The sequence below is a fragment of the Gossypium hirsutum genome, chromosome D06 (assembly GCF_007990345.1).
Source record: "Gossypium hirsutum isolate 1008001.06 chromosome D06, Gossypium_hirsutum_v2.1, whole genome shotgun sequence".
Lineage (NCBI taxonomy): Eukaryota > Viridiplantae > Streptophyta > Magnoliopsida > Malvales > Malvaceae > Gossypium > Gossypium hirsutum.
In genome coordinates this window covers 41,038,776-41,110,110 of record NC_053442.1, presented here as the reverse complement: position 1 = coordinate 41,110,110, position 71,335 = coordinate 41,038,776, and the positions used below count along the sequence as shown (strand labels likewise).

The 71,335-nt window shown below is 35.3% G+C and overlaps 1 protein-coding gene and 2 non-coding genes across 3 annotated transcripts; 1 reads left to right on the top strand and 2 right to left on the bottom strand.

The window, feature by feature from the left end:
• Positions 1-18,444: 18,444 nt before the first annotated feature.
• On the bottom strand, positions 18,445-18,551 carry LOC121218966 (small nucleolar RNA R71). The gene has a single exon (XR_005915448.1). It is a non-coding gene; the product is annotated as a small nucleolar RNA R71 (small nucleolar RNA).
• Positions 18,552-23,433: 4,882 nt separating this feature from the next.
• LOC107900123 (uncharacterized) lies at positions 23,434-25,324 on the top strand. The gene is made up of 5 exons (XM_016825829.1): positions 23,434-23,831; positions 23,963-24,193; positions 24,284-24,401; positions 24,581-24,596; positions 25,044-25,324. Exons 1-5 carry the CDS (start codon positions 23,434-23,436, stop codon positions 25,322-25,324), a joined length of 1,044 nt encoding a protein of 347 aa, XP_016681318.1.
• A 15,704-nt stretch (positions 25,325-41,028) lies between these two features.
• Positions 41,029-41,135, bottom strand: LOC121219014 (small nucleolar RNA R71). Its single transcript, XR_005915496.1, has one exon. It is a non-coding gene; the product is annotated as a small nucleolar RNA R71 (small nucleolar RNA).
• Between the last annotated feature and the right edge of the window lie 30,200 nt (positions 41,136-71,335).

The window sequence follows — 71,335 nt, the reverse complement described above, 5'->3', positions numbered from 1 at the left end:
TAGTCGCTTCAAAAATCATATCTTGAGTTTCACAACTCGAAAATCAGTTTTGTGATTTTTCCTGAAACTAGACTCATGTCCCACCTATGTATTTTTTTCTAGAATTTTTGGTCGGGCCAATTAGTACAGTTTATTAGTCAAAGTCTCCATGTTACAGGGGTCGACTACACTGACCTTTTCCATTACGACTTGGATATCTCTCTGCACAGAGCTTCAATACTGATGCCGTTTGTTTCTATGGAAACTAGACTCAGAGAGGAATCCATACATATATGGTATGACCCCTAATTATCTCTGGTAAATTTATAGTGAATTCCAAAGTCGAACAGGGAATCCAGAAACTGTTCTGGCCCTGTTCCACAAGAACCCGAATATCTCTTACTGTACTGTTCCTATGATTGTTTCGTTACTTCCATATGAAAGTAGATTCATCAAGGTTCGATTACATAATTTATTCACTATTTAATTCCACTCCTACGAATTCTTGTGATTTTTCCAATCCACACCACTGCTGCTATCAGCTTCTGTGTTCAAAGTAAACCTTACCTAATTTGGGGTTTCATGGACCAACTAGGGCCTTGTCATACATAAGCCCACATATGATCATACTTAGCCATTCTAGTGGCTGGTCATTTGCTCAACACTTCCATTCCAACTATAGTTACATCATGAAACCATCTATACATTCATAAATACGCATGGTCTAATGCCATACTCCACTTCTACAAGCCATTTCGCATGGCTGTACACTTATACATTCATAAAGTACTCGAAAGACAACGATGGGTAGTCCTATACATGCCATATCAAAATTCAACCAAAATAGTACCCAAAAGAGCCTTTGATAGTGTGGGCGACTTCGACTTCAAGATCCCGAGTCCGATAGCTGGAGAACCAAAAATCTATAAAACAGAGGAGCAATGTAACGAGTAAGCAATTTATGCTTAGTAAGTTTGAGCAAGGAATTCCAGCATGCACAAATAATAGCACACATTTAGCTAAACGGAATATTTCATAATACGCAATTTACCGATATCAACTTGCTTCACAACATTAACAACCCTTATGTACATACACAATAAACTACTTGGCCGAAGGCCGGTAGCTCGTTTATCAACTGAGCGAACATTTATTTGTAAGGGCTCGATTAATATTTAACACATACGTAACATATCCCATATTGGGATGTTTTTCGAGTATTCGCTGGAATTTTACAGCAAGCTCATTCATTACCAAATCACGTACCTTCGGGATTTAACCGATATAGCTCCTCGTTCAAATGCCTTCGGGACATAGCCCGGTTTTAGTAACTCACACAATGCCTTCGGGACTTAACCCGGATTTAACAACTCGCACGAATGCCTTCGGGACTTAACCCGGATTTAACAACTCGCACGAATGCCTTCGGGACTTAACCCGGATTTAGTATCTCGCACAAAGGCCTTCGGATCTTAGTCCGGATATATTCACTTAGCACAAAGCCTTCGGGACTTAGCCCGGACAACATTCAATTAATCATGCACATCTAACAATAATCATGGCACATTCATATTCATTTTCGTTTACGAAACTCAAACACAAGGCACATATTGTCCTTGTACATTCGGCTCAATAGCCACACATAGAGCATGATTTAATCACATCGAAATTTAAGCTCTCTTACTCAAGAACTTACCTCGGGTGTTGTCGAACGATCCCGCTAACTATTCGACCACTTTTTCCTTCCCTTTATCGGATTTATTTCCCCTTTGCTCTTGAGCTTAATCAAACAAATAAATTGATTTCATCATTAGGCATCAAAAGATGAACACAAGGCACTTAGCCCATATTCATACATTAGACATTAAAGTCTCATACATGCAAAAATCATGCATCAACACAACATATTAGCTAATTTCTTTCCCCTTGGCCGAATATGCATGTCCATTTTTGGGGTCGATTTCAACACTTAATACACACATATACACACTAGTAAAGCATCCTCCCCCTTTTCATCGATTTAACACATGCATTGCTCATCAACATGCAAAGTTACATTCGGCCTTAGCACACATCTTGCTAGCCGATTCTTCTCCTTTAGCAACCAATGCACATATGTGCTCACACAAAAATGCTAAAAAAGGAGGTTCAAGAATCATCAAGCCATCATCACATGCATCATTAACAAGCTTCATATTTTGCATGCAATGGCATTAACACAACCTCCACCTAGGCCGAATCTTAACTCATCCTCATGCCTCATCACCACAACATCAAACACCAACCAAGAATGATGCATCCATGGTCAAGTGCCATTTCCATCACATAGCAAGATTTAGACCATGGGCTAGGTAGAACTCAAGCTAACAACTAAAACATGCATGCATCTCATGGAACATCATCAAACATACCTTGGCCTAGCTACATGCATGGCCGAATCTCTTCACCTTTCTTCTTCTTTCCTCCTTAAAATTTTGGCCAAGGATGAACCAAAGGATGAGAAATTTTTTCTTGTTTTTCTTTCTAATTTAGGCTAAAATGGAGGTGAGAAAGGATGAACACAAACTTTTCTCCTTTCTTCTCTTGAGCTCACGGCAATGGGGGGGGGGAACAAACACTACACACACATTTTTTTTCTTTTGTTTTCCATTTCTTATTACCATACTTCTTATTTTATTCTTCCACTAACAAAACATGTTAATGACATGTTTGCCCATCATTCTTGTCATGGCCGGCCACTACTCATTAGGGGGGGAAATTTGACATGCAAGTCCCCCCCTTTGTCCACATGCACTAATAGGTCCTCACACATTGACCTATCACATTTTTGAATTTCTCACATAAGTCCTAGTGACTAAATTCACATGAAATCAACCAAATTGAAGCTTGAAATTTTCACACATTCATAATTACATATTCTAGACAATAAGTATCACATTCAAACATTTCGGTGACTCGGTTTAGCAGTCCCGAAACCACTTCCCGACTAGGGTCAACTTTGGGCTGTCACAACTCTCCCCCACTTAAGAAATTTCGTCCCCGAAAATCTTACCGGTAAATAGGTTTGGGTATCGTTCTTTCATCGAGCTCTCGGTCTCCCAAGTAGCTTCCTCGATCCCGTGTTTGAGCCATAACACCTTTACTAGCGGAACTCTTTTGTTTCGCAACTCCTTCACTTCACGAGCTAGGATACGCATCGGTTCTTCTTCATAGCTCATGTCGACTTGAATTTCAACCTCTGATGGGCTAATTATATGCGATGGATCAGATCGATAGCGTCGAAGCATCGAAACATGAAAGACATCATGAATCTTTCAAGCTCCGGGGGCAAAATCAATCTATACGCAACCGGACCAACTCGTTCGGAGATTTCGTACGGCCCAATGAATCTTGGGCTCAACTTGCCCTTACGGCCGAACCTGAGTATCTTTTTCCAAGGGAAACCTTAAGGAACACTTTGTCTCCCACCTGATACTCGATGTCTTTTCATTTCAAATCTGCGTACGACTTCTGACGATCCGTGGCTACCTTCAGACTTTCACGGATTACCTTTACTTTCTGCTCAGCATCTTTAATCAAATCAACTCCGAAAATTTACTTTCACCGAGCTCGGTCCAAAACAATGGTGTACGCATTTACGACCGTACAAAGCCTCGTAAGGTGCCATCTTAATACTGATTGAAAACTATTGTTGTAAGCGAATTCAATCAAAGGTAAATACCGTTCCCATGAACTACTGAACTCGAGGATGCAACATCTCAACATATCCTCAAGTATCTGAATTATCCGGTCGGATTGACCATCGGTTTGGGGTGAAAAGCAGTGCTAAAATGCAACTTGGTACCCAGAGCTTCTTGCAATTTCTTCCAAAATCGTGAGGTGAATCTCGGATCTCTATCCGACACGATAGAAACAGGTACCCCGTGTAATCTCACAATTTGATAAACGTACAATGCAGCTAGTTTATCCAATGAAAAATCCGTACGTACGGGGATGAAATGAGCCGACTTAGTCAGTCTATCAACAATAACCCATATCGCATCCTTCTTACTTGTTGACAAAGGCAGTCCGGACACAAAGTCCATTGTGACTCGATCCCATTTCCACTCGGGTATCATGATCGGCTGGAGTAATCCTGAAGACACTTGATGTTCCGCGTTCACTTGTTGACATATTAAACATCTCGAAACAAAGTCAGAGATGTCCCGTTTCATACCATGCCACCAAAATTGACGTTTCAAATCGTTGTACATTTCGTACTCCCCGGGTGAATTGACATTCGGCTACAATGGGCTTCGTTCAGAATCATCGAAATGAGTTCCGAATTCCTTGGAACACACAAATGATTTCTGAACCTCAAACAATCATCATCATCATTTGAAACTCCGATTCCTTGTTCGGAAAACACTTAGACCGTTTGCAACCAATTCATCATCGACTTTCTGAGCTTCACGAATTTGGTGAGTCAATAATGGTTTAGCTTTTAATTCAGCTACTAACACACTGTCTGGTAAAACAGACAAATGCACGTTCATCGCTCGTAAAGCAAACAATGACTTCCGGCTTAAGGCGTCCGCAACCACGTTAGCCTTTCCTGGGTGGTAATCAATGACAAGCTCGTAATCTTTCAACAACTCAAGCCGACGTCTTTGTCGCAGATTCAAGTCTAGTTGAGTCATCAAATATTGAGACTTTTGTGATCCGAAAATACATGGCACTTCTCACCAAACAGATAATGTCGCCATATTTTTAAAGCAAACACGATGGCAGCTAGTTCGAGATCATGGGTCGGATAATTCCTCTCGTGTGGCTTCAATTGTCTCGACGTATAGGCCACGACTCGACCTTCTTGCATCAATACGCAACCCAACCCAAGTAGGGATGCGTCACTATAGATGACAAACTCTTTACCTGATTCGGGTTGCACCAAAATTGGAGCTTCAGTCAAACGAGTTTTCAGTTGGTCGAAACTTTTCTGACATTTCTCCGTCCACTCGAACTTAACATCCTTTTGAAGTAGCTTCGTCATTGGTGTGGCTATCATCGAGAAACCTTTCACAAATCGTCGGTAATAACCGGCGAGCCCCAAAAAGCTCCGAACTTCAGTAACATTTCTCGGAGGTTTCCAGTCCAGTATGGCTGAAATTTTGTTCGGGTCAATTCGAATACCCGACGCGGATACCACATGACCCAAGAAGCTAACCTCTCTTAACCAGAGCTCACACTTACTGAACTTAGCATATAACTGCTTATCCCGCAAAATTTGCAGCACTAGCCTCAGATGCTCAGCATGTTCGGTCTCATCTCTTGAATAGACCAAAATGTCATCAATGAACACAACTACGAACTGATCCGAATACGGTCTGAAGATCCGATTCATCAAATCCATAAATACCGCAGGGGCATTAGTGAGCCCAAACGGCATCACTAAGAATTCGTAGTGACCATATCTCGTTCTGAAGGCAGTTTTGGGAATATCTGGATCTCGAATTCGCAACTGATAATAGCCCGATCTCAAATCTATTTTGAGAACACTGAGGCTCCCTTCAGTTGGTCGAACAAATCATCGATGCGCGACAATGGATATTTGTTCTTTATCGTCACTTTATTCAGCTGACGATAGTCAATGCACAACCTCATGGTTCCGTCCTTCTTTTTCACGAACAATACTGGTGCACCCCAAGGTGAGAAACTGGTCGAGCGAAACCTCTCTCCGTCAGTTCTTGCAACTGAGCTTTCAACTCCTTTAACTCGGTTGGTGCCATACGATACGGAGCTATCGAAATCGGCGTAGTCCCAGGTACAAGCTCAATACCAAACTCTACCTCCCGAACATGTGGTAAACCCGGTAATTCTTCCGGAAAAACATCCGGGTATTCACAAACCACCGGCACAGATTCGGGTTTCTTTTCTAATTCTTTGTCATCAAGCACATATGCAAGGTATGCTTCGCACCCTTTTCTTACATATTTCTGTGCCAACATTGCTGATATTACAGCTGGCATCCCCTCCAAGTCCGCAGACTCAATTCGGACTACTTCGTTATTTGCGCACCTCAAATCAATAGTCTTGCTCTTGCAATTCACAATCGCATCATGCGCGGTCAACCAATCCAACCCAAGGATAACATCAAATTCATCAAACGGCAAAAGCATCAAGTCCGCTGGAAAACAGGAACCTCGAATTTTCCAGGGGACATTTCTTACACACTTTGTCGACAAGCACGTAACGACCCAAGGGATTTGACACCCGAATTACAAACTCAGTAGACTCAATAGGTAAAGTCTTACTGGATGCTAAGGTTTCACATATGTAAGAATGGGTAGAACCGGGGTCAATCAAAGCAATTACATTAGTATCAAAGAGGGTGAATGTACCGGTAATAACATCAGGCGAAGAAGCATCCTCGCGGGCGCGTATAGCATAAGCTCTAGCAGGCGCACGGGCTTCGGATCTGGTTATATCATCTCTAGATCCTCTCTGACCACCACCAGCATTGCCCATATTTCCAGATGGTCTACCTCGAGCAGTGGTAGCACCCAGTCTCCCACTCTGATTTGCATTCTGTCCCGACAACCTCGGGCAATCTTTAATGAAGTGGTCCACTGATCCGCATTTGTAACAGGAGCGGTCAGGAAATCTACAACTCCCCGAATGCCATTTACCGCAATATCGGCATTTCGTCCTGTCTCGACGTTCATTCCCAACACTGGCGACCGAAGTGCCTCGTGTACCCACAGGGGGTCGATCACGATCTCGTCCAAAAAGGCCCGAAGTGCCTCTAAACTGGCCCGCATCATCTCGAAATCTCTTCGATGTCTGTTGAAGAGACCTTCCCGAGGATCTTTTACGAAACTCTCCAGTTCCCTCATCAACTCTTTGCTTTTCTTTCTAAGCTCTTCGGCTTTACAAGCTCGTTCAACAAGTACCACGAACTTTCGTATTTCAAGAACGCCAACGAACATTTTTATATCTTCATTCAGCCCATCCTCGAAGCGTTTACACATAATAGCTTCGGACGAAACACATTCCCGAGCGTATTTGCTAAGTCTAACAAATTTTCGCTCGTAATCAGTAACCGACATGGAGCCTTGCTTAAGCTCAAGAAATTCCTTCCGTTTTTGATCAACAAATCTCTGACTGATATACTTTTTCCGAAACTCAGTTTGGAAAAACTCCCAAGTTACTAGCTCTCGGGGCACAATAGAAGTCAGAGTACTCCACCAATAGTAGGCAGAATCACGTAGCAAGGAGATAGCACACTTTAGACATTCATCGGGTGTACAAGATAGCTCATCGAGTACCCGAATAGTGTTGTCCAGCCAAAATTCAGCTTGCTCGGCATCATCGCTATCCATAGCCTTAAATTCAGTAGCCCCATGTTTTCGGATTCTGTCAACTGGGGGCTTATTTGACCTTATTTGGTCAATTACCGGTGGTATTGTAGGTGCGGGGGTAGTATTTGTCGGGAATGGAGGTTCTGGAACAGCCATATTAGTTCGAATGTATTGGTTGAACCAATCATTCATCACGCTATAGAATGCTTGTCTAGCTTCATCATTCGGATTACTAGCATTAGGTTGAGAGTCTACCGGCACTGCCCCTTGCGCGGGAGCAGGCCCTACACTCTCAAGATCATCAGCTACCTCTCGGTCACGATCGGGATCCATTACTATAAACACATTTACAATTGTCAGAAGTCACCACACTATCAAGTAATCACATAAAATGGCATGTATAGCTAGACCCAACACATTACGGTAGTCCTAGAATCGACTAAACCGTAGCTCTGATACCAATAAAATGTAACACCCCGAACCCGAGACCGACACCGGAGTCGGACACGAGATGTTAACAAACTTTGAAAAATTTTTCCAGACACTGCCCAGTCTGAGTACTAGTCGCTTCAAAAATCATATCTTGAGTTTCACAACTCGAAAATCAGTTTTGTGATTTTTCCCTGAAACTAGACTCATGTCCCCACCTATGTATTTTTTTCTAGAATTTTTGGTCGGGCCAATTAGTACAGTTTATTAGTCAAAGTCTCCCATGTTACAGGGGTCGACTACACTGACCTTTTTCCATTACGACTTGGATATCTCTCTGCACAGAGCTTCAATACTGATGCCGTTTGTTTCTATGGAAACTAGACTCAGAGAGGAATCCATACATATATGGTATGACCCCTAATTATCTCTGGTAAATTTATAGTGAATTTCCAAAGTCGGAACAGGGAATCCAGAAACTGTTCTGGCCCTGTTCCACAAGAACCCGAATATCTCTTACTGTACTGTTCCTATGATTGTTTCGTTACTTCCATATGAAAGTAGATTCATCAAGGTTCGATTACATAATTTATTCACTATTTAATTTCACTCCTACGAATTCTTGTGATTTTTCCAATCCACACCACTGCTGCTATCAGCTTCTGTGTTCAAAGTAAACCTTACCTAATTTGGGGTTTCATGGACCAACTAGGGCCTTGTCATACATAAGCCCACATATGATCATACTTAGCCATTCTAGTGGCTGGTCATTTGCTCAACACTTCCATTCCAACTATAGTTACATCATGAAACCATCTATACATTCATAAATACGCATGGTCTAATGCCATACTCCACTTCTACAAGCCATTTTCGCATGGCTGTACACTTATACATTTCATAAAGCACTCGAAAGACAACGATGGGTAGTCCTATACATGCCATATCAAAATTCAACCAAAATAGTACCCAAAAGAGCCTTTGATAGTGTGGGCGACTTCGACTTCAAGATCCCGAGTCCGATAGCTGGAGAACCAAAAATCTATAAAACAGAGGAGCAATGTAACGAGTAAGCAATTTATGCTTAGTAAGTTTGAGCAAGGAATTCCAGCATGCACAAATAATAGCACACATTTAGCTAAACGGAATATTTCATAATACGCAATTTACCGATATCAAACTTGCTTCACAACATTAACAACCCTTATGTACATACACAATAAACTAACTTGGCCGAAGGCCGGTAGCTCGTTTATCAACTGAGCGAACATTTATTTGTAAGGGCTCGATTAATATTTAACACATACGTAACATATCCCCATATTGGGATGTTTTTCGAGTATTCGCTGGAATTTTACAGCAAGCTCATTCATTACCAAATCACGTACCTTCGGGATTTAACCGGATATAGCTCCTCGTTCAAATGCCTTCAGGACATAGCCCGGTTTTAGTAACTCACACAATGCCTTCGGGACTTAACCCGGATTTAACAACTCGCACGAATGCTTTCGGGACTTAACCCGGATTTAACAACTCGCACGAATGCCTTCGGGACTTAACCCGGATTTAACAACTCGCACGAATGCCTTCGGGACTTAACCCGGATTTAGTATCTCGCACAAAGGCCTTCGGATCTTAGTCCGGATATATTCACTTAGCACAAAGCCTTCGGGACTTAGCCCGGACAGCATTCAATTAATATGCACATCTAACAATAATTCATGGCACATTCATATTTCATTTTCGTTTACGAAACTCAAACACAAGGCACATATTGTCCTTGTACATTCGGCTCAATAGCCACACATAGAGCATGATTTAATCACATCGAAATTTAAGCTCTCTTACTCAAGAACTTACCTCGGGTGTTGTCGAACGATCCCGCTAACTATTCGACCACTTTTTCCTTCCCTTTATCGGATTTATTTCCCCTTTGCTCTTGAGCTTAATCAAACAAATAAATTGATTTCATCATTTAGGCATCAAAAGATGAACACAAGGCACTTAGCCCATATTCATACATTAGACATTAAAGTCTCATACATGCAAAAATCATGCATCAACACAACATATTAGCTAATTTCTTTCCCCTTGGCCGAATATGCATGTCCATTTTTGGGGTCGATTTCAACACTTAATACACACATATACACACTAGTAAAGCATCCTCCCCCTTTTCATCGATTTAACACATGCATTGCTCATCAACATGCAAAGTTACATTCGGCCTTAGCACACATCTTGCTAGCCGATTCTTCTCCCTTTAGCAACCAATGCACATATGTGCTCACACAAAAATGCTAAAAAAGGAGGTTCAAGAATCATCAAGCCATCATCACATGCATCATTAACAAGCTTCATATTTTGCATGCAATGGCATTAACACAACCTCCACCTAGGCCGAATCTTAACTCATCCTCATGCCTCATCACCACAACATCAAACACCAACCAAGAATGATGCATCCATGGTCAAGTGCCATTTCCATCACATAGCAAGATTTAGACCATGGGCTAGGTAGAACTCAAGCTAACAACTAAAACATGCATGCATCTCATGGAACATCATCAAACATACCTTGGCCTAGCTACATGCATGGCCGAATCTCTTCACCTTTCTTCTTCTTTCCTCCTTAAAATTTTTGGCCAAGGATGAACCAAAGGATGAGAAATTTTTTTCTTTGTTTTTCTTTCTAATTTAGGCTAAAATGGAGGTGAGAAAGGATGAACACAAACTTTTCTCCTTTCTTCTCTTGAGCTCACGGCAATGGGGGGGAACAAACACTACACACACATTTTTTTTTCTTTTGTTTTCCATTTCTTTATTACCCATACTTCTTATTTTATTCTTCCACTAACAAAACATGTTTAATGACATGTTTTGCCCATCATTCTTTGTCATGGCCGGCCACTACTCATTAGGGGGGGAAATTTGACATGCAAGTCCCCCCCTTTGTCCACATGCACTAATAGGTCCTCACACATTGACCTATCACATTTTTGAATTTTCTCACATAAGTCCTAGTGACTAAATTCACATGAAATCAACCAAATTGAAGCTTGAAATTTTCACACATTCATAATTACATATTCTAGACAATAAGTATCACATTCAAACATTTCGGTGACTCGGTTTAGCAGTCCCGAAACCACTTCCCGACTAGGGTCAACTTTGGGCTGTCACACATATTGGTTAGTTGAATTAGGGTTTTGAATTGGTATCTTTATGTATGCGTGGATGATGGTTCGAACCCTTGAATGTGTGTTTAAATGATTTGAATGGTTATGCATGATATGGTTTTGAAATGTCTTGATTTTAGGTAATTTTGGGTTCACACGGCCTGAGACACGGGCGTGTGACTTAGCCGTGTGTGACACACAGACTAGCGACACGGCCTTGTGTCATTTGAGGTTTTCAAAGGGTGCAAGTCAGTGAGTTATAGAGCCTGGCACCCGGGCGTGTGACACGATCGTGTGACCCTTCTCAGAGAGTTACACAGGGGAGGACACGGGTTGGGCGTGTGTCCTTTGTTTGAATGTTACATGGCCTTGGGGTGATTCCACATGGCCTGGCCATACGCCCGTGTGACCCCTGTTTTCCATTTTTGGAACTTTTTCCTAAACTTTCCAGTTTGTTTCAAATTAGTCCCAAATTGCAGCTAAACTATTTCTAGGGCCTCGAAGGCTCGAATTAGGGAAGAAATGTTTATGAATGATTGCTTTATTATATTTTTAGTTTATTTATAGGTTATAATTTTGTATGGTTTTTGGTTGATCGGTAATACTCTGTAACCCTAATCCGACAAAGGAGACGGGTTAGGGGTGTTACAAACCTTTTGCCATGGCAATATTTCACTTCCTTCATTCTCTTGTTCCTTTTTTCTCCTTTTCTCCATCCTTCCTGCACCTGCCTGATACAACAACCAATTCCCTTCTTCCCAGTAGTAAAAGTAAAATGAAATGACATTTAAGGCACAATCCAAGCGTTAGTATGCAATGTTCTAAAAATAACCGAAAAATGAAAATATATCTACTTAAGTACATCATTTAATCAATCTTAGAGGTTCGAAATATAACTCATTTGAAGATTTATCACACCCCAAACCTGAGTTCTTGCTTGTCCTCAAGGAGAATAAGTATGAATGCATGAATGCATGAATTTTCCATAAATACACAATTGCCTCTTTACTGCTAAACCAAACGAAACATATTTTATACCTCCATTCTTAACAGTCTAATGTTTAAAAAGAATTAGTTCAAATTTTATATGCTTGCTTAGCATACGAAGTGTAGAAAATGTTAACTAAATATACAAGTTCCTAAATATTCATGCAAGAACCTCCTAATGTACTTAGTTTATCTTTCCACTAAACTCAATTTTTCTTCTTATACTTATCCTGTCATTGCATTATATAAAATTTTCTCTAGGGAATTCATCTTGTCAGATGATTTTTTTACTTGAAAATCTCAATGGAGCATACACTAGATTGCTAAGTATTACATCACGCCATAATTTGAATGTAATTCACTCCTGAAGCTAAGGCTTTTGACTAAAAAGATGGATACATCAAACAACTACCCCCTTAGCTACTCAGCCCACTACTACAGTGGAGTGCGCCCAAACTATTTTTTTTACTCGCTCTTATTTGATCTTGCTTTTCTAATCAATAATACAATGGAGCAAACAGAGTATTACTGGCCTACTCAACAATTTCAAACATTTGAGTGCTTTATAGTGTCTTTTTAAATTTTATTTCATTTACCCTCAGCGTTGTCGTGGTATTTATTATTACATAATGCTAATTTACTGATATTAGTTTTAAGGCTTCTAAGTGTATTAAAAGAAACCTACTATAGAATAATTGTAATTATACTTAGGTCATTCTACTTTTAGACATCAATTTTCACACGACTATCCTAAGCTAAACATACCTAATCAATTATCACAATTTTAACATTTTGAAGAGTTATTATCCTCATCAAACATCATAGATAACAATATACTTCTCATGGTCTAACAGTCATTTAGCATTTGTATATCATGGAAAAATAAGTGAAAAAATGATCTAATGTTCAAACAAAATATCTCATGCATGCAATATGTGCAACACACCCCCAAACCTAAGGGATGCATTGTCCTCAATGCATGATCAGATAGAAAATTTCACTTGTGCAAAAATAAATAGATATGTAGAAAATGCAATGAAAACAATTATAAATGCATGAAAAACACATATAAAAATGAAAAAAATATGCAAATGAAAAGTAAAAACAAAAGCTTTGAAAGGATTTGTGTTACTTTTGTTGGATTGGGTAGATTTCCTGATAGTGTGCTTGTAACGCTGCTTTCGTTTGAGCAGATTGATTAGCACCTCATCTTCGTCATCATCTGATTTTGTGAGATCATCAATTAGTTGATTAATCTCACAATCTTGTTCCGATATGGGTGCAGTGGTTTGATGTGCGGTAGCAGGTTCTTATGGTGCAGAAGTTTGATTCATGTTATCTCTTTCCTTATCTGAGTCAATGTTCATCGATTCTATTTTCTCTTCTCCTCCTCTGTTTCTTTGTTATTCTTTTCTGCAGTGGTTGGATGTGTGGTAGTGTTCGTCACAGTGACTTCAACTTCATACTCATCTTCATCCTCTAGATCTGATAACATTATCCCTCCTTCTGACATAGCCCCAAAATAAAGCCATTTCATCTTGAGCCCTTCTTAGATCAGTAGCTGTCCTTATTTGTTACTTCTCCATCAAACAAACCTGTTGTTTCAACATCTTAAGAGCACCGAACACTTACTGCTCGAAATCATTGTGAGATGTGGATAGAGTGGGATGGGTACCAATAGGTGGAGGCAGGGTTGATGCAGAGCCAGGATCCCATGGCACTTCTTCCCCTAAAAATTTCATGACAATTTGTTTAGTGATGGCTCATTTGTTAGGGATTTTGTTCTTATTGGCTTGGATATGGACATTGACCCGTTGACAAAGTGCAGTAATGAGAGATGGAAAATTCAGGGTGCTTGCATTCTTTTGTGCACAACGATGAACTTCTCTAAAAATAAATTTTCCAACATTTATCTTTCTTCCAGTCATAATAAAGTGCAATAATAACATGTGCTCCATTGAAATAGTAGAGTTATGAGTTTAAGGGCCCATGCAAGATTTAAGAAAATGGTATTATACCCTACAATGAGGCTTCAAAAAAACACGGTCAGTGGTGTAGTAGTCATTTCGAGAAACTATCCATTTGGTCCCTTTCACGCATAAATCGACAAGAACTTGATTGGGTCCTTCTACTGTTATTATCTTGACAAATTGAGAATGTTCATCAGGGCCTTTAGGTAAACCATATTGTGCATTCATGGAGTATTCATTGACTAACACTGAAGCACCACGTACATAGATGAAAGCATTATCTGGAGAGGTTAAATGGGCATAAAATTCCTTTACAAATTTCGTGAAGATTTGCTAATAACTCTTGAAAAGAGTTATATTTCAGGCCTTTAGATTGAATTAATTATTTGTAGTTAAGTAAATATGTTTGCATTTTTAGGATATTTTTAAAACATTGCATAAAAAAGCTTGGATTGTGTTATAAATGTCATTATTTTGTTACCGGGGAAGAAAGGTCTTGGTTATTGCTGGCAGTAGGTTTAGGATGAATAAGAGAAGAGAGAAAGGAGAAAGAAAATGAAGGAAGTGAAATATTGCCATGGCAAAATGTTGGTTAGATTGCCAACAAGAATGCCATGGCAATTCTAGGAAGATTACGCAGTACTCAGTCAACGTCACTCTCAGCGAACTATACTTGTACTAGATAAACCAACCTGAAAAAGAGGAAGCAAAAGGAGTGTTTTGAGTGGGAAGACCTACCCTATAAAAGAGGAAAGAGAAAAAAAAGAGGGGATGAGGATTTTGGGGAGAGAGGAATTAGAGAGTAGGTTTTCTTTACATTGAATTCTCATGGAAAATTTTAGAGAAAATAGAGGAGAGGGTAACAACTTACAGAGCAAGAAGTCACAGACTCAGGGAAGGGGAAGAGAAATCTGCCTTGGGTTTTGCATCAAATTTCAATATTAAAGTGAAAGTTAGAGTAGCGAGAGCTTTCTGCAATTTTGCCTTTATTTTCTGATTTGAACTTTGTGATTTGTAAACTTGAATGATGATGTTGAATGGTTTTATTTTGGATTTGAATGTCCAATCCATTAGCTAAATCTTTTTGGGTTGGAATTATTTGGGTGAATTTTTACTATCTTTAATACCCATGGTCTGATTTTTAGTAGATTACTATTTCATTCGATTTGTGATTATTTTAAATGCATGCAGGCAAGCTCTAGACATAGATGATTGTATGGTATGTTGTTAGATCTTATTTAATTTTGAAAAGATTAAATAAATTGGTTTATTATCGATTGGTATAGGTGAGTATTCGAAAGAATATTCGCGGCATTCTAAACGTAGAAGTTGTGATTTGTACGGGGAAAGGAAGAACAGTCTGGATATCATTATTGAGTTCTTTAGACATACAAAAAGTCAAAATGATAGCTTAAAGTCTGGCTCTCAAAAGAAGCAAATTGCAGTAGTGAGTCCTTGAGCAGTAGAATGGTCAAGATTTTTCCATCGCATTATTATGATATAAAAATAAAACTTGAGTAATTCAAGCCTTTATCATTCAACAATACAAATCCTCCCCACTTACTCTTTGAGAATTTCCATAGCATTTCAATTTCCCTAGCATTTTTTCATTCATAATTGATTTTATTAATCCATTGATTAATTCTCTTCATCAATTTTTCATCTGTTTCTTTTGCACTGTTCAATTAGTCAAATTCATTGTAATAGCATAACCATTTTTTAATCAATTTTGATCCCTGTGGAGATGATACTCATTCATCACTTTATTACTTGATTCGACGTGTATACTTGCACATTCGCATTACACATTCACATGCGATAAGTTGTCGGTATCGTTGCTGAGGATCGACAATATTGGTGAAAATTTGGTTTGTTATTGTCGAAACCGTTTTTTGAAAAACAAAAATTTTAGGTTGTCGAATTAAAAAAATGAAAATTGGGAGTCGCCACCAATCTTTTATTAGGGTGTGATTGGATCACCTAAAAAAACTTTGGCTACGAGTTTTAGAAAAATGGATCCGGGAGTCAGTTACGTACGAGGAAGGATTAGCACCCTCGTAACGCCCAAAATTGGTTCCTAGTTAATTAATTAGTGTCTTAAGGTCGAGAATTTGAAAAAAACATAATCCTTAGCAAAACTTAAAAGGCTACGTATTAAGTCCCTTATTATTTCAGAGAAAGAAGAGACCACACCCAATGCGTTAGGGCACAGCATTCTAATTTTCCCCCAAAAATGAATTGGGCCAAAATACTTGTACAATAAAACTTTAAAAGAATATCCACTTATCCAAGATTTAAGAAATCACACCCAATACGTTAGGGCACGATTCCTCTAGAATCCCAAACTCGGAATATTTCCTTTACTTTAAAAGAACATCCACTAATCCAAGATTTAAGAAATCACACCCAATACGTTAGGGCACAATTCCTTTAAAATCCCAAACTCAAAATATTTCCTTTATGATTTTTAAAAAATCTTCATTTCGAGAAATCAATGCGTCACATCCAATACGTTAGGACACAACGTGTTGAATTCCCAATAATGAGTTTTTATTTTTTGATTGAAGAGAAATGCTCGATTATCGGATTTAATGAAGAAAATTGGAACCCAATACGTTAGGGCTCAATTCCCTTGAAAATCATAAATACGAACATTATCTCAATTTTAAAAAATTTTCTATCTTTAAATTTGAGTAAAAAGATGATGTAACGTGATTTTATACATGCAAATGCTATAATAACAATAACAATAATAAATACATCATCGACATAAAAATAATATAAGCAAATGAATAAACGAAATAAAAAAGGTAATCCATGACATGCAAAATATTAAATGTAAACACAATTATACAATGGATGGGATAGCAAACAAATAAATAAGGATCAAAAGATGTACACATGGAAATTATGAAGATTAAAAATATACATATAATTTACAAATAAAATTTTAGGTCATAGAATTTATATATAAATACAATACATAATATACTTATGAAAATAAAGAAAAAAATATAATTATACATACATATATAAAATAATAAAAATAAGTATATTTAAAAAGAAAGAAAAAAAAGGGTGAGTATTTAATCACTTAAAAAAATGTAAATATATACATATAAATATGAAAATATTCATTAAAAAAATATAGGAAAATATTCGTTTAAAAAAATATATATATATATGTGTACATATAAAAGGAATATATATAGATAAAAAAATAGAATAAAAATAATAATTACACTATTAATTAATAAAATAAATAAAAAGAACATAAAAAACTAAATTGAATCGCAATTTAAAAATCTGGGGTAAATCCGTAAATAAATAAAAGTAAAAGGACTAATTTGAACGCGCGAATTACATAGAGGGGCTGGAAGGGAAATTTTCCATTCTCCTCTAAAACGATGTCGTTCAAAAGGATTAAATTTGAATTTAAAATAAATAAAAGGGTAAATTAAAAAAATAAAGAAAACTTAATTACAAAAACATTAAAAGGCGGAGGGGCTAAATAAAATAAATAAATAAAATTCGCAGTGGTATCACCTTCTCCTTTTTTTAAAATCGTAAATAAGTAAAAATAATCGAAAGAAAAAAATAGTAAACCACCTTTAAAAAACTGCTAATCGTTCTTTTTTTATTCCTCCTCTTTTTCTCCCCCCTTTTCTCTTTTTTCCTTCCTCCTTTACAATGAAGGGAGAGGCCTCTATTTATAGTTGAGCCTCCCCAAATCCAACGGTACAGATCAATTACATCAACGGCTGAGATTAAAGGGTATCTACAAATTAAATCTCTAAGATTACAAAATCATATCTTCTAAGATTACATATCATATCTAAGATTGCATATATCATATCTAAGATTGCATATCATATCTAGGATTGCATATCATATCTAAGATTGCATATCATATCTAGGATTGCATATCATATCTAAGATTGCATATCCTCAAAAATTATGTTTCCATATGTGAGCCCGGGCTAAAATTGGGTATTACAGTTATTACCTCTTTAATTTTGTTAGTTTAACTTAATTAGTTGTTTTGATTTTTGTTTTTCAGGATTTTTGTTGGTGCATGAGTAGAGATATTTCTACAGTTGAAGAGTATTCTTTTGATTTAGAAATTGAAAGAAGCGCCATTACATCAGAATGGAAGGGATGTTGATATTCCTCAAATAATAGATGACAGATACAGACCCATCAGAGAACATTTAGTGCCTATCTTGGAATTGATTAAAAAATCCAGGAATTGTCAAGCTGCATATTCAAGCTCAACATTTTGAGTTAAAGACGGTGATGTTTCAAATGTTACAAATTGTAGGGCAGTATAGTGGATTGTCTACTAAAGATCCATGGTTGCACTTAAGACTCTTTTTGGAAGTCTGCAATTCATTCAGGCAGCAAGGTGTTCCTGAAGATGCTTTGAGACTGAAGTTATTCCCTTATTCATTGTGAGATCATGTCAGAGCATGGTTAAATGCATTGTTGTCAGGTACGATGGCATCTTGGAATGAAATTTGTCAGAGGTTTCTGCTAAGATATAATCCTCCAAACATGAATGCCAAATTGAGGAACGATAGTATGTCCTTTCGGGAATCTGAGGATGAAACATTATATGAAGCATAGGACCGATTCAAAGAGTTAATTAGAAAATGCCTACTGCATGGTTTTCAACATTAGACGCAAAGGGAAATGTTTTACAATGGATTGAATGCTCATACAAGGATGGTGGTTGACACATCTACCAATGGGACTTTGCTTAATAAATCATATAATGAGGCATATGAAATTTTGAAGAGGATAGGAAACAATGATTATTAATACCCTACTACAAGAGTAGGGATTGGCAGAAGAGTTACTGGAGCAATGGAACTTGATGTGAGTACTTCCCTAACAACTCAAGTATCATATTTAACGAATATGATTAAAATACTAAAAAAACCAGTTGCAATGCAGGAAATGAAAGCAGTTGAGTGAACATGTGTTTATTGTGGAAAAGATCATGTTTTTGATGAATGCCCATCGAACCTAGCCTCAGTTTATTATATGGGAAATTTTAATCGCAACAACAACAACCCATATTCCAACACATATAATCCGGGGTGGAAGCAACATCCCAATTTTAGTTGAAGTAATCAAGGGGTGCGAAATTCCAGCAATGCTATTTGACAGAATGTTGCGAGTGCACTACCTAGATACATTTAGCCCATGCCACAGTGAAATGCTTAGCAAAATTTAGCTTCAAGTTCTTCATCTATGGAAGCTCTATTGAAGGAATACATGGCCAAGAATGATGCTATCATTCAAAGTCAAGCTGCATCTTTAACAGCTTTAGAAAATCAAGTGGGGCAAATTGCCAAAGCATTAAGCTCAAGATCACAAAGAGCACTGTCGGGTGATACCGAAAATTCACCATCTCAAGGGAAGGAACAATGAAAAGCCATTACACTCAGAAGTGGTATGCAGTTACTAGGAGTTGTTAATGACACCACTGTTAAAGAAGGTAGTTCAGATTTCACAAATAAGAAGAATTCAGAACCAGTAGTGGAGCAGGCTACAAAAGAAAAGAGCAACAGGAAAAATGTTGAAGCATATTAATCTTGTATTGCCAATAAAAATGCCACGAAAAAAAAACCTCAACAAATAGAAGGAAGGCCTCCACCACATTTTCCTCAGCGTTTCCAAAAATCTAAGCAAGATTTTCAATTCAAGAAATTCTTTGATGTCCTAAAGCAATTACATATCAACATACCATTTGTGGAAGCATTGGAACAAATGCCAAATTATGTGAAATTCATGAAAGATATCTTATCAACGAAGAGATGGTTAGGGGATTTTGAAACTATCACTCTCACTAAAGGGTGCATAACAATGCTGAGAAACAAATTGTAAGAGTATGCCCAAAGATCGATCATGAGATGGTTGTAATAACATACTTGATTTACCATGTTTATTAATATAAAGCGTTGCCATTATTATTTCAGTTTCTTTTCTGTATGTATAAATAAACTGTTTTATAATAATGTCCTGAAAATAATATGATTATTCTTAAAAGATTCTTAGTTAAGTATTATTGTTGACTAGGACAACAATAATGCATTAAGACTAACATGTAGTTGATTGATGATAAAGAGTTGTCATTGATATGGAGTGTCAAAATCAATGCATGAATATGTGTGTTAGAGAACAACATATTGGACTGACCTGCTGTGAGTATGTTTCTTGGATTATTATGTAATTGTCACATCATTACTCATAGTGATTAATATGTATATGATCCTCAGACTTGAGATTATCATTATCCCAACATCGTGAGCTATATATTTTGATACAGTCAAACGTACACCGTAACTGGTTGTTCTATAAATGCTGATGTTGTATATACCACAACCTATGTAGAGGGATATGGTTGATCAATATAGGATAAGTCCCTCCTACATAATGAGAGTAATATCTTAGGCCACTTGATTGAGTGAGACTAGAAATGCATGGCCATGCTCAAATAAATTGACATGAGATGTCATACTTATTTATATATCATAGTCTACTCAAGATATCAAGGAACATGGGATGGACTATGCAAGTGTGACTATTCCATGACTTGTGTCCATTCCAAAGATAAAGGACTTAAGGATTAATGCGTGAAAGGTTAATCACAAAAAGGTTATGTCGAATCACGACTTCTTGTAACTTAGGTAGCAATGATGCATGCTAGATGCCACTCATTCTTTGTAATATTAGAATCATTCTAGTATTACTGCTAATGTTACAAGAACCTACAGGGTCACACCCTATGGTTGAAATGAACGGAATAAAACATAGTTGGTATTGTGTTTGATTGTTACATGAATTAAATTAATTATAGAATTAATTTAATTGGGCAATCAAATATTGAACATATTATATGTACAAGGATGTTGTACACATAATGAGAACATAGTTTTATTAATATATGAATTTGGTTCGTATATAAATTTAAATAAATATAGTTTACCAAAATCCTTGTTATAATTAATGTAATTATAATTTTTGGTTAAAAATATTATTATATTTATTTATTCTTAATTATGATTATTATGTTCGGATAAAAAATTTTATGAATTATGATTCATTATATATATACCAATTATAAAAGGGTGAGAGAGAGAGAGTTTTAAAAAAAAACCCTAAAAAAACTTTGCTTGTGAGGTCTAGTAGCCGTCAAGCAAAGAATTCTCCAAAAAACATTTTTATAGATTTCTTCCGTTCATTGTTTAATTGGGTGGATTATGTAGAGGTTAGAATCATAAAAGGTTGCGGCTTGGTTCGATAGTAGATCAGAATTCTCATTACTGAGGCATCGCTACCTACTCAGATTGAAGTTTCGGTAATTTCGAAGCCATTATTTCACCCTGATTCATTCCTCGCACATGGATCCATGGGTTGGATTGCTAGAATTATTTTTTTATTAATTTTTGCTGTGCCATGGGGGTGCCAGCATTCCAACCCAAATTTTCACCAAAATTGAAGGATCTAGGGAGTTTTTCTATACCTTGTTCTGTTGGAAATCATTATGTAGGCAAAGCATTATACGACTTAGGTGCAAGTATAAATCTAATGCCTATGTCTATTTTTAGGAAGCTAGGAATAGGGAAGGCGGGACCTACAACTGTCACATTGTAATTAGCTAATTGTTCATATGCACATCCAGAAGGTAAAATCGAAGATGTGTTGGTAAGAGTTGCCAAATTTATTTTTCCAATAGATTTTATTATTCTAGAATGTGAGGTTGATAAAGAGGGACTAATCATACTTGGGAGACCTTTTCTAGCAACTGATAGAACATTATTTGATGTACAAAAGGTGAATTAACAATGAGAGTTAATGATTAGCAGATAACCTTTAATGTTTTTGATGATATGAAGTGTGCAGATACAAATAAAGAATGTGTTGAGATTGTTGACACAATAGTTCAGGAAAAATTTGTAGAATTTTATCACAATAATTATAATGATGATGCAGACTCATTTGAGTTAGTTGAAGCAGAAATGATTGAAGAGCTTGGTGAACTAATGGAAGCTAAACAAATTGAGAATGGATCAAGGAGAAGTTTTGAATTATTAAATTTATTGGACAACTCTTTTAAACCTTTTTGACCATCCATAGAAGATCTTCCTACGTTAGAATTGAAGCTTTTGTCAGTACATTTGAAGTATGGTTACTTAGGAGATAACAACACATTGCTAGTAGTTATCTTAGCGGCAGTGACACTAGATCAAGAGGCTCAATTAGTCCGTTAATCTGCATGCAGAAGATATTACTGGAGGATTGCCATGACAACTTCCTTCATATTGACATGTCCTTATGGAACATTTGCGTTCCGATGAATGCTGTTTGGATTATGCAATGCCTCTACAACATTTCAGTGTTGCATGATGGCAATATTTTCGGACATGGAGAAATTTTTAGAAGTTTTTATTGATGACTTCTTGGTGTTTGGTGATACTTTTGAAGACTGTTTAAAAAATCTGGAGTTAGTTCTTTGTCGATGTAAAGAAACCAACCTTATTTTCAATTGGGAGAAATTTCACTTCGTGGTCTGTGAAGGCATTGTTCTGGGACCTAAAATTTTGCAGCAAAGGATTATCGTCGACAAAGTAAAAATTGAGGTTATTGAGAAATTGCCACCACCCTCCATAGTTAAAGTTATTCACAGTTTTCTTGGCGATTCAGGATTCTATCAACGATTTATCAAATATTTTTTGAAAATATCCAAACCCCTATGTATATTGCTAGAACATAACAAATCTTTCAATTTTGATGAGCCCTGCTTACAAGCATTTGAGGAATTGAAAACCGGTTAGTCACAACACCAATAGTCATAGCACCAAATTGGACTTTACCTTTTGAAATTATGTGTGATGCTAGTGATTTTGCCATAGGAGCAGTACTTGGGCAAAGAAAGGACAATGTTTTTCATGCTGTCTATTATGCAAGTCATATGTTGACAGATTCATAGCTAAATTATATCACCACTGAGAAGGAGCTGTTAGTTGTGGTATTTTCTTTCGACAAATTTAGAGCTTATTTAGTGGGCACCAAAGTTACGGTTTATATGTATTACTCTACTATTAAGTACTTGGTGACCAAGAAAGACGTCAAGCCCAGATTAATTAGATGGATACTACTACAGGAATTTGATCTGGAAATTAGAGATAGGAAAGACACAAAAAATCAAGTGGCTGACCACTTGTTTCAAATTGAAGCAGGAAATGAAGACAATAATATTCAGTGCATTCAGGATGATTTCCCATGTGAGAAACTATTAGTTTGCATGGCATTATCGTGGTATGCCAATATTGTAAATTTTTTGGTTAGTGGAATGTTGCCACTTGAGCTCACCAATCAAGACGAAGGAAATTTATCCATGATGCTAAACAATATATTTGGGATGAGCCATTTTTATTCAAACATTGTGCAGACTAGATAATTCGGAAGTGTGCTCCAAATGACGAGATTCAAAGTATTTTATATCATTTTCATTCAGCATCGCATGGAAGACACTTTGAAGCCATGAGAACTGTTGCAAAAGTTCTCCAATATGGTTTTTATTGGCCAAACATGTTGAAAGATGCTCATGAACTTTTTCAAGCTTACGATCATTGTGAAAGAACTGGAAATCTATCGATAAGGTATGAAATGCCATTGCAAACTATTTTAGAAGTGAAACTATTTGACGTATGGGGAATTCATTTTATGGGTCCATTTCCACCTTCTTGGGGCAATGTATACATAGTTGTTGATTATGTCTCTAAATGGGTTAAGGTTGTTGCTATACCAACGAATAATGCCAAATCGGTACTGAAATTTCTACATAAGAATATTTTTACCAGGTTTGGTATCCCTTGTGCTCTGATTAGTGATGAAGGTTCACATTTTGACTCCAAATTAGTTGCTAATGCTCTGAACAGGTATGAAGTTAAACATAAAATTGCCATGGCATATCATCTTCAGACAAATGGTCAAGCAGAAGTCTCTAATATAGAGATTAAAAAATTCTGAAGAAGGCAGTCAATCCCACCCGTAAAGATTGGTCATCCAGATTAGATGAAGCTTTGTGGGTATATCAAACTGTATTCAAGACACCATTGGGGATGTCACCTTTCAAGCTTGTTTATGGGAAACCCTATCATTTGCTTGTTGAGCTTGAACATAAGACATATTGGGTAATTAAGAAGTTGAATATAGATTGGAGTGCTGTTGGTACTAACCACTTATTAGAGTTGAATGAGATGGAAGAATTCAGAGCACAAGCTTATGAGAATGCCAAGCTGTACAAAGAAAAGACCAAATGATGCCATGACAATAAGATTTTGCCACGACAATTTGTAGTTGGACAACAAGTCTTGTTATTGAATTCCAGGCATAAATTGTTTCTTCGCAAATTAAAATCTTATTGGTCTGGTCCATTCAAGATAGTGCATGTCTATCCTCATGGAGATGTAGAAGTCAAAGACGACAAGACTGGTTCTACTATCAAAGTCAATGGCCAAGGATTAAAGCATTATTTTGGAGCTCCTATAATTTGTGATAAAAATTCCATCACTTTTTGAACTGCTTAATATTTCTCCCCTGTATTATTTTATTCGTTTACTTTTTTTAATTTCTTTTTTTAGTTTATTCAATAAGTTTACTTAACTTTTATTTTCTTTTGTTGCAGGCACATTATGGCCCAGGTTTGTAGAAATCAGCTCATTTAATATATTAGTTAATTTTAGTTTAATAGTTTTTTCAATTACTTTTCTTTTTCCCATTCAATTTTTATTTTTTCTGTGTAAGGGTAAAATTTCATGTTAACCTTATCCCCCAAGTCATTGCTATATTTTCTCTCACGTTTTACCCTAGTCGATTCACTTCTTTTCTAACTTGCTTTCTGTTTCATCTCTCCACCCTTCTATATTTTTTACTTCATAAACTGTAAAGGTCTCACCATTCTTATTTTACAATTACTATTTTCTCTCAAATGGCTCACCAAGCACTATCTTCTTCCACCTCTATGCATCCACAGACATTCTTTAGCAAAATTGTTGAAGAAACAATTAACAAGAACATAACAAAATGACCTTTTTGCATGGAAAAAAGTTTCATTTTCCAAGATGTCCCCTGTATGGGCTATTCTGAAGCCATCTCATCTATCGTGGAGAAACATGGGTGGCAAATCTTGTGTCTCCACCTTGACGACGTCCTCACTAAGGTAGTTAAAGAATTTTATGCACATTTAACCTCTCCAGAAAATGCTTTCATCTATGTGCATGGTGTCTTGGTGTTATTCGATGAAGACTCAATAAATGAACAATATGGGTTACCTGAAGGCATTGACGAACACTCTGAATTTGTCAAGGCAATGACGATTGAAGGACTCAACCCAGTTTTGACAGATTTATGTGTAGAGGGAATGACATAGACAATTTCTCAAAATGATTGCTACACCATCGATTGTTTAACTTTGAAGCCTCAATGTTGGGTATGGTATCATTTCCTTAAATCTCATCTTAGCCCTTCTATACACAACTCTACTATTTCTAAGGAATGCATGTTGTTTCTACACTCGATTATGTCTGGAAGAAAGATAAATGTTGGAAAAATCATTTTTAGAGAAGTCCAACGCTTTGCACAAAAGAACATTGGTTCCGTAAACTTTTCGTCGCTTATTATGGCACTGTGTCAAAGAGTAAGGCTTCCTACTCAGGCAAATGAAGACAAAATCCCCAGTAAAGGAGCCATAACCAAAAAAATTACCTTGAGATTTTTAGGGGAGGAAATGCCAAAGCTTTCTAGCTCTGCATCTATAGGTTTTCCACCTATGACTGCTGATGCTACCCTATCAACATTTCACAGTGACTTTGAGTAGAAAGTGATTACTGCAGTTGAGATGTTGCAACAACAACTTTAGATGATGGAAAAATAACAACTAATGATAGTCATTGATCTTGGCCGAGCTCAAGAAGAAATGGCTCTATTTTGGGGATATGTTAGACGACAGGACAAAGCCATTAAGTAATCTCTTCGAAATAACTTTACCCGACCTATGCCTACATTCCTTGTTTTTCCTAAAGAATTGTTGTTGGAGTCAGAAGATCATGATGAAGATGGAAAAGAAGCTACTGCTGAGAAGAAGAACATAGAAAACAAGGGAGAGAAGAAGAAAATTGAATCCGTGCATATTGAATCTGATAAGGATGAAGCTGATATGACTCAAACTTCTACACATGCTACAACTACCACTACACCGAAATCCACTACCTCTATGACCGAGCAAGAGCATGTAATTCATCAACTGATTGATGATCTCACAAAACCATATATTGATGATGATGAAGAGGTGCCAATTAACTAGCTAAAAAGGAAGCGTTACAAGCAAGCTGCTAGGAAATCAGTTCGAGATGATGTTGGTGAAGTGGAAAGGAAGTAACGGTACAAACGCACTGCTAGAAAATCAACCCAACCTAATTAGAGTAACCCAAATTTCTTCCAAGCTTTTGTTTCTATTTTCATTTGCATCATTTTTCATTTTATAACATACGTTTTATGCGATCATATTTGGTTGTCATTGCATTTTTATATTTGTAGGTTGTTGTTTTTGCATTTTGAAATGTTCCATTGTTCATGCATTGAGGACAATGCATCCTTTAGGTTTAGGGGTGTGTTGTGTTGTAAATATAATATGCATTAGATATATGTTTTAATATTCATGCATTTTTTCATTCGTTTTGCCATTACATGCAAATGCCAAGTAACTGCTAGACTATAACAAGTATATTGTTATCTATGATATTTGATGTGGATAATAATTCTTCGACAAAATTAGAAAATTGTGATGGGTGAATAGGTATGTTTAGTTTAGGATAGTTGTGTGAAAATTGATTCCTAAAATTAGAATGCCCTATTATAATTGTAATTAGTCTATAGTAGGTTTCTTTTAATACATTTAGGAATTCTTAAACTTAAATTCAGTAAATCGACAGTGTGTAATAATGAATATCATGGAAAAATGATAAGAATCACTTCAATGTTTGAAAATGTTGAGTAGATTAGTAATACATTGTTTGCTCCATCGTATTATTGAACAGAAAAACAAGTTTAAGTAAGAGTGAGTAAGGAAACAGTTGAGGGACACTCCACTATAGTAATAGGCTGATTCACTAAGGAGGTAATTGTTTGCTCCATCCATCTTTTTAGTTAAAAGCTTTAGCTTCATGTGTTACATTCAAATTGTGGAATGATTTAATACCAAGCAATCTAGTGTATTCTCTATTGAGATTGTCAAGTAAAGAAACCATGTAACAAGATGAATTCCCTAGAAAAAAATAATATTTGTAATTAAAATTTTGAAATGACAGAATAAATAAGAATAGAGAAACTGAGTTTAGAAGAAAGAGAACCTAAGTGCATTAGGAGGTATTTACTACAGTCAGAATTGCATGAATATTTAGGAATTTTTATTTTTAGGTAACATTTTCTACACTCCATTTGCTAAACAAACCTACAAAACTTGAATCATTTTTTTATTTTAATAGAAGGCTACTGAGAATGAAGGTATAGAATATACGAAAAATGGTTTAGCAATATATATGGTAACTGTGTGTTATGGCAAATTCATGCATTCATGCATACTCATACATATTTTGCTTGAGGACAAGCAATAATTCAAGTTTGGAGGTGTGATAACTTTTTAAAAGAGTTATATTTCAGGCCTCTAGATTGAATTAATTGTTTGTAATTAATTGGTTACTGGGGAAGAAATGTGTTGGTTATTGTTGGCAGCAGGTGCAGGATGAAGAAGAAAAGAGATAAAGCAGAAAGAAAATGAAGGAAGTGAAATATTTCCATGGCAAAATGTTGGTTAGATTACCAACAAGAATGCCATTACAATTCCAGGAAGATGATGCGACACTCAGTCCATGTCACTCTTAGCCAGCTATACTTGTACCGGATAAACCACCCTGAAAAAGAGAAACCAAAAGATATGTGTTGAGAGGGAGGGACCTACCCTCTAAAGGAAGAAAGAGAAAAAAAAGAAGGGACAAAGATTTTAGGGACAGAGAAATTAGAAAGTAGTTTTTCTCTGCATTGAATTCTCGTGGAAAATTTGAGAGAAAAGTGATAAGAGGGTAGCAGATTACAGAGTAGAAAATCACAGACGCAAGGAAGAGGAAGAGAAATTTGTCCTGGGTTTTGCATCAAATTTCAGTATTAAAGTGAAAGCAGGAGTAGCGAGAGCTTCTTGTAGTTCTGCCTTTATTTTATGATTTGAACTTATTGATTTGTAAACTTGAATGATGATGTTGAATGATTTTATTTTGGATTTGAGTGTCTAATCCATGAGCTAAATCTCATTGGGTTGGAATTATTTGGGTGAGTTTTTATTATCTTTAATGCCCATGGCTTGATTTTGAGTAGATTATTGTTTCATTCAATTTGTGATTATTTTAAATGCATGCATGCAAGCTCTAGACATAGATGATTGTATGGTATGTTGTTAGATCTGATGTAATTTTGAAAAGATTAAATAAATTGGATTATTATCGATTAATACAAGTGAGTATTCGAAAGAATATTCGTAGCACTCTAGACATAGAAGTTGCGATCTGTATAGGGAAAGGAAGAACAATTTGGATATCATTCTTGAGTTCTGTAGACATACAAAAACTCAGAATGATAGCTTAAAGTCTGCCTTTCAAAAGAAGCAAACTGTAGTAGTAAATCCCAGAGCAGTAGAATGGTCAAGATTTTGCCATGACATTATTATGATATAAAAATAAAACATGAGTAATTCCTGTAACACTCCTAACCCGTCTCCATCACCAAATTAGGGTTATAGAGTATTTACGATCAATTGAAAAACATTTAACACCATAAAATTAAATAAATTAATCTTATTAAAAACCAATTAATTATAAGCATTTTGTCCCTAACTCGAAGCTTTGAGGCCCTAAAAATAGCTTAGAAACAATTCGGGACTAATTTGAAACAGCATAGAAGATTTGGGAAAAATTACAAAATTTAGAAATAGGGGTCACACAACTGTGTGGCCAAGCCGTGTAACAACTGAACAATGGACACACGACCATACCCAACCCGTTTATTCACCCGTGTAACTCACTGAGTAGGGTGACACGGTCGTGTCGCAGGCCATGTAACTCTCTAAATTGTCACACACGATCGTGTAACTCACTGACTTAAAATATTAGGATTTTACAAATGACACACGACCGTGTAGCCAGGCCGTGTGTGTCACACGTCCGTGTGACAGCCCCTGTCCAAGGCCGTGTGATCCAAAAATTGACCCTAAATTCAAGTCATTTCAAGGCCAAATCATACCTAACTAACCATTCCATTTGAGCACACATTGAAGGGATTTAAACATCATTCAAACACACCTAAACATGCCATTTCAAACATCCTAATTCATCTAGCCAATATGCCATTCAAAGGCACCACAATTGCATGAAAACATCATGAATCAAACCAAAGCAACATAGCTACTTTTCAAGCATAAAACCTAGTTCAATTATCTATCAAATCATATCACAAATGATCATCTCCAAGCCATAAAAAAAAAACCAAAAAACCTTGCATTTCAATTACCTAAATGTGGTCAAAATGACTTAACTTAACAAAGCATTACAAGTCCACTAAACCAAACATAAACATTGAGCATAAGCATACCAAAACATCCATTACACCTTCAAGCAACACCATTACAAAAGGTCTTGTACATGCTATTTATAACCACGGCCAAATGACTCAAAAACTATTGAAATGGTTGTTGGATAGTGTGATAGGTCTTCAACGAGCTTCCAACTGATCGAGCTTTTGATAATCTATAAAACAAAGGAAAGTAACTATGTAAGGAACTAGTGCTTAGTAAGCTGGTATAAACTCAAACAAAAATTACCATTTCATTAGTTTAATCTATAGAATAAGCACACTATCATAACCAAGACCATAACATTAGCACAAGCCTATACAGGCACCATCAAAAACACAAGTTAGTATGTTTATCCGTGATACAAATGTATTCAATCATACAGTAAGTTTCACATATACATCATTTAATTCATCAATTTTTTCATATATCATGAACCATTTCATTTGTATACTCACCATTTCCTTTTCTTTTCTTACCCATTGAACCATCTATAATTGCATCAGATACTTGGGAGTATTTATGTAACAACCCATTTTCAGTAATATCAGAACAATGGTTTCGAGACCACAAATCTGATTAGTGAATTATTATATTATTATTATTTTAATGTCTATGGGATTATAGTAAGATCGTATTAAAATTTCGTTAATAAATTTTGAAGTTCATATAGCTTATTAAGTAAAAAGGATTAAATCATAAAGAGGGTAAAAGTTGAGTTCTATTAGCTAAAGGGGCTAAAAGACTATGGAAAAGAAATCTAATGGACTTAAAATAGTAATTGTACCATTCATAATGTTAGTGGACAAAGATAGGCATGAGTTTGATGTTTTGTTTAATTAATATAAACAAGGTTAAAATGGTAAGTTAACAAATAAAATCTTCAATTAAACTAAGTAAAAGATGGTATCATCTTCCTAAAATAAATTCATCACCGAAAACTAAAGGAGGATAGCCATTTTTGAGTTTTAAGTTTCGGCTAGAACTATAACCTTGCATGTAAGTGATTTTTCTACCCGTTTTTAATGATTTTTTTTATGTTTTTGAGATCTTTTTAGCTTAATCTAGCTAGCCCAAGAATTAATTTGCAAAACTGTTAAAGGTTGAGGGACTTGCCATGAATGTTATTGAATGAGTTTTGATGTTAAATGATAGATTATGAATCTTTGTTGAAAAATAAACAATTTTTGTAAAGTGATTTTTGATGAAATTTGGAACTAGGGAGTAAATTATTAAATGTATAAATTCTAGGGTTGTAATGTGAAATGATGATAATCATGGGCTGGTTCAAGGTCCCTTGCATATTTGCTTAACATGGATTAATATTAAAATGGTTAGATTTGAAGTTGTAAGCATAAGGACTAAATTGTGAAAAAGTTAAAATATTAGGGGCAAAATGGTAATTTTAAATAATGATGAAATGTGGATTAAATTGAATACTATCATGTTAAATGGATTGAAATTGTCTATTTAGATCAAGATAAACCACGTACGAACCTAGATCGAGGCAAAGTAAAAGCTTCGGAATAGCTCGATTTAACTTCTACGCCCCAAATAGTCCAGGTAAGTTCGTATGAACTATTGTTATGTTCATGTTATTTAAATTGTGTGTTATTATGTTATATATAATGTAATTGAATGATTGATAGCACTAGAAAGAACATAGGTTTTCCCTCTTACTTATTGGTTAAATTGTTCCCATTTAGTTATCCTTAAGATATATTTTAGCATTTTCAGTTTAGTAAATTGCATTTTATAACTCAGTGAATCCTAGCCTATTTTATCCTTATTTTTCTATCTTATTGCATTAATGTCGCTACATGAGTTAATTCCAGATTGCGTCCAGAATTGTCGCCTCACCTGACAGTTGTCCAGATAAGAACTAAAATTGCGTGAGCTATCTAGTCTGGTACAAACGACCTGTACATACAAAGACAAAATAATTTTGAGGAAAGGACACCTGTACTGTTGGAGAAGGACATAAAAGATGGACGTGAGAAGAAAAGTAAAGCTTGTGGCCATGGCAACTTAAGCCTCTCACAGGTAAGCCAACGTGAAAACCAAATGCAGACTAGCTTCTGATGAGGAGACCTAAGTGCGAGACAAAATGGAATAGAGAGATTCAGTCAAGTTGTCTAGGAATAGAATTCTTCATTCTATTCTTTCTTATTTCTTTCTAAATGCTGGTGATTACTCTCTGTTTTCTATTTGTATGGAAGTACACATGAATTCTTGGTTAAATTTTATCTTATTCAATCTTGCTTTTATTGTTTAATCTTGGGGTTTGCATGTTTTTTAACACGAAAGTGTTATTGCAGTCATTGACACTAGAAAGTGCAGTGACAGTTTGAGCCAACAAGCATTTCAATGGAAGTTGAGTGAGGATTAGAGGAATTTAGTCCACTTGTTCTTAAGAGTGTCATGTTGCCATCATCTAAAGGGGGTTAACGTGCATGTTTAAGTCTCAGATTAAATAGAAGAGTGATGCTGGGTAAGATATACATTGAATTTTATTGCCTCGACAGTCACCTATCCTTTTATAGCTTGTGAGCACTTAGTATTCTGCTGAAGATTCATGTTGGGGATCCCAGTTTATCATTATCATATTTTATTTTATTATTTTCAAGTTATTGCATCGACAACTATTCTCACATTTTATCTCGTTTCTATCTAGTTATTGCACCGACATTAATAGACAAAAGACTGCCATCCATGTGGGATTGATATCCGATAGACTCACATCTGTCTACTATACTTGCATCGACAGTGTACGCTTGCACATTATTAATGTGTCATTAAGTAGTCGATCAAGTTTTTAGCGTCGTTGCCAGGGATCGAACCCGAGTCGCCTGCGTGACAGGCAGGAACATCGTCAATGTTCATGTTATTTAAATTGTGTGTTATTTTGTGATATATAATGTAATTGAATGATGTATAAACAAATCAATGCTATGACGGTTATCGAGTCCTGGTTGAACCTTAGGAATTCGATGGATACAAATGACATGTCATTAGGGATTTCATGTTTCAGGTGCTGGTCTGGACTGTCCTACCGATGGTTAAGGTCCTACATTTGTTGTGGATATTTACAAATGTGCTAACTTGTATATTGATGGTGATATTTAGGCTTGTACCAAGCTCATGGTTTGGATTTTAATGTACTATTTCTTTATATTATGTAAATGAAATGGCAAGTTATGTTCTTTTTCTATGAACTTACTAAGCATCAATTACTTAAGTAGTTTTTTTCCTATGTTTCCTTTTATTTTATCGAAAGCTCATTCGGTTTGGAAGCTCGTCGGAGATCTATCACACTATCTAGCATAAATATCGGTATTTTTTTGAATGTTTTGGCCAAGGTTATAGTGGCATGTATAGGATTAATTGTAATGGCGTTTAGTTGAATTTTTAGTTGGTGAATTGGCATGTATAAGTTGTGTAAGTTAACTTTGTTGGTACCATTTGATTCCTTGCTATATTGTGTCATTTTGGCTATCTTATGATGCATGTTTTAAGTGGCTCATATGATATGTTTTGAATTGGTATGATTATGGTCAAGTTATGAAATGTTTTGGAAAGTATTGAACTAGAATTTGATGTTTGAAATTTGGTAAAATTGACATGTTTAGGTAAATGTTGATGAATGCATTTGAGGTGCCTTTGAATGAAATATTGGTTAGTTAAATTAGGATTCTTGAAATGGCAATTATATGTATGTTTTGATAGGGTTTTAGTGCCTTGAATATGTGTGCAAAAGACCTAAATGTTTATGCATGAAATGGTATTAGAAATGGATTGATTTTAGGCAAATTTGGGTCTACACTACCTGAGACACGAGCCTATGACTCAACCGTGTCAGGCACACGGCCTGTCGACATAGCCGTGTGTCATCTGGGAGTTCCTTTGTATGCAAGTCAGTGAGTTACACGACCTAGCACATGACCTGGCACACAGGCGTGTGCGGCAACTTAGAGAGTTACATGGCGTGGCACATGGGTGCGTGACACGACCCTGTGACCCTACTCAGAGAGTTACATGGGTGAGGACATGGGTTGGGACATGACCGTGTGTCCCTAGTTCAAAGGGGCTAAAAGAGTATGGAAAGGAAATCTAATAGACTTAAATGGTAATTGTACCAATCATAATGTTAGTGGACAAAGATGGGCATGAGTTTGATGTTTTGTTTAATTAATAAACAAGGTTAAAATGGTAACTTAATAAATAAAATCTTAAATTAAACTAAGTAAAAGATGGTATCATCTTCCCAAAACAAATTCATCATCGAAAATTGAAGGAGGATAGCCATTTTTGAGCTTTAAGTTTTGGCTAGCACTATAACCTTGCATGTAAGTGATTTTTTACCCGTTTTTAATCATTTTTATGTTTTTGAGATTGTTTTAGCTTAATCTAGCTAGCCCAGGGATTATATTGCAAAATTGTTAAAGGTTGAGGGACTTTCCATTAATGTTCTTGAATGAGTTTTGATGTTAAATGATAGATTATGAATCTTTGTTGAAAAATAAACAAGTTTTGTAAAGCGATTTTTGATGAAATTTGAAATTAGGGACTAAATTATTAAAGGTATAAATTTTAGGGTTTTAATGTGAATTGATGATAATCATGGGTTGTTTCAAGGTCCCTTGCATTTTTTTTAACATGGATTGAGATTAAAATTGTTAGATTTTAAGTTATAAGCTTAAGGACTAAATTGTGAAAAGTTAAAACATTAGGGGCAAAATGGTAATTTTACATAACAATGAAATGTGGATTAAATTGAATGATATAAGTATTAAATGGATTGAAATTGTCTATTTAGATCAAGATAAACCACATACAGACCTAAATCGAGGCAAAGAAAAAGCTTCAGAATAGCTTCATTTAACTTATACGCCCTTAATAGTCGAGGTAAGTTCGTATGAACAGTTATGTTCATGTTATTTAAATTGTGTGTTATATGTTATTTATAATGAAATTGAACGATGCATAAACAAATCAGTGTTATGACAATATCGACTTCCGGTTGAACCTTAGGAATTTGTAGGGTACAAATGAGATGTCATTAGGGATTTCATGTTTCGGGTATTTGTCAAGAATGTCCTACCAATGGCTAAGGTCCTACATTTGTTGGGGATTCTCCACAGCTTGTGTAAGTAGCATCGTGTAGCTTATATTTCGACCCACAGCTCGTGTGAGCAGACCCATTTCATAGTTTGTGTGAGCAATGATGTAAAAGAAATGTTACAGTTATATGTAAAGGCGCACTTTGTGTGAGCTTTCTCGAGTATCTGAAGAAACTCAATATGGTTCAACTAGCAAGAAAAGGTATTGAAACGGTAAGTTCTCTAATGGAATTATGCATAAGCTTATGGGAAGAATGCATGAATCAAATGATGCATTTCATATGGAAAATGACTTATCATATGGTTTGTTCAATTAAGTTATGTATAAATGTGCTAACTTGTATATTGATGGTGATGTTTAGGCTTGTACCAAGCTTATGGTTTGGATTTTAATGTACTATTGCTTTATATTATGTAAATGAAATGGTAGGTTATGTTCTTTTTCTACGAACTTACTAAGCATCAATTGCTTACGTAGTTTCTTTCCTATATTTCTTTTTAGTTTATTGGAAGCTCATTAGGTTTGGAAGCTCGTTGGAGATCTATCACACTATCTAGTATAAATACCGGTAGTCTTTGAATGTTTTGGCCAAGGTTATAATGACATTTATAGGATGAATTGTAATGGCATTTGGTTGAATGTTTAGTTGGTGAATTGGCATGTATAAGTTGTGTAAATTAACTTTGTTGGTACCGTTAGATGGCTCGCTATATTATGTCATTTTGGCTATCATATGATGCATATTTTGAGTGGCTCATATGGTATGATTATGGTCAAGTTATGGCATGTTTTGGAAAGTATTGAACTAGAATTTGATGTTTGAAATTTGGTAACTTTGACATGTTTAGGTAAATGTTGATGAATGCATTTGAGGTGCCTTTGAATGGCATATTGATTAGTTGAATTAGGATTCTTGAAATGGCAATTATATTTATCTTTTGATAGGGTTTTGGTGCATTGAATATGTGTACAAAAGACCTGAATGTTTATGCATGAAATGGTATTAGAAATGACTTGATTTTGGCAAATTTGGGTCTACATTGCCTGAGACACACGCGTGTGACTTAGCCGTGGTCATCTGAGAGTTCTTTTGCGTGGAAGTCAGTGAGTTACACGATCTAGCACATGGCTTGACACACGGGCGTGTAGGGCAACTCAGATAGTTACACGGCCTGGCACAAGAGCGTGTGTCCCTAGTTACACGGGTGAGGACATGGGCTGGGACACGATTGTTTGTCCCTAGTTTGAAGGTTACACGGGGTGTGTGTCTCAACCGTGTGAGACATACGGCTTGGCCACACGACTGTGTGAAACCTGTTTCCAAAATTTTGTGATATTTGCTAGACTTTTCAAATGATTACAAATGGGTCCCGATTTATTTTTATGGTATTTTTAGTGTCTTGAGGGCTTGATTTAGGGACGGTGTGTATGTATCTGATTAGTTTATGAATTGTTTATGTTATTGAATGAAGTTAACTTTAAATGTTTTCAATTGTATGGTAATGCTCGTAACCCTAATCTGGCCACGAATACAGGTTAGGGGTGTTACAACTCACACACATAGTGTGCCTTTCCATATAACAATAACCTTTCATTGTCAATAAAAGTCACACGAGCTGTGGGTCGGAATGTTAGCTACACAGTGCTGCTCACACAAGCTGTTGAGAATCCGTAACAAATGCAGGACCTCAGCCATCAGTAAAACATTAATGATCAATACTCAAAACATGAAATACCTAATGACAGGTCATTCATATCCTAAGAATTCTTAAGGTTCAAACGGGATTTGTTATCCATCAATTACTCACACATCAATATATATACAATTACACGTCTGTTATATTAACGCAACATAACAAATAATCAATTTAGCTAACATTAATACAATCATAATTCCTACGAACTTACCTCGATAACTAAGGTCATAGAAGTAGAATCCGAAACTAATCCAAAGCTATAGAATTTTCTCGATTTAAGTCTAGATGTTGTTTATCTTGATCTAAATAGATAATTTTATTCAATTAAGTACTTCTATTATTCAATTTAATCCATAATTCATATTTATGTAAAATTATGAAATTACCTCTAACATTTTAGCTTTTCACAATTTAGTCATTAAGCTCATAGTTTGAAATTTAACCATTTTAATCCTCAATAAAAGCTAGCCGAATTTCATAGGGACTCATACCAACCCACTTAAATCATTATTTCATAAATTTACCATGAAATCTTACTATTTTCATAAATAAATTCCTAAATGCAATTTCATAAAAAATTACTTAACAAAACTTGTTTATTTTACAACCAAGATTAATAATCTATCAAATAACTTCAAAACCTATTCAAAAACAACCATGACAAGTCCCTCAACCTTTAACAATTTTGCAAATTAACCCTTGGGCTAGCTAGACTGTGCTAAAACGAACTCAAAAACATAAAAAATTATTAAAAACGGGATCGAAATCACATACCATGCAAGCAACTATGTTGACCGAATCTTAAAACCTTAAAAATGGTTATTTCCTTCTTCAATTTTTGGTAGAGAGACTAAGTGAGGAAGATGATATCAACCTTTTTATGTTAGTTTAAGTTTATTTATTAATTTACCATTTTAACCTTGGTTATTAACTTAAAAATTAACAAAATCTTACCCATAAATGTCCACTAACATTAAGAATGGTATAATTAATATCTAGATCCTTTATATTTCCTTTCCATAGCCATTTATTCCTTTTAACTAATAGATCTCAACTTTTACATCTTTTGCAATTTAATCCTTTTTACTTAATTAACTAATTAAACTTCAAAATTTCTTAACGAAACTTTAATACGACCTTAATATAATATTGTAGGAACTAAATAAATATTAAAATAATAACTCACTAGTTGGAATTGTGGTCCTAAAACCACTATTTTCGGCACCACTGAAAATAGACTGTTACAACTCTTCCCCCTAAATGAACTTTGTGCCCGAAAATCTTACTAGAAAATAGGTTCGGGTATTACACTTTCATAGCTTCTTTCGGTTCCCAAGTAGCTTCCTCGACTCCATGATGTTGCCAAAGAACCTTAACTAAAGTTATACATTTATTCCTTAACTCTTTAACTTCCCGAGCTAAATTTCTTATTGGTTCTTCACTATATGGCATATTTGGCTGAATCTCAACATCAACAGGTGAAATTACATGTGAATGGTCTAATCGATTCTTCCGTAACATTGATACATGAAATACATTATGTATTTTCTCTAACTCTAATGGTAAAGCCAAACACAATAATCCATTGGCCCAATCCTTTGATGAACTCATACGGCTTGAAGAATCGTGGACCAAGCTGTCCTTTTCGGCCAAAACAGAGAACTTTTCTCCAAAGAGATACTTTTAAAAACACTCTATCGCCAACTTGAAATTCAATTCTTTTCTTTTCAAATATGCATATGATTTCTGACGATTAGAAGCAGCTTTCAAACTATCACGTATTATTTTGACATTTTCTTCGGTTTCTCGAATCAAATCAACACCGAATAGCTTTTTCTCACTCAATTTAGTCTAGTATAATGGAGTTCGACATTTACAACCAAACAAAGCTTCATACGGTGCCATTTTAATACTCACCTGATAACTATTATTATAGGAAAATTCAACCAACGGGAGAAATTTCTTTTAGCTACCCTCGAACTCTAAAACACAAAGATAGGGCATATCTTCGAGTACCTATATCACTCGCTCAGACTAACCATCGGTCTGTGGATGAAATGCTGTACTGATATGCAGTCGAGTACCTAGAGCTTCATGTAATTTACTCCAAAATCGAGAAGTGAACCATGGATCTCTATCAGAGATAATAGACACCGGTACACCATTGTAAACGGAAAAATATATAGGATTTTTCCTATATAATTCATCACCTTTTTATTTAAAATTGTTGTTAAAACCAAGCAATTGTTTAATAAATTAATGAAATATGTGAAAATATGAAATTAGGACATAGAAATTATTAAAATGTGATTTTATGTTTTATTATATAGTTTTCAAGCATAAAATGACTTATTTTATATTAATTTAAGCATATTATATTTTTAAGCTATGAAGTGGGCCATGCATGCTTAAATTAAATAATAAAATATAATTTTATATTTAAATAATTCATTTGAAATATTTCATTAATAGAAATTAATTTATTGGTTCTCTAAACTATCTGCTATTTTTGACAGGTCTAAGGACTTTCTTCTAATTGCAAAACCATCCAACTGGGGACCAAGTAAACCCAATTTTCGGCTGCACATGGCTGATTATAAACCAAATTTTGATTTAATTATACAAGGTCCTCGAAGAATTGGAGAAATTAGAGATTTACCTGAAGATTTGCACTTGACCAAGTCTCAGTCCTGAATTGTTGTGGCATCAAACTGACCAAAAATCAAGGAAAAATCAGCTTGATTTAATTGATGTATGGCCAACCAACCATGGGAGATTCTTCAAAGGATGAACACCCCTATTTTTAGTAAACTATCCCCCTCTCCTCACCTATAAATAAAACCCTCTCATTCATTCATCCATCATCCCTCACTTCTCATCATTCTCTCCTCTCTCAATTCTCTCAACTCTCTTAGCTCTCACGCCTATCACCGTCCTTGCATAAAGGATTTCAACAAATTAGCCTCTTAAAGAGCCTTTGGTCGGCCACCTTGGAGAGCCATCAGCATAGAAGCAAAGTAAAGGAGCAAAGGAGCCTTGTCAGTCAGAGTCTTGGGTGACAGCCACTCTAAATTAGGTTTAATCTTTCTCTTCTTTAATTTAATTTAAAGATGTTTTCTATGAGTTCTTTGTTCTTGTTTACAACAATGATAGCTTAATTTTATTTAAGCTAGGATGATTATTTTAATTAAATAATATTTATTTGATTCATGTTTATAATGATTGTGCCTCAATCGATCATGTTTTCAATTAAAATCAAGTTTGTATTTCGTTCATACGTGATTGAAATGCACCTGAATTAGCTGAGCGATCCTAACCAGACAATGGCTAATGGAGGCATAATTGAAATGTACATGCTCAATTTAGATCCTAACCCGATTAAATTGTAGGTTGCATAACAACCCTAACCAGGCTCTGTTATCTGCATAGTTTTTAGATTTGTGTGATTAAATTGTTTCAAACCTAACACGTCTCTGTTACCTCACACGAATGCTAAGAAACCCTTAGTAAATAAGGATCAGTAAAATGCTTATTTACTAAGTAAAGGATTCCAAAAGGACTAATTTGGTTTCCAAACTCATGAAAGATCGAGTTGCCATAGAATGATTTTCCGAATATTATTAAGTATGATGATAATAAATTAAGTTTGATTAAAGGAATTGTCCTAGTATTTTTATGTTATAATTGTTGCAAATTGTGTTTAATTTTGCTAAAATCTACTTCATTCATATAATCTGCGTACTTAGGAAAACATACATTAGGGATCATTGCATTTAATTTAATTTAGACACCACTTCTCAACTGTATTGTGTTTTTCTTTTTCAAATTGTAATTATAATTTTACAAGTTAGGTGGCTTAGCCCAAGCACAATTCCTATGGAAACGATAACTCGATACTTACTTATTACTTGATAATGACTGTGTACACTTGCACAAACCCGAGCGTTAAAAGTTTTTGGCACCGTTGCCAGGGATTGTCAACTATTTCCAGAGTCATTTTTTTCATGAAATTATTTATTTTCAATTTGATTTATTTCTAACATCACTAACTTATTCTTTTTAATTTTGTGATTTTCTTCTCAGGTGTTTATGAGCATAGATCGAATTATCGATTTACTCCCTGTAGACCCTAAAATTGAGCGAACTTTCAGACAAGGAAGACGTGAATGAACAACTCAAAGACAAGTCGAGATGGACCTTGGAAGTTAGAACCAAGACCAAGGTAATGAAGCCGATTATGTACGAAATCCTATCCTCATTGCGGATGATAGGTATCGATGTATCAGACAATATGTTGTGCCACTTTTCAGTGAGTTAAACCCAAGAATTAGAAGGTCAGATATTGAGGCAACCCAGTTTGAATTGAAACTAGTGATGTTTCAAATGCTACAAACAGTAGGCCAATTTAGTGGTATACCCACGGAAGATCCACATCTCCACCTTCGATTATTTATAGAGGTGAGTGATTCATTCAAGATAGCCAGTGTGACTGAAGATGCACTGAGGTTGAAGTTGTTTTCGTACTCGTTGCAAGATCGAGCACGAGCATGGCTCAATTCATTGTCACCAAGTTCCACATCTACATGGCAAGAATTAGCAGAGAGAATTTTGGTTAAGTATTTCCCACCTAGAAAAAATGCTAAGTTTAGGAATGAGATCACAACTTTCCAGCAACTAGATGACGAGTCTTTGTGTGAGGCTTGAGAGCGATTCAAGGAGTTACTTCGTAAGTGTCATCATCATGGGATTCTTCATTGTATCCAGTTGGAGACATTCTATAATGGTATCAATGCACATACAAGATTGATGGTAGATGTTTCTGTGAATGGTGCAATTTTGTCTAAGTCTTATAATGAGGATTATGAGATCATTGAGAGGATCCTGAGTAACTACTATCAATGGCCAACAAATCAAATAACTTTAGGAAGACGAGTAGCCAGAGTCCATGAAGTTGACTCTCTCACTTCGTTATCGGCTCAGGTATCATCTATTTCCTCTATGTTAAAACAGTTAACCGCTAATAGTACTAATAATTTTGTAGCTCAGCCACCAAGTCCGTTTGAAGTAGTTTCCTGTGTGTACTATGAGGAAGGTCATTCTTTTGATAATTGTCCATCAAATCTTGAGTCAGAGTACTATGTGGGGAACCAATATCAAAATAGGAGTGGACAAGGACCATAGTCCAACTTATACAATCCTTCATGGCGTAATCATCCTAACTTTTCTTGGAGTAACCAAGGAAATAGACCAAACAACAACTCATTGCAGCAAAGACCCAACCAGTCTCAAGGGTTTAATCAGCAAGCTCCAAAACAACCTCAAACTGAGGCATCAAACAGTTTGGAGAACTTGTTGAAAGCGTACATGGTAAAGAATGACGCTATGATCCAAAGGCAAGCAGCAACACTGAAAAATTTGGAAAACCAAATGGGTCAGTTAGCTACGGAGCTTCGTAATAGACCACAAGGAACCTTGCCGAGTGATACTAAGAATCCAAGAAATTTGAGTAAAGAACGTATCAAGGCAGTGGCATTGTGAAGTGGAGAGACTCTGGAACCCCGATTGATTGATGTTGATGATGAGCATGTTGAAAAGGAGGAAAGTCAACCAACTGTTGAAGTTCTTACACCAACGGAATCAGAATCTGCAAAGTCTGACAAGGTAAACCTTGGCCTAGTGAATTTAGATATTTTAACAACTTTTTAGGATGCAGATTTACCTACTCAGAAAAGTTGTTCGGTTCAACCGAAAGTTCCATCACCTTCATATCCGTAAAGATTGCAGCAACACAAGTAGAAATAAGAGGTGCAATTCAAGAAGTTTTTGGATGTTCTGAAGCAGTTACACATCAATATTCCGTTGGTGGAGGCTTTAGAACAAATGCCAAATTATGTGAAGTTTATGAAGGATATACTGTCTAAGAAAAAACGGCTGAGCGAGTATGAGACTGTTGCTTTGACAAAAGAGTGCAATGCGTTCCTACAGAACAAACTGCCATCGAAATTGAAAGACCCAGGAAGCCTTTCTATACCCTGTAACATTGGTGAATCTTACTGCGGTAAAGCTTTGTGTGACTTAGGAGCGAGTATCAACTTAATGCCTAAGCTTTGTATGACTTTGTGTGGCCTAGTTGCTATTCTAAAGAAATTTAAGAAAGCAATTGGTTGGACCATAGCTGATATTTGAGGTATAAGCCCTTCATTTTACATGCCCAAAATTATTTTAGAAGAAAGTGAAAGAGCTCGAATTAATAGGCAAATGAGGCTCAATCCTATTAAGAAAGAAGTTGTGAAAAAAGAAGTGATCAAATGGTTAGATGCAGGAATCATCTATCCTATTTCAGATAGTTCGTGGGTAAGTCCGGTGCAGTGTGTAGAAAGGTGGAATCACGATTGTTGAAAATGAACGTAATGAGATAATTCCAATGAGAACTATTACCGGTTGGAGAATTTGTATTGATTAAAGAAAACTGAACAAAGTCGCTCGAAAGGACCATTTTCTGTTGCCTTTTATGGACTAGATGTTAGATCGAGTGGAAGGTAATGAATTCTATTATTTTTTAGATGGCTATTCAGGATATAACCAAATAGTTGTAGCCCTAGAGGACTAACATAAAACAACCTTTACTTTTCCATATGGTACGTTTGCTTCTAGTCAAATGCCTTTTGGTTTATGCAATGCACCTGCAACTTTTCAACGGTGCATGGATGATTTTTCATGGATGATTTTTAATGGGCAATATTTACTGATACGGTCAAAAATTTTGTTGAGGTTTTCATGGATGATTTTTCTATTTTTGGTAACATTTACGATATCTGTTTGAGTAATTTGGCTAAGGTACTAAACAGATGCGAAGAGACGAATCTTGTCCTTAATTAGGAAATATGCTATTTTATGGTCAATGAAGGAATTGTCTTAGGTCATAAGATCTCAAAGAAAGGAATTGAAGTCGATAAAGTGAAGGTGGACGTAATTGAAAGATTACTGGCCCCAAATAATGCGAAAGGAGTCAGAAGTTTCTTAGGCTATGCCGATTTTTATCGAAGGTTTATCAAGGATTTCTCAAAAATTTCTAAGCCGCTGTGTTTGTTGTTAGAGAATGATACACTGTTCAAATTCAACAAAGCCTGTTTGGAAGCTTTTGAAGATCTAAAGAATTGGTTAATTACAGCCGCAATAATCGTTAGACCTAATTGGAACTCACCTTTTGAGTTGATGTGCGATGCAAGTGATTATGCTGTAGGAGCTGTGTTGGGTCAAAGAAAAAATAAAGTATTCCACCCCATTTACTATACAAGTAGAACCTTGATGGGAGCCCAACTTAATTATATGGTAACTGAAAAGGAACTATTTGCTATAGTTTCTGCTTTTGCCAAATTTCATTCATATCTTATAGGTACCAAAGTTACAGTATTTACTAACCATGTGGCCATTAAATACTTGCTCACGAAGAAAGAAGCAAAACCAAGGCTAATTCGTTGGAAACTTTTACTCCAAGAATTTGACCTTGAGATCCAAGGCAGAAAAGGTGTTGAAAATCAAGTAGCTGATCATCTGTCGAGGTTGGAGCAAGATAAGGTAACCCAGTTTGGTGTGCCTATCAATGAGAATTTCCCAGATGAGCACTTATTTAAGGTAAGTCGCATTAATGAAATACCCTGGTTTGCTGATTTTACCAATTATCTTGCATGTGGAATAATTCCTCGAGAAATGACATACCAACAAAGGAAGAAATTCCTTCATGATAGTCGGTATTATTTTTGGGAGGATCTATTTTTATTTAAACAGCGTGTAGATAATATAATCCGAAAGTGTGTAGCTGAAAGTGAGATTGCCGAGATCTTATATCATTGCCATTCATCTCCAAGTGGGGGACATTTTGGTGGTTCACGTACTGCAACAAAGATTTTGCAAGTAGGTTTCTTTTGGCCTACACTATTTAAAGATGCTTATGCTTATGTGAAGAACTACGATAAATGCCAAAGGACTGGAAATTTATCAAGGAGGAATAAGATGCCCTTGACAAACATTTTGGAGATTGAATTGTTCGACGTATGGGGCATTGACTTCTTAGGCCTGTTTCCTTCTTCATATGGGAACAAATACACATTAGTTGTTGTGGACTATGTATCCAAGTGGGTTGAAGCTGAAGCATACCCTACAAATGATGCTAAGGTAGTCACACGATTCCTACATAAGCATGTATTTACACGATTTGGGACACCAATATTATTATTAGTGATGAAGGTTATCACTTTGTAAACAAGTGGCTTTAGTGGTTGCTTGAAAAATATGATGTGAAGCACAAGATTGCTACTGCCTATCACCCCCAATCTAATGGACAAGTTGAAAGAGTGAACCGTGAAATCAAAGGTATCCTTGAAAAGGTAGTACACCCTAATAGAAAAGATTGGTCTCGAAGGCTCGATGATGCATTATGGGCTTATTGAACAACATTTAAGACTCCGTTAGGAATGACTCCTTATCGGTTAGTCTTTGGAAAGACATGTCATTTGCCATTAGAATTGGAGAATAAAGCTCACTGGGCTTTGAAGCAGTTGAACTTTAATCTTAAGCAAGTCGGTGAGAGAAAGATATTACAACTTGATGAGTTGGAAGAGCTGAGGTTGTTTTCCTATAAGAATGCCAAAATGTGTCAAGAAAGATCAAAGAGATGACATGATAGTCATATACAACCTCGTGAGTTTAAAGAAGGTTAGAAGGTGTTGTTGTTTAATTTAAGGCTGAAGTTATTTCCTGGGAAGCTGAAATCCCGATGGAAAGGACCTTATACCATTGACCAAGTTTATTCTTATGGAGCTATTGAATTGTACGACAATTACAGAGGTACGTTTAAAGTCAATTGTCAACGTCTCAAACACTACTGGGATGGTGAAGTTGAGCAAGTTGAATCCTCGTTCAAATTAACAGACCTTCGATTTTTCATAAACTTGTCTTGAAAATAAATAAATAATTAGAATTTATTTTCTTAATTAAGTACATTTAATTAATTCTGTCTTAGGAGATTGGAACTTAAGCGGGACGGTTGTGACCCCTCCAACCATTCCTGGAAATTAATTTAATGTAATTTGTTAAGAAGAAATTTTCTAATTAAGTTTTAAAATGGTGTTTCTAATTTAATTTATTTTGTTTAATTTCAAATTTTTATGTTAATAAAGGGGGTCAAGTTTGGCCCAAGTACTAATCAGTTTTCTTTGAAGATAGAGTCTGAGTTTCAGGCCCAAGTCAGCAAAAAGGAGGAAAAAATTTTACCCTTGCCGTCACACCCATTACTTGCTGCCTAAGTAACTTTAATGTAGCTAAATTTTTGCTACATATTGCCCTAATTTTTCCCTATATAAACCCCTCTTCATTGTACTAATTTTCATATCCCTCAAAGCAATATGCTTACACCCTAAAATATTTTAAAATCTCTCTTTTTGTGCCGCAAGCCTCAAATCCCGAAAGAAATCCCTAGCCTCTTTCTTTTCTTTTGCTGAAACTAATTAGTGCCGCCGCAAGAGAATCGCCAGAGCATCGACGCCACCGCTGCACTCTACCATTGCTACCACACATTGCCTCTGCCGCTGCAACTCTTTCGCTATCGCAAGGTTTGCTGAAGCAAGTTCCACCCTTTTTTCCTAATTTCTCTTCTGCCTCTGCAGGAAGAAACTTTGCCAAATTTTCGGGAAAATACCATGTCTCGCAAGAGAACTAGATCGTCAAAGACTACTCCTGAAAATCCGATTTTAATTGATGAAGAAGTGAAAGAGCGATTTGATTCAATTTTCAAGCATCAACCTATGATGCTGAAAAAATGTTTTAACCTGAAGAGCAATGATGTGATGGTTGTCCGTGTGACAATTAGAAAGGTAATCAATGCTCTCATGTGGGAACGATTTTGTGATGCTCGTTCACTCCCCGATGATGAATTAGTTCGAGAATTATATGCTAGTATGACTACACAAGATGCTACTAAAGTCATCGTTCGAAAGAAAAAGGTACCTCTTCTAAATCCATCAATGATTTGTTTAATTTACCTGATGCTGAGGAAGATGAGTACTACCCAATGATGAATAATTTAACAATATCTTGAGATCAGGCATGCATGAAGGTTTATATTTTTAGAATTGACTTAGTAACTTTCTTGAGGCGAAATCCTAGGGGACATAAAAATCTAAAATAATATAGGCACTATTTTTCTTTGGATCGTTTGATCCTTTTCAAGCCCACCTTACTATATTAGACCCTTGAAACCAAAATTTTGAGCTTTAAGGCCTGTGTTTGCAATGAACCTACATTATAAGCCAATTACCATTTTTTAAAAAAGTTCGCTTTGTTTTCAAAAAGGAAAAAAATGTATGAGCTTGAGTTCAAAATAAGTTTGGGGGTGTTCTAAAGGTTCACTTGATGAAAAAGGTTGAATTTCAAGAAATCCAAGACAAAGTTAAAGGTTAAGATTTTTGAAACCGAAATATCCCACCCCTTAAAAATCCTTACTTCAACCTAGCCCCATTACAACCTTGTAAAAGACCTATTGATTTGATGATTATGTCACCTACATTAGTGGAGAGGAAGTATTAAGTTCAACATTATGAAGATCATAGATATGATTATTTTTCTTGATTGAAGAGAAATTGTGATGAATGAATAATATTATCTATGACTATGGCATACATGCACACTATGATTCATGTTGGCATATCCTGAAACTTAGAATAAAATTTTCAAAATGTTTGTATATGAGTTACTTGTTAATAAAGAAGGTCTATGAGCATGAATTTATTGATGCATGATTATGACACAAAGATTGATGCTACTTACACTCTTAGCAAAATTTGCCTTAGCAAGACCTTGTGCTGTGCATGAACATTACTCAAAACGAGCAATGATTTAAGTTTGGGGGAGTGTAAACGGAAAAATATATAGGATTTTTCCTATATAACTTATCACCTTTTTCCTTAAAATTGTTATTAAAACCAAGTAATTGTTTAATAAATTAATGAAATATGTGAAAATATGAAATTAAGACATAGAAATTATTAAAATGTGATTTTATGTTTTATTATATAGTTTTCATGCATACAATGGCTTATTTTATATTAATTTAAGCATATTATATTTTTAAGCTATGAAGTGGGCCATGCATGATTAAATTAAATAATAAAATATAATGTTATATTTTAATAATTCATTTTAAATATTTTATTAATAGAAATTGGGTTTAATTAATTAAGTAAATTGATTAATTAAAGTTGTTAAATTAATTTAGTGACCTTCTAAACTATCTGCTATTTTTGATAGGTCTAAGGACTTTCTTCTAATTGCAAAACCGTCCAAGTGGGGACCAAGTCAACCTAATTTTTAGCTACACATGTCTGATTATAAACCAACTTTTGGTTTAATTTACAAGGTCCTCGAAGAATTGGAGAAATTAGAGATTTACCTGAAGATTTGCACTTGACCAAGTCTCAGTCTTGAATTGTTGTGGCATCCAAACTGACCAAAAATCAAGGAAAAATTAGCTTGATTTGCTTGATGTATGGCCAGCCAACCATGGGAGATTCTTCAAAGGATGAATCCCTATTTTTAGTAAACTATCCCCCTCTCCTCACCTATAGATAAGACCCTCTCATTCATTCATCCATCATCCCTTACTTCTCATCATTCTCTCCTCTCTCAATTCTCTCAACTCTCTTAGCTCTCACGCCTATCACCGTCCTTGCATAAAGGATTTCAGCAAATTAGCCTCTTAAAGAGCCTTTGGTCGGCCACCTTGGAGAGCCATCAGCATAGGAGCAAAGTAAAGGAGCGAAGGAGCCTCGTCAGTCAGAGTCTTGAGTGACAGCCACTCTTAATTGGGTTTAATCTTTCTCTTCTTTAATTTAATTTAAAGATGTTTTCTATGAGTTCTTTGTTCTTGTTTACAACAATGATAACTTAGTTTTATTTAAGCTGGGATGATTATTTTAATTAAATAATATTTATTTGATTCATGCTTATAATGTTTGTGCCTCAATCGATCATGTTTTCAATTAAAATCAAGTATGTATTTCGTTCATACGTGATTGAAATGCACCTGAATTAGCTGAGCGATCTTAACCAGACGATATCTAATAGACGCATAATTGAAATGTGCATGCTCATTTTAGATCCTAAATCGATTAAATTGTAGGTTGCATAACCCTAACCAAGCTCTGTTATCTGCATAGTTTTTAGATTTGTGTGATTAAATTGTTTCAAACCTAACACGTCCTTGTTACGTCACACGAATGCTAAGAAACCCTTAGTAAATAAGGACCAGTAAAATACGTATTTACTAAGTAAAGGATTCTGAAAGGACCTAATTTGGTTTCCAAACTCAAGAAAGATCGAGTTGCCATGTAATGTTTTTCTGAATATTATTAAGTATGATGATAATAAATTAAGTTTGATTAAAGTAATTGTCCTAGTTTTTTTATATTATAATTGTTGCAAATTGTGTTTAATTTTGCTAAAATCTACTTCATTCATACAGTCTGCATACTTAGGAAAAATTGCATTAGGGGTCATTGCAGTTAATTTAATTTAGACACCACTTCTCAACTATATTGTGTTTTTCTTTTTCAAATTGTAATTATAATTTTACAAGTTAAGTGGCTTAGCACAAGCACAATCCCTGTGGAGACAATAACTCGATACTTACTTATTACTTGGTAACGACTGTGTACACTTGCACAAACCCGAGCGTTACAACCATGCAGTCTAACAATCTCAAAAATGTACAATTCTGGAATGAAATGTGCAAATTTAGTCAAATGATCCACAAAAACTGAGATAGCATCTTTCTTTCGCAGATACAAAGGCAATCTCGATACAAAATCTATCATAACCCGTTCCCATTTCCATTCTGGAATCATCATAGGCTGTAATAGTCTAGAAGGTACCTAATGCTCGGCTTTGACTTGCTGACAAATCAAACATTTTGATACAAACTCTGAAATCTCTCGTTTCATACCTAGCCACAGTATATCTGTTTCAAATTACCGTACGTTTTTTTACTACCAGGATGTATAAAAAATTTACTGCTATGAGCTTTCTGTAAAATATTCTGAATGACATTAGAATTCCTCAGAACACATATTCTGTTTCAAAAATACAAACTACCATCAGAACTAACGTGAAATTCTGAATCAGATGTTGACTCAATCTGTTCTCATTTAGCAATCAACTGGGAGTCACTTTTCTGAGCTTCACAAATCTATTGCAGAAATGTCAGTTTAGCTTTTAATTATGCTACAATAGAACCATCATCAATCAACGTCAACTGAGAATTCAAGGCTCACAAAGAAAACAAGGATTTTTTACTTAAAGCATCAATGATAACATTAGCTTTTCCCAGATGATAATCGATGATCAAATCATAATATTTTAACAACTTTAACCATCTACATTTTCTCAAATTCAATTCTTTTTGCGACATCAAATACTTCAGGCTTTTGTGATCTATGAATATATGTTATTTTTCTTTGTACAAATAGTGTCACCAGATCTTTAAAGTAAACACAATAGATGCAATCTCTAAATCATGAGTCAGGTAATTTTTCTCGTGTGATTTCAACTGACGAGAAGCATAAGCTACCACTTTGCCTTCTTGCACCAAAAACACAGCCTAAACCATTCAGTGAAGCATCACTATAAATCACAAATTCTTTGCCAGACTCTGGCTGAACTAACATAGGGACTTCGGTCAATAACACTTTCAACTGATCAAAACTTTACTGACACTTTTCGAACCATTCAAACTTGACATCTTTCTGGAGTAGTTTCATCAATGATGTAGCAATCATCGAAAATCCTTTAAGAAGTCTCCAACAATACTTGGCTCAACCCAAAAAACTTCTAATTTTTGAAACATTTCTCAGAGGTTTCCAGTCTACTATAGCTGATATTTTACTTGGATCAACTCTAATACCATCTGCAGGTACAGCGTGTCCCAAAAGTCAAAATTCTCAGAGCTCGAATTCACACTTGCTAAATTTAGCAAACAACTGTTTATTGTGCAAAATCTACAAAATTATTCTCAACTGTTGGGCATGCTCAATTTCATCTCGGGAATAGACTAGAATATCATCAATAAACACAACTATAAACCTGTCTAGATATGGCTGGTATATTCTGTTCATCAAATCCATAAACACAGTAGGTCTATTGGTTAAACCAAATGACTTAACTAAAAATTCATAATGTCTGTACCTGGTTCCAAAAGTAGTCTTCGACACATCCGAATATTTAACCCATTACTGATAATATCCAGAACGGAGGTCAATCTTTGAAAATACTATAATACCTTGCAGCTGATCAAATAAATCATCGATACATGGCAAATGATACTTGTTTTTTATCATGAATTTGTTAAGCTACCTATAGTCGATACATAATCGCATTGAACCTTCCTTTTTCTTAACAAACAATACAAGAGCACCACAAAGAGAAAAACTAGGCCAAATAAAACCTCTGTCTATCAACTCTTGCAACTGTGCTTTCAACTCTTTCAATTCTGTAGCCGCCATTTTATAAGGAGCTATCGATATCGAAGAAGTTCCTAGTACTAACTCAATAGAAAATTCAACCTCTTTGACTGGCGATCCTTTCTTGCTCTTCCGGGAACACATCCAAAAATTCACAAATAGTCAGAACCGACTTTAATTTTAATTCTAAATCCCTGGAATCAAATATATAAGCTAGATAAGCCTCACAGCCCTTTCTGACAAATTTCTGAGCCAACATAACTGAAATAATATTAGTTGCACTATCAAATCTATTAGATTCAATCTTAACTATATCACCAATCTGACATTTCAAAAAAAATTACTTTCTTCTACAATTCACAATAGCATCATACAGAGTTAACCAATCCAAACCAAGAATCACATCGAATTCATCAAATGATAATAGCATCAAATCAGCAAGAAAGTTGCAATCCTGAATCATCAAAAGATAGTTTCTACAAACTTTACCAACTAACACATACTGGCCTAAATGATTCGTTACTTTAATCACAAATTCAGTTGACTCATAAGGTATTTTCTTATCTGACACTAAGGTCGTGCATATATATGACGGTGTTGACCTCGGGTCAATCAGATCATTAACATTAGTATCAAAGATAGAAAATGTACCAGTAATCACATCAGGTGCTGAAGCTTCCTCACGAGCTCGAATTGCATATGCCCGAGCCTCAGATCTAACCGTAGAATATTTCATTCCACATCGACTATTACCTGTATTTCCACTATTTCTAGATGGTCTCCCTCTCCCAGCCGTGTTACTCGAACGAGTGTTCTGAGCTTTCTCCCTATCAGATCTTTCAAGGTAGTCTCGAAGAAAATGGTCATAAGAACCACATTTAAAGCACGATCCATCTCTCAATTTGCATTCTTCGAAATCAGCAAGAAAGTTGCAATCCTGAATCATCAAAAGACAGTTTCTACAAACTTTATCAACTAACACATACTGGTCTAAAGGATTCGTTACTTTAATCACAAATTCAGTTGGCTCATAAGGTATTTTCTTATCTGACACTAAGGTTGTGCATATATATGAGGGTGTTGACCTCGAGTCAATCAAAGCATTAACATTAGTATCAAAGATAGAAAATGTACCAATAATCACATCAGGTGCTGAAGCTTTCTCACGAGCTCGAATTGCATATGCCCGAGCCTCAGATCTAACCGTAGAATATTTCATTCCACATCGACTATTACCCGTATTTCCACTATTTCTGGATGGTCTCCCTCTCGCAGTCGTGTTACTCGAACGACTGTTCTGAGCTTTCTCCCTATCAGATCTTTCAAGGCAGTCTCGAAGAAAATGGTCATAAGAACCACATTTAAAGCACGATCCATATCTCAATTTGCATTCTTCGAAATAACGCCTATTGCACTACTAAAATTTAGGTTTATTATTTTGAACACTACCCACACTCGCTACAGAAGTAGCCTGAGGTCTGGAACTTGAATGTTTCTTCTCGTTATCTCGCCCTGAGAATCCTACTGAAGCTGATGTACGATTGTAAAATTCCTTTGATTTCTTCAATGGAGATGAAAATGACTTTCCCATAGGTCATTTACTAGTGCCACAAGTCTCAGAATCTTCCTTTCTTTTAGCTTTACAAAGTTCTTCCGCTTTATGTGCTCAATCCACCAAAACCACAAATTCTTTCAATTCATGAATCCCTACTAACCGGGTGCATATAATAGCCTCTGATGGTATACATTCCCAAGCATACTTGCTGAGTCACACGAATTCTCTTTCATACTCGGCTACAGTCATACAACCCTTTTTTAACTCAAGGAACTCTTTCCTCTTCTTGTTAAGATATCGCTGACTAAAATTTCTTCCTAAATTCTGTCTTAAAGAAATCCTAATTCACACGATCCTTTGGTACCACATCAATCAAAGTATTCCACCACTGATACGCTAAGTCTTTCAAGAGAGATACTGCACATTTTAAACATTGAACGTAAGTACAAGATAATTCATCAAAAACCCTCATAATATTTTCTAACCAAAATTTAGCCTTTTCAAGATCGTCTTCAACCGTTCCACAAAACTCCTCATCCCTATACTAATAAATTTTATGAACCAGAGGCTTGCTTACACATACTTGTTCCAAACCATGAGGAATAATAGGGACAGGTTGGGGTACGAGAGGGGGTAGAGGTCATTGAGCCATCGGGTTCGTTCTAACGAACTCAGAGAACTACTCAGACATCATTTGGAAGAAGGCTTCTTTAACCTTACTTCCCCGGCCCTCAGCTACGGGCCCACTGCTAGTTGTTCCATGTATAGAGGCTTACGTATTACTTTCAACATCATCGGAATCAGCTCGATTGGATGACATCTTTTATCTATATGAAAACATAATTCAATTTGAGTCAGGAGATATCACATTATCACAAGTTATATAATGGCATGTATTTCTAGACTCCATACATGCTACATTCAGCTCGAGAATCGACTAAACTGTAGCTCTAATACCATTAAATCTAACACCTCTAACCTGTCTCCATCACTGGATTAGGGTTACGGAGTATTACCAATCAATCAAAAAAATTTAACACCATAACATTAAATAAATTAATCTTATTAAAATCCAATTAATCATACGCATTTTGTCACTAACTCGAGCCATCGAGGCCCTAAAAATATCATAGAAACAATTCAGGACTAATTTGAAACAAAATAGAAGATTTGGGAAAATTTTACAAAATTTGGAAACAGGGGTCACACGGCTATGTAACAATCTAACAAGGGACACATGGCCGTGTCTCAGCCCTGTCCTCACCCGTGTAACTCACTGAGTAGGGTCACACGGTCATGTGCTAGGCTGTGTAACTCTCTAACTTGCCACACACGACTGTGTCGTAGGCCGTGTGCTAGGCCATGTAACTCACTAACTTAAAATACTAGGATTCTAAAAATGACACACGGCCGTGTAGCCACACCATGTGTGTTACAGGGCCGTGTGCTCCAAAAATTAACCCTAAATTCAAGCCATTTCAAGTTCGATTCATGCCTAACTAACCATCCCATTTGAGCACACAGTCAAGGGATTTAAATATCATTCAAACACACCTAAACATGCCATTTCAAACATCATAATTCATCTACATGATATACCATTCAAAGGCACCACAATTGTATTAAAACATCATGGATCAAACCAACGCGACATAACTACTTTTCAAACATAAAACCTAGTTCAATTATATACCAAATCATATCACAAATGATCATTTCCAAGCCATAACAAACATACCAAAAGACCTTACATTTCAATTACCTAAAAGTGGTTAAAATGACCTAACTTAACAAAACATTACAAGTCCATTAAACCAAACATAAACATGAAGCACAAGCATACGAAAACATCCATTACACTTTCAAGCAACACCATTACAAAAGGTCCTATACATGTCATTTATAACCTTGGCCAAAGGACTCAAAAACTACCAAAATGTTTGTTGTATAGTATGATAGGTCTCCGATGAGCTTTCAACCGTTCACGCCTTCGGTAATCTATAAAATAAAGGAAAATAACTACGTAAGCAACTAGTGCTTAGTAAGCTCGTATAAACTCAAAAAAAAAAACTTAACATTTCATTAGTACAATTTATAGAATAATCACAATATCATAACTAAGACCATAAACTTAGCATCAGACTATACAAGCACCATCAAACTCACAAGTTAGTATGCTTATACATGATACAAATGTATTGAATCATATAGTAAGTATGTTTCACATATACATCACATAATTTATCAAATTTTTCATATAATCATGAACCATTTTATTTGTATACTTACCATTTCCTTTTCTTTTCTTACCCATTGAACCATCTAGAATTACACCGGATACTCGGGAGTACTCACACATATAGTGTTTCTTTCCATATAATAGTAACATTTCATTTTAAATAGTGCTCACACGAGCTATGAAATGGGTCTACTTACACGAGCTGTGGGTCAGAATGTTAGCTACATTATACTGCTCACACGAGCTATGGGGAATCTGCAACAAATGCAAGACCTTATCCATCGGTAGAACATTCAAGACCAACACCCGAAACATGAAATCCCTAATGACATCTCATTTATATCCTAAGACTTTTTAAGGTTCAAACGAGATTCGTTATCCGTCAATTACTCAAACAACAATACATATACAATTACGCATCTGTTATATTAACGCAACATAAAAAATAATCAATTTTTCTAATATTAATACATATCATAATTCATACGAACCTACCTCAATAACTACGGTTGTAGAAGTAGAATCCGAAACTAATCCAAAGCTTTAGTCTTTCCTCGATTTAAGTCCGGTTGTTGTTTATCTTGATCTAAAAGATAACTTTATTCAATTAAGTACTTATAGTATTCAATTTAATACATAATTCAGATTTATGTAAAATTACAAAATTAGCTCTAACATTTTAACTTTTCGTAATTTAGTCCTTAAGCTCATAATTTGAAATTTAACCATTTTAATCTTCCATACAAGCTAGCCATAGTTTATCGGGACTCATACCAATCCACTTAAATCATTATTTCATAACTTTACCATGAAATCTTACTATTTTCACAAATAAGTCCCTAAGTGCAATTTCATCAAAAATCACTTAACAAAACATGTTTATTTTACAAATTTATCAAATAACTTCAAAACATATTCAAAAACAACCATGGCAAGTCCCTCAACCTTTAAAATTTTTGCAAATTAACCTCTAGGCTAGCTAGACTATGCTAAAACAAACTAAAAAAACATAAAAATTAATAAAAACGGGATCGAAATCACATATCATGCAAGCATCTATGTTGGCCGAACCTGAAAACCTTAAAAATGGCTATTTCCTTCTTCAATTTTTGGTGAAGAGACTAAGTGAGGAAGATGATATCAATTTTGTTTTATTTTATTTTAAGTTTTTTTATTAAATTACCATTTTAACCTTAGTGATTAACTTAAAAATGAACAAAATCTTACTTATAAATGTCCACTAACATTAAGAATGGTATAATTGCTATCTAGATCCTTTAGATTTCCTTTCCATAGCCATTTAGCCTTTTTAACTAATTGATCTCAACTTTTACATCTTTTACGATTTAGTCTTTTTTACTTAATTAACTAATTAAACTTCAAAATTTCTTAATGAAACTTTATTATGACCTTAATATAATTCCGTAGACATTAAATAAATATTAAAATAATAACTCACTCATCAGAATTGTGACCCCGAAACCATTGTTTCTAACACCACTGAAAATAGGTTGTTACAATTCCAACCTTTATCATTCATTAGTATAAATCCTCCCCACTTATTCTTTGAGAATTTCCACAGCATTTCAATTTCCCTAACATTTTTTCATTCATAATTGATTTTATTAATCCATTCATTAATTCTCTTCATTAATTTTTTACTTGTTTCTTTTGCACAATTTAATTAGTCAATCCTGATCCTTGTGGGGACGATACTCACTCATCACTTTATTACTTGATTCGATGTGTATACTTGCACATTCACATTACACATTCACACGCGACAAGCTTTCCAAGAGTTATTAGTTACCATCCATGTTTCTCGACCATGAAAGAAATTGCTTCAGTATATCCCATAAAGGTTGCATCTTGAAAAAGAAAGCTTTTTTCCATATAAAAAGGTCGTTTTGATGTGTTCGTGTTGTACTTTTGCTCAGCAGCTTTACTGAAAAATGTTCTCAGAGGCATAAAGGTTTATGGATATGGCATACGTCGAGCCATTTGAGAAGAAATAGTAACTGTAAAAAGAAAATAGTTAAGACCTGTACAGTTATGGAGGAAAACTGAAAATGGTTAAAAACAAAAAAAAACTAAAAATATCTTATAGAAAGAAAATGAATTGACTAGGGTAAAAATGAGAGAGAATATAGCAATGACGTGGGGGATAATATTAGCCTGAAATTACAACCTAACATGGTAAAGTAAGTATTAGGCAGGAAAAGAAAAAAAAGTAATATAAAAATTAAGCTAAAAATTTGCAAGTATGCTAATTGGGCTAACTATTACAAAGCTTGGGCCAAAATCTACCTACAACAAAGAAAAGAAATAAAAATTAATTAAACTTATAAAAGAAATCAAAAGCAAATTAATTAAATAAAACTAAGCAAAAGGAAACACTACGTAGTTCGAAGAGTAACGGAATGTTTATCACGAAGTATAGGATCTCCCCAATTATGTTTCAAACGTTGGCCATTAACTTTGAAATTAAAGTCAATCTTGCCATCTTTGACTTCTACAGCTTCATGAGGGTAAACATGCACTACTTCGAATGGGCCAGACCAACGAGACTTTAATTTGCCAAGAAACAATTTTAGCCTAGAATTGAACAACAACACTTGTTGTCCAAGTTCAAATTGCCATGGCAAAATCTTCTTATCATGCCATCGCTTTTTCTTTTCTTTGTACAATTTGGCCTTCGCATAAGCTTGAGCTCTGGATTTCTCCATTCATTCAGCTCCAGTAGTCGGTTATTTCTAGCATTGATCTAATCCATGTTCAATTTCTTAATTACCCAAAATGCCTTATGTTCAAGTTCAACAGGAAAATGGCAAGGCTTCCCATAGATAAGCTTGAAAGGCAACATACCTAATAGGGTCTTGAATGCAGTATGATATGCCCACAACACTTTATCCAATCTAGATGACCAATCTTTGCGGGTGGGATTGACTACTTTCTCCAAAATTTGCTTAATTTCTCTATTCGAGACCTTAGCTTGTCCACTTGTCTAGGGATGATATGTCGTGACAATTTTATGTTTAACCCCATATCTATTCAAGGCAGTAGCAACTAGTCAATAATCAAAATGATAACCTTCGTCACTAATTAAAGCAGGAAGAGTACCAAACCTAGTGACAATATTCTTATGCAGGACTTTTAGTACAGATTGGACGTAATCTACAACTATAAGGATGTATATATTGCCCCAAGAGGGTGAAAATGGACCCATAAAGTCGATTCCCCACACATCAAACAAATCAACTTCTAGAATATTTTTCAATGGCATTTCATACCTCTTTGATAAGTTCCCATTTCCTTGACAACAATCGCAAGTTTGGCAAAGTTCTTGTGCATCTTTAAACATGCTGGGACAGTAAAAGCCAGATTGAAAAAATTTTGCAGCAGTTTGCATTCCCTCAAAATGTCCTCTATATGGTGCTGAATGACAATGGTGTAAAATACTCAGAATCTTGTCATCCGGAACACACTTTAATTTATTTGATCTGTACAATGTTTGAATAAAAATGGCTCATATAATATTGCTTGGCTTCATGGAAAAATTCCATTCATTTTTTACTGTTGAGCTTAGGTGGCAACAATCCACTTACTAAGAAATTGACAATATTGGCATACCAAGGTAAGTCGTGGCAACAAGAAGTTGCTCATCTAGAAAATCCTCTTTAATGAGTTGAATATTGTCTTCTTCATTTCCTGCTTCAAGTCTTGACAAGTGATCAGCCATTTGATTCTCTGTGCCTTTCCTATCTCAAATTTCTAGATTAAATTCTAGTAACAACAATATCCACCAAATTAATCTTGCCTTAGCGTCTTTCTTGGTCACCTAATACTTAATTGTAGAATGATCCGTATAAACTATAAATTTAATGCCAACTAAATAGGATCTTAATTTGTCAAATGCAAATATTACAGCCAATAGCTCCTTCTAAGTAGTGGTGTAGTTCAACTGCGTATCTGTCAGCGTTCGGCTTGCATAGTAGATGGCATGAAACACTTTATCCTTCGTTTTCTCAAGCATTGCTCCTACAACAAAATCATTGACATTGCACATAAATTCAAAAAGTAATGTCAGGTCCGGTGCTATGAAAATCGATGTTGTTACCAGTTACTTTTTCAATTCCTCAAATTCTTGCACCCAAGGCTCATCAAACTTGAAAGCTCTATTATGTTCTAACAATCCACACAGAGGTTTGGATATCTTCAAAAAATCCTTAATAAATTATTGCTAAAATCCTGCATGGCCAAGGAAACTTCGAATATCTTTAACTATAGTGGGTGGTGGCAATTCCTCAATAACCTCAATCTTCGTTTTGTCTATGGTAATCCCTTGCTGTAAAATTTTATGTCCCAGAACAATGCCTTCATAGACCATGAAATGGCATTTTCACAATTCAAAACAATGTTAGTCTCTTCATACCGACAAAGAACTAGCTCTGGGTTTTTTAAAAAACCTTCAAAAGTATCGCCAAACATCAAGAAGTTATCCATAAAAACTTCCAAAAACTTCTCCACCATGTCCGAAAATATTACCATCATGCAATGTTGAAATTTTACAAAGGCATTGCACAATCCAAATGACATTCATCTGAAAGTGAAGGTTCCATAAGGACATTTGAACGTAGTCTTTTCTTGGTTAGTAGGAGCTATGACAATCTGGATATACCCCGAATAAACATCTAAAATGCAATAAAAGGCTTTTCTCGCTAATCTATCTATCATTTGATCGATGAATGGCAAAAGAAAATTAGCAATAAAAGACTTTTCTCACTAATCTATCTATCATTTGATCGATGAACGGCAAAAGAAAATGGTCTTTCCTTGTTGCTTTGTTGAGCTTTCGATAGTCGATGGAAAATTTCCATCCCGTAATAATACGAGTTAGAATGACTTCGTTGTTATCATTCCTAACCATAGTAAAACCCCCTTTCTTAGGTACACATTGAACAGGGCTCACCTACGAACTATTAGAAATAGGATACATTATTCCAGTATGAAGCCATTTTATAATCTCCTTTTTAACAACTTCCTTCATAATGGGGTTCAGCCTTCTCTGCTGCTCAATAGAATTGCCATGGCAATCCTCTAGTAAAATCTTATGCATGTAGATGGTCAGACTGATTCCCTTTATATCCGCAGTTGTCCACCCCAACGCTTCTTAGATCTTTTCAGAACTTCTAACAATTAAGCCTCTTAATCAAATGTTAATTTTGCAGAGATAACTGTTGGCAATTTGTTGTTTTCTTCCAAGTATGTGTACTTTAAATGTAATTACAAAGGCTTTAACTCCAAAGTAGGAAGGTCCTCTATAGAAGGTCGAGAAGGTTTAAAAGAACGCTTTGATAAATTTAAAGATTCAAAACTCTTCCTTGCTCCATTTTCAAGTTTCTCTAATTTTTTCAATCAGTTCCTCTTCATTAACTCAACTGAGTTTGCTTTATTACCAGAATTGTTGTAACAAACTTTTTCCAATTTTTCCTTCACTGCTGTATCAATAATTCCAATGGCATAACAATCTTAATTTGTATCTACAAACTTCATAGCATCAAAAACATTAAAGGTTATCCGCTGGAAATTAACTCTCATTGTTAATTCACCTCTCTGTACATCAATTAATGTTCTACCAATGGCTAGAAAAGGTCTTCCAAGAATAATTGGAACCTCTTTATTAGCTTCACATTCTAGAATAATAAAATCTACTGAAAAATAAATTGGTCAACTCTTACCAACACATCTTCAATTTTACCTTCTAGATCTGCATAAGAATGACCAGCTAGCTACAGCGTGATAGTTGTGGGTCTCACCTTCCTAATTCCTAATTTCCTGAAAATAAACATAGGCATTGAATTTATGCTTGCACCTATAACACATAATTTCTTGCCTACATAATAATTTCAAATTGAGCAAGGAATAGTAAAACTTACTGGGAACTTCAATTTTGATGGCTATTTGTTCATCAACATTGCTGTGTACCCTTTAGTGAGAGCAATAGTTTCAAATTCCCCTATTTTATACTTCTTTGACAATGTCCTTCATGAACTTTACGTAATTGTTCATTTGCTCTAATGCTTCCACCAGTGGTATGTTGATATGGAGTTACTTCAGGATAACCAAGAATTTTTTGAATTGAAAATCTTGTTTAGATTTCTAAAATTGATGAGGAAAAGGTGGTGGTGGCCTTCCTTCAACTTGTTAAGGTTGTTTTGCCATGGCATTCTTATTGGCAACACGAGCTGGTTTTGCTTCAGCATTTTTTTGTTTGCTCTTCTCAGTTGTAAATTGCTCCACTACTGGCTCTGAATTCGCCTTATGTGTGAAATTTGAGCTTTCTTCTTCAACAGCGACATTATTAACAACTCCAAGTAGCTGAGTACCACTTCTGAGTGTAATGGCCTTACAATGTTCCTTCCCTTGGGATCTTGAATTTTCAGTATCACTTGGCAGTGCTCCTTGCGGCTTGAGCTTAATACATTGACAATTTTCCTAACTTGATTTTCTAAAGCTCTTAAAGATGTAGCTTGACTCTGTATTACAACATCATTCTTGGCGATGTATTCTTTCATAGAGCTTTCATAGATGAAGATGATGATGAACTTTGCTAAACATTTTGTCGTGGCATAGGTTGATTGTATCCAGGTAGTGCACTTGTGATATTTTGTCAAACAACATTACTGAAATTTTCTATTCCTTAATTACTACAACTGAAATTAGGACGTTGTTTCCATCTTGGATTGTTTGTATTGGAATATGGGTTATTATTTCGATTGAAATTTCCCATGTAACATATAAAAGCTGGGTTCGATGGGCATTCATAAAAAAATTGATCTTTCCCATAATAAACACATGTTAATTCTGATGCTTTCATTTCCTACACTACAATTGGTATCTTTAATGTTTTGATCATATTAGTTAGTGTGACACCCCTAATTTGACCCTAGTCGGGAAGTGGTTTCGGGACCGCTAAACCGAGTTACAGAAATAATTGAATATATTATTTTATGTCTAAAATATGTGATCATGCATGTGTGAAATTTGAATGCTTTGATTTTTGTCAATTTGAATGTATTTCTAAATAAAAAGGACTTATGTGAGAAAATTTAGAAATGTGCTAGGCAATTGCAAAATGGCCTATTAATGCATATTGTGAAAATGATGGGTTTGCATGTCAATTTACCCAAATTAAGGCATGGTGGCCAGCCATGCTATGAGTGGAAACATGTCACAAACATGTTATGTTAGTGATGGATGTTAGGAACAATAAAATAAGGAGTATGGGATACAAAATATATGCCTTTTATATTAATAAATTAAATGTTAAATGAATAAATAATATGAAATATGAACATATATTAAAAGAAATGGGTGATAAAAACAAAGTTGGTTCATCTTTTTCTTCTTCTCCATTGCCGTGAGTAGAAAAGGGAAAGAAGGAAAAAATAGCTTGAGACACATTTGGCCATTAGCATAGATTGATTCTAAGGTATGAGTTTATGTCATTTTTTTGTTGAAAACTTGTGAAATTGAGTTTGTATCTTAGTTCTATCTTAAACCATGAGTTATTCTCTTAGATTTTTTTATGGAAGCATGTACGGTTTTGTATAGAAAATCCTATGTTTGAAATTTGTTGTTAGAAAAGGGATTAAGAGTACTTAATAGACTCCATGAGGTTAAATTTCATATGAATAGGAAATTGTGAACTTAATTTATGAGCTAGATGCAATCCCTTATAAACCCCACGTTGAATTTCGATTTTGGTCAAAGAATGTGTATTCGGCCAAGTTCTTGATGAGTTAAATTTGATTGCTTGAAGCTTTAATTTGTAGTTAGTCATTAGGTGAGTTTTAAACTTGTCAAAGTTGATAAATTGGGGGTTTAAATGGCTTGTTTATATTGTTAAGTTGGTTATGGTGGTTTCATCAAATGATGGTTATTAATGATTTTGATAAATTGACCAAAGTGTAGTGATAAGTGTGAATTATATTTGACACGTTGCTCATGATTTTGTTGATTCGGTTATGTCATGTATTTAATGGTGGTAAGATGAGCATTCGGTTTTTATCATGGAAGCATAGGAAGCTTGTTAAAGTTGAATTTTAGAAAAGTTAAATGTGTGTGTGCTTGTGCTAGAGCCGAATGTGTATATGTATACTATGAGGTGGTTTAGCTTAAAGAAAATTAAGGTGCTCGGAAGGTGATTGTCGTGGATAGTTTAAGTAATGAAATTTAATTTCTGTTATGTAAAGTGATGACATTGCTGTTTGCAAATTTGAAGTTAAAAATTATTGATTGAGCATCAAGAGCTTATGGAAACAAAGTCGGATCGTGGAAAAAGGGAAATTGGTCGAATAGTCGGAATTGACGTACATTAGCGATCGAGGTAAGTTTTAAGTATTAAAGCCTATAATGTGATTGAGTATGATATGTTAAGCACATATTAAAAGAATCATAACTCTATTGTAAATTTTTATGCATATAGCCTAATGGCTATTATGAAGTATAGGTAAGTTATTAATATGATATGTTGCCAAATGGATATGATATTATGAAGTGCTAAAAGGATATGTCAGAAGAGTAAAATTGTGATAAACCTGCTCAGGACAGCAGCAGTAACATGAATTTAGAAAATCACCATAAATTGTTGGAGTTGAATGAGAGGCTGAATAAATTATGAAATTAAAGCTTAAGGAGTCTAGTTTCTTATAAAAGAAACCGTGTAAGAAAATTTATTTCCGATAATGAGATATTTAAAGTTGTGTGAGACAGTGCAGAATGGCACTGTAATCCTCTGTTCCGTTTTTAGAAAATCATTATAAATTGTACAAAAATGGTTATAAGATAAAATTTATATGCTTAGACTCCTTAATGAGTCTAGTTTCAAATGAAATCAAATACAACACATTTTGAATCCTGTAAAATGAGAAATCTGATTCGTAGTGAAGAGTGGTCAGATTAGTCAAACAGTGAAACAGGGGAAACTTTAAGAAAAATCTGGTATTGATTGGCCAAACTTAAAATTCTGGAAATTTTATGGATGGAAGATATACAAGTCTATATTTAGGAAAAATTAACGGAAAGTGATTTGGAGTTTTGTAGCTCCAGTTATAAATGATTTAGTGACTATTGCTCAGGAAAAACAGCTTGTGCTGAATTTGAGATTGTGTTGTAAACCTTGATAAACTTGTTCTAGTTGCTCATAAGCTATTGATTAAACCCATACGTGAATTCTAAATTGTGATATTGGAAAATGATAGATGTAGATTCAGCCAACACAATTTATATATGTGATAAGGCCTAATGGCCGATGTGATGAATGTGAAAGTGTATATGTGTGATAAGGCCTAATGGCCGATGTGATGAATGTGAAAGTGTATATATGTGATAAGGCCTAATGGCCGATGTGATGAATGTGAAAGTGTATATATGTGATAAGGCCTAATAGCCGATGTGATGAATGTGAAAGTGTATATATGTGATAAGGCCTAATAGCCGATGTGATGAATGTGAAAGTGCATATGTGTGATAAGGCCTAATAGCCGATGTGATGAATGTGAAAGTGTATATATGTAATAAGGCCTAATGGCCGATGTGATGAATTTGAAAGTGTATAAATGTGATAAGGCCTAATGGCCGATGTGATGAATGTGAAAGTGTATATATGTGACAGGGCCGAGTGGCCAACGTGATGGATGTGAAAGTGCATAAATGTGATAAGTCCCGAAGGGCATTTGTGTCAGTACTATATCCGGGTTAAAACCCCGCAGGCTTTATGCGAGAATATTATCACTGATTAATGTCCGTAAGCTTTGTGCTCGTACTATATCCGAGCTCTAAAGGCCCGATGACTACGTGTGGGACTTTTGTCCGGGTAAGACCCGATAACTTCGTGTGGAGATTATGTCCGGGTAAGACTTCGTAATAAGAATTGCTTATAAATATATTCAATGCGAAAGGTTAAACAGGTATGTACTCCAAGTTTATATGTGAGCTTGATTTGCACTAAATCATAAGGTAGTTATGTGATGCATACGAGAGCAATCTATGAGACTATTCCTATGATTATGTGACATCGGATCAGTGTGAGAGGCGATGTGAAATCATACGATATATCTATGTCACATGAGCTCACTTTTATGTGAAAGTTTATCTGCATATTGTATATGATGAGATGTGCATATTCGGTAAAGGGATGGCATGCCCGAAGGAAGAGTGAAATAAAAATACGAACAACTATGTTATAATTGTTGACACTGCTTAAAACTTACTAAGCATTGTAATGCTTACTCCGTTTACTCTGTTTCCTCTGTTTTATAGATCTCATTGAGAAGCTACAGGCTCGGGGATCGTCAGCAACTAGTCACACTATCACTATCCACTGTTTGGTACTGCTATGTTTCGGATTATCTTATGGCATGTATAAAATAGACTAGTGGCGGAAGAATATTTTGGTTAATGTATATAGCCATGCGAAAATGGCTTATATATGTTTGAGCATAATGTTATAACCATTTGGTATGGAATGGTTAATCACTATCATAATTTGTGCTATTTATGCTAAAAGGGCTAGTTGAATCATGGAAACTATGAAATAGGTAAAGTCTGCCTTAAAGGCAGATGCTGGCAGCAGCAGTGAGGTAGATTTGGAAAATCACTAAAAATAGTAGGATTGGAATTAAATAATTAATAAATTATGTAAACGAACCTTGATGAATCTATTTTCATAGGAAAGTAACGAAACGATCATATGGACAGTATGTTAAGAGATATTCAGGTTCTCGTGAGACAGGGCCAGAACGGTTTCTGGATTCCCTGTTCCAACTTTGGAAATTCATTATAAATTAACCAGAGATAATTAGGAGTCATTCCATATATGTATAGATTCCTCTCTGAGTCTAGTTTCTATAGAAACAAACGGAATCAGTATTGAAGCTCTGTGCAGGGAGATATCCAAGTCGTAATGCGCAAAGGTCAGTGTAGTCGATCCCTGTAACATGGGAGACTTTGACTAATAAACTGTACTAATTGGCCCTACCAAAAATTCTAGAAAACAATATGTAGATGGGCATATGAGCCTAGTTTCAGGGAAAATTACGAAACTGATTTTCGAGTTGTGAAACTCAAGATATGATTTTTAAGGTGACAGTGACGCAGTTAGCCAGCTTGCCTGGAAAATTTTTAAAATGGACTGCGATAGTAAGCGAAATTAGTCTGTGAACCCCTCGTGTCCGACTCCGGCAACGGTCTCGGGTACGGGGTGTTACAATTTGATTGGTATCAGAGCTACGGTTTAGTCGATTCTAGGACTAACGTAGCACGCGTGAGTCTATTTATACATGCCATAAAGTGATAAAATGATAGTGTGATGATTTTTGGCTATTAAAAATGTGTTTGTTGTATTGCAATGAATCTTGATCCCGATCGAGCTGTAGCAAGCTTCTGACTATGAGAATTTGCGATATAACTTCACTTAGATATGCCTAAATTATTAAGTTGATCAGGTACGTATCATGTACTCGTATTTGAATTTCGATTTGGATTGAATTATAAGGGTATAAGTGATGCAATTTTGAATGAGTGTTATGACTATAAATGTGATTTTTGTATGTGGCTATGGAACTGGAAGTTGAATGGTCGATAAGCATGTTGTGTTTGTATTCAAGTAATGTAAATGATATACTAATGTGTATTGCTATATGTGTATATGTATGTAGAGACGAAATTGTCGAATGTAAAAAGGCAGTGAAGCGTATAGAGTGGTTGGTTTTCAGCACTAAGTGTGCGGGCAATAAGTGTTCACGGTTGTGAGATTGGCACTAAGTGTGCGGGCAATAAGTGTTCACGATTGTGAGATTGGCACTAAGTGTGCGGGCAATAAGTGTTCACGGTTGTGAGATTGGCACTAAGTGTGCAGGCTTGAAATGCATGGCACTAAGTGTGCGAGTTTAAAGTACATGGCACTAAGTGTGCGTGGTTGATTATTAAGCACTATGTGTGTGAACCCACTATATATATATATTTTCTATCAATTATTTATATTAAGGGTGCGACCTTACCAAGTCGATTTCGGACAGCGGAAAGGGGTAAGTTCTTGAGTAATAGAGCTTGAATTATGATTTGATTAGGTCATGTATTAAGCAAATCAAAATCATGCTCTTTGTGTGTGGCTATTGAGCCGAAATTGCAAGAATGATAAGTGTCTTGTGTTTGAGTTTTGCTAATGAAAATGAAATACGAATGTGTCATGAGTTATTGTTAAATGTGCATGGTTATTCGAATGATGTCCGGGCTAAGTCCCGAAGGCTTTGTGCTAAGTGACCATATCCGGACTAAGATCCGAAGGCATTGGTGCGAGTTACTAAATCCGGGCTAAGTCCCGAAGAGCATTCATGCTAGTGATGTATCCGGGCTAAGTCCCGAAGAGCATTCGTGCTAGTGATATATCCGTGTTAAATCCCGAAGAGCAATCATGCTGGTGACGTGTATTCGGGCCTTCGTGCCTAGTAGGCTTCGTGCCGGTAATTTGAGCAAAGTTTAAGTATTCATTACTATACGAATTCAAATTTAAATGAGATGATATGTTTAAAAGTGTTCATACATGATGTTTATAGACTTGGTTAAGTCATTTCAATGTGTAATAACGAATGAATAAGAGCACTATGTGTGTGAATGATTGGAGGCACTGTGTGTGTGCGAATTCCTTTAACCGAGCACTATGAGTGCGAGATCGGTCAGTGGGCACTAAGTGTGTGAAGTGGAATTCATGTAAGACCTCGTTTGGGACGAAGGCATTGATTTGAGATAGTGTGTAAGACCATGTCTGGGACATGGCATCGGCTCGATATGTGAGAATATGTAAGACCATATCTAGGATATGGCATTGTAAGAGCTATATGTGCTATTGCTGAATGGACACTAATTTGTTAATCTTTTTTTTTTCAAGAAATTATTTTGATTAAGTTTCGACATTCGAAAGTTTGAAAGAATTTTTGATGAATGTTGATAATTTTGGATATACGAGTTATGCGCTAGAATAAATCTCATGCCAGTGTATTATATTAGGCTTTATGCCTATTCGACTGTATACGGGTAACGTTAACTATGATTGAATGTGCTAAATGAACTAAATGTTCAGGTACGTGGAAGTTGACTTTTCTTTTGGAAATGAGTTAAGTTGAATATTGAGATGTGATAAAGTTATAAAGGATATTTATTGGGATGTTTGAGTATATGTGTACTTTCGGTTAGGTTACAGCTTATTCATGAATGAAAATGTGGGTTGATGATGTGAATTATACATGTTAATATGTGCTTAATATGTGTTTGAAATGCATTTGTGAATTAAGTTAAGTGATTATTGCTTATGAAATCAAAAAAATGAGATATATGTGCATACTTGTAGAAATGTTTATGTATTTGTTTTAAGATAAGAAAATGATTTTATAGATCGATGCGAAATCAATAATGAATTACAATTGCCATCGATGAGCTAATGTTTATATGAATATAATTCAATAAGAGGACGTTATCCTAAACTATGCATCGGTAGAAATTTTCGGGGACGAAAATCCTTAAAGGGGGGAAGAGTTGTGACACCCCTAATTTGACCCTAGTCGGGAAGTGGTTTCGGGACCGCTAAACCGAGTTGCAGAAATAATTGAATATATTATTTTATGTCTAAAATATGTGATCATGCATGTGTGAAATTTGAATGCTTTGATTTTTGTCAATTTGAATGTATTTCTAAATAAAAAGGACTTATGTGAGAAAATTTAGAAATGTGCTAGGCAATTGCAAAATGGCCTATTAATGCATATTGTGAAAATGATGGGTTTGCATGTCAATTTACCCAAATTAAGGCATGGTGGCCAGCCATGCTATGAGTGGAAACATGTCACAAACATGTTATGTTAGTGATGGATGTTAGGAACAATAAAATAAAGAGTATGGGATACAAAATATATGCCTTTTATATTAATAAATTAAATGTTAAATGAATAAATAATATGAAATATGAACATATATTAAAAGAAATGGGTGATAAAAACAAAGTTGGTTCATCTTTTTCTTCTTCTCCATTGCCGTGAGTAGAAAAGGGAAAGAAGGAAAAAATAGCTTGAGACACATTTGGCCATTAGCATAGATTGATTCTAAGGTATGAGTTTATGTCATTTTTTTGTTGAAAACTTGTGAAATTGAGTTTGTATCTTAGTTCTATCTTAAACCATGAGTTATTCTCTTAGATTTTTTTATGGAAGCATGTACGGTTTTGTATAGAAAATCCTATGTTTGAAATTTGTTGTTAGAAAAGGGATTAAGAGTACTTAATAGACTCCATGAGGTTAAATTTCATATGAATAGGAAATTGTGACCTTAATTTATGAGCTAGATGCAATCCCTTATAAACCCCACGTTGAATTTCGATTTTGGTCAAAGAATGTGTATTCGGCCAAGTTCTTGATGAGTTAAATTTGATTGCTTGAAGCTTTAATTTGTAATTAGTCATTAGGTGAGTTTTAAACTTGTCAAAGTTGATAAATTGGGGGTTTAAATGGCTTGTTTATATTGTTAAGTTGGTTATGGTGGTTTCATCAAATGATGGTTATTAATGATTTGATAAATTGACCAAAGTGTAGTGATAAGTGTGAATTATATTTGACACGTTGCTCATGATTTTGTTGATTCGGTTATGTCATGTATTTAATGGTGGTAAGATGAGCATTCGGTTTTTATCATGGAAGCATAGGAAGCTTGTTAAAGTTGAATTTTAGAAAAGTTAAATGTGTGTGTGCTTGTGCTAGAGCCGAATGTGTATATGTATACTATGAGGTGGTTTAGCTTAAAGAAAATTAAGGTGCTCGGAAGGTGATTGTCGTGGATAGTTTAAGTAATGAAATTTAATTTCTGTTATGTAAAGTGATGACATTGCTGTTTGCAAATTTGAAGTTAAAAATTATTGATTGAGCATCAAGAGCTTATGGAAACAAAGTCGGATCGTGGAAAAAGGGAAATTGGTCGAATAGTCGGAATTGACGTACATTAGCGATCAAGGTAAGTTTTAAGTATTAAAGCCTATAATGTGATTGAGTATGATATGTTAAGCACATATTAAAACAATCATAACTCTATTGTAAATTTTATGCATATAGCCTAATGGCTATTATGAAGTATAGGTAAGTTATTAATATGATATGTTGCCAAATGGATATGATATTATGAAGTGCTAAAAGGATATGTCAGAAGAGTAAAATTGTGATAAACCTGCTCAGGACAGCAGCAGTAACATGAATTTAGAAAATCACCATAAATTGTTGGAGTTGAATGAGAGGCTGAATAAATTATGAAATTAAAGCTTAAGGAGTCTAGTTTCTTATAAAAGAAACCGTGTAAGAAAATTTATTTCCGATAATGAGATATTTAAAGTTGTGTGAGACAGTGCAGAATGGCACTGTAATCCTCTGTTCCGTTTTTAGAAAATCATTATAAATTGTACAAAAATGGTTATAAGATAAAATTTATATGCTTAGACTCCTTAATGAGTCTAGTTTCAAATGAAATCAAATACAACACATTTTGAATCCTGTAAAATGAGAAATCTGATTCGTAGTGAAGAGTGGTCAGATTAGTCAAACAGTGAAACAGGGGAAACTTTAAGAAAAATCTGGTATTGATTGGCCAAACTTAAAATTCTGGAAATTTTATGGATGGAAGATATACGATTCTATATTCAGGAAAAATTAACGGAAAGTGATTTTGAGTTTTGTAGCTCCAGTTATAAATGATTTAGTGACTATTGCTCAGGAAAAACAGCTTTTGCTGAATTTGAGATTGTGTTGTAAACCTTGATAAACTTGTTCTAGTTGCTCATAAGCTATTGATTAAACCCATACGTGAATTCTAAATTGTGATATTGGAAAATGATAGATGTAGATTCAGCCAACACAGTTTATATATGTGATAAGGCCTAATGGCCGATGTGATGAATGTGAAAGTGTATATGTGTGATAAGGCCTAATGGCCGATGTGATGAATGTGAAAGTGTATATATGTGATAAGGCCTAATGGCCAATGTGATGAATGTGAAAGTGTATATATGTGATAATGCCTAATAGCCGATGTGATGAATGTGAAAGTGTATATATGTGATAAGGCCTAATGGCCGATGTGATGAATGTGAAAGTGTATATGTGTGATAAGGCCTAATAGCCGATGTGATGAATGTGAAAGTGCATATGTGTGATAAGGCCTAATAGCCGATGTGATGAATGTGAAAGTGTATATATGTAATAAGGCCTAATGGCCGATGTGATGAATGTGAAAGTGTATATATGTGATAAGGCCTAATGGCCGATGTGATGAATGTGAAAGTGTATATATGTGACAGGGCCGAGTGGCCAACGTGATGGATGTGAAAGTGCATAAATGTGATAAGTCCCGAAGGGCATTTGTGTCAGTACTATATCCGGGTTAAAACCCCGCAGGCTTTATGCGAGAATATTATCACTGATTAATGTCCGTAAGCTTTGTGCTCGTACTATATCCGAGCTCTAAAGGCCCGATGACTACGTGTGGGACTTTTGTCCGGGTAAGACCCGATAACTTCGTGTGGAGATTATGTCCGGGTAAGACTTCGTAATA

What these genes read in the sequence shown, in the direction of transcription:
- LOC107900123 (XM_016825829.1), top strand. Translation starts at nt 23,434, where the DNA reads ATGAGAACTGTTGCAAAAGTTCTCCAATATGGTTTTTATTGGCCAAAC. An exon ending in GTTGCTAATGCTCTGAACAG is followed by an intron (nt 23,832 to 23,962) that starts GTATGAAGTTAA and finishes TTGGTCATCCAG; the next exon opens with ATTAGATGAAGCTTTGTGGG. An exon ending in GCTTATGAGAATGCCAAGCT is followed by an intron (nt 24,194 to 24,283) that starts GTACAAAGAAAA and finishes ATTGAATTCCAG; the next exon opens with GCATAAATTGTTTCTTCGCA.